General features: G+C 44.6%; 3 protein-coding genes across 6 annotated transcripts in view; 1 reads left to right on the forward strand and 2 right to left on the reverse strand.

Moving 5' to 3' along the window:
- LOC146190906 (neuroendocrine convertase 1-like) overlaps positions 1-5,229 on the reverse strand; it is a 41,784-nt gene extending 36,555 nt beyond the window's left edge. The window contains exon 1 of the mRNA XM_084599857.1: positions 5,074-5,229. Coding sequence (XP_084455983.1) covers positions 5,074-5,229 — 156 coding nt within the window. The remainder of the gene's footprint in view (positions 1-5,073) is intronic.
- Positions 5,230-15,676: 10,447 nt separating this feature from the next.
- LOC146190907 (PC-esterase domain-containing protein 1A-like) lies at positions 15,677-22,440 on the reverse strand. Of its 3 annotated transcripts, XM_084599859.1 has the most exons (8): positions 22,250-22,440; positions 22,079-22,172; positions 21,915-21,994; positions 20,763-20,983; positions 20,223-20,436; positions 18,544-18,713; positions 17,442-17,586; positions 15,677-15,946 (listed from the first exon to the last, which is right to left on the reverse strand). In XM_084599859.1, exons 2-8 carry the CDS (start codon positions 22,152-22,154, stop codon positions 15,782-15,784), a joined length of 1,071 nt encoding a protein of 356 aa, XP_084455985.1. In that variant the 5' UTR covers positions 22,155-22,172; positions 22,250-22,440; the 3' UTR covers positions 15,677-15,781. The 3 variants fall into 3 exon arrangements, with proteins under 3 accessions (XP_084455985.1, XP_084455986.1, XP_084455984.1); XM_084599860.1 differs by having other exon boundaries at positions 20,223-20,373; positions 22,079-22,440; XM_084599858.1 differs by having other exon boundaries at positions 22,079-22,440.
- A 239-nt stretch (positions 22,441-22,679) lies between these two features.
- On the forward strand, positions 22,680-52,579 carry SREBP (Sterol regulatory element binding protein). 2 transcript variants are annotated; one of them, XM_084601291.1, is made up of 16 exons: positions 22,680-22,877; positions 23,603-23,886; positions 25,181-25,444; positions 26,277-26,467; positions 30,800-30,932; positions 31,016-31,139; positions 32,022-32,357; positions 34,312-34,746; positions 34,887-35,059; positions 35,934-36,099; positions 39,401-39,488; positions 41,589-41,801; positions 43,719-43,884; positions 47,061-47,222; positions 49,778-49,901; positions 51,635-52,579. In XM_084601291.1, the coding sequence occupies exons 1-16, from the start codon at positions 22,847-22,849 to the stop codon at positions 51,838-51,840; spliced, it is 3,096 nt and encodes a 1,031-aa protein (XP_084457417.1). In that variant the 5' UTR covers positions 22,680-22,846; the 3' UTR covers positions 51,841-52,579. The 2 variants fall into 2 exon arrangements, with proteins under 2 accessions (XP_084457417.1, XP_084457418.1); XM_084601292.1 differs by having other exon boundaries at positions 23,603-23,829.
- Positions 52,580-71,471: the final 18,892 nt, after the last annotated feature.

The raw sequence follows: 71,471 nt of genomic DNA on the forward strand, positions 1-71,471 counted from the left end.
AACATGTCTTAGTAGAATCCTGATTTGGCATCTTCTGCCATGTCACGGGGTCTTGTGACGTCACACAACCCACCGACCAATCACCACACGACCAAGACACCTGCCAACTACCACCTGTCAGGGCTACGCCCGTGATTTTTCGTGTACAACGCCGAGAACGCCAACGTCGATTAGATATTGAAGAACGGGGCCTTTAAAAAGTAACAAACATTTTTAATGTGGACTTAGTGTTCCACTCGAGGAAAAAATAATGTTGTTGAGGGTCAGGTGGTCCAGTCTTCAATGTCTATTCGTTCTCCCTGTTAAATAATTAGCAAAAACTAACTCATAGTCATCATCATCAGCCGGACTATACACACTACATGGCGAAAGCCTCTCGTATATATTACTCCAAATAACCCGGACCAGTGCTAGCAGAATCCACTTGACCCTGCGAACTTCTTATCCTCATCCGCCCACGTAACTTTTGCCGCTCATTGCTACGCTTTCGTTCCCTTGGAATCCATTTTGTCACCCTAAGCAACCATCGTTTGTCCTCTCTTCGCACTATAGCCCTTCCCATACCCAATTCGTCTCGATTTCAACTAGGATATCATTAACTTTAGTTATTTATCTGATCCACTCTGCACACTTCTTATCTCTTAACGTTACGCCCACGATTTTCCGTTCCACAGCTCTCTGCGTTCTCCTCAACTTGAGTACAACAAACTAGCTAACTTTTAAAAATTGGTTGGGTCGAATGCTTCCATTAGGGTGCGAGTTATGCAATTTTTCTTATCGGCCCTAAAAGAAGCTCGTGAGGTACAAAAGTTACAGCAATACTGAGTTAAAAACAAGCAGGGGATGACACCCGGGAAGAAAGGCAGATTTTTTTTTTTTTTTCCTGAGACGTGTCTTGTGGTGCTGAAATTTCACATCTTGGACGAAGAAGTATATGCATTTTTGCGTTTTCTTTTAATGCCAGCAAAAAGACTATTTAAATGGTCTCTTGGTGAAACTACTTCGTCCACCTACTTTTCAAGGCAATTTACAGCTCACGGATTGAACCGACAATATTAAATAAGCAATACATAGTAAATAAACAAAGTAGTTACAATTTTCTAAATATTTGTTTCTAGAACGACCAAAGCAACAAAAACTAGCCCATGCTACTCTCAACAGCAGTTAGATGATAGCATTCGGCTAGGAAATATCGATTTTATAAAATTATGGCTGTTTTTTATCGGACACCCTGTGCATTTATAACGAGCCTCGACACCAATCCTCTATATTTAGAAAACGTATTCTGCTGATTCCGGCAGCTGCTAATGTATCTCTTTCCTCTAGATGCTACGAGGAAAGCCCGACCCGGGTCCGTGAACGAGTATCGGTGCTGAATATTTTACTCGAAGCTCTCAGCACATGCACGGCTTGGATTCCAGAAAACGTGTGTAACCGTACTCCTTGAGCCGCTCATCAATCGGCTGGCCTACGATGCTGCTCTAGAAATATACAGTGGACAAAGAGTTCTGCACAAACAGCGCCATAAGTGTATCTCATCGTATCAGCAGCAACACACACCACCCAACACACTATGAGGATCCAGTGCGTAAGCTCAAGCCCCCAAAACGTCACGCGGGTTCCGAACGGCTTCTGTGCACACGGTTCTGTCGAAATATTTCTGTGCAACGGCACCCTAAAGAATTACTGAGGACATATTCATCCAACTTTTGTTCTCAGTAAAATGTGAACCAAGGCTCTTTCTCACCCTGTTTATAATTCTTGGGCATGCAATTTCATGTTATTTGTTAAAAAAAAATGGAATTAAAATACAGCAATTTTTTACTCGCCACTCTCTCCAAACTTGAGACGCCAAGATTGGAAAGGGCTCCGTGATGATCGAGGGATCCACGCGTAAAAATGTTTCGGCGACCCCGCGGCTTGTTTGCCAAAGCAGCTGATGGTGAGGGCATCTGCGTTTCATTGTTTCGCCCTCCATAAAGCTTACCAAAGTCCCGTTTTCAATGAAAATGGCGTCTTCGTACTTTGCAGTACGGCAGCCTGTCGGAGCAGGCCAGCTTCATTTTGCACCCAGTATCTGTTTAAATTCACGTTTGCGTGCTGCGCGCGTCATCGAGGAATGCAGAGACCTCGTTGGCTGAGTTCTATTGTCAGCGCCCTCTCCTAGATTGTCATGAAATAAACAAAACAAAAAGCGTCTTCCAGATAATAATACCCATATAATATTATAACAGTAACAACAATCAGCTTGGTTTTGTAAAGGACAAAGGAGCGGCCGCAAAAAAGAAAGAAAACCGCTTCGGCGAGCTGCTTGACGCGGCGCTGCCCCTGTATTTCGGAGCAGTCGATAGCGACACTATGCAACGCATATAAAAGCCAAACGTTACAATAAACATCGAACTTAAGTGGTACAGCATTGGTACTTCAAACAAATAGCGTATGCTAAACACATAGTACAAAGCGCTTAATGGGAAGGAGGATGTGACTTTGCAGTAAAAATCTAACAAGAAAATCCCGTTTTCATGATGACGTATTATCTAATAGGCATCGCAGTAAGTGTGATCAAATAACACTTTAAACTTAGAACTGGCTATCTAGTTTATCTAGATCTATCTAGTATCTTGAAGTCTATGCTTACAACGATGAAATAAAATGAGTACGTTGTCAACGTTTGTACAAGAGCAAAAATACACCGTATTTCCGAGCCCTTGGGCATTCTTGTAGCTGCAGTGCTCACTGGGCGTAGTGATTTTGCGCCGAGTGCGAGACAAGCAAGCTGGAGGCCCGGAGCTCGATCATTCTCACTGCCGGAATCAACGGTGGAACTGGACAGATATCTCCGAGATCTCTTCCCTCCGTGTACAGACATCTCAGCGGCCGAACATGTCGCAACTGGGCAACTCAATCTAAACGGGATTAATCTCAAGGGCCAGCTCGTTTCTCCCGTCACACGCCACTCGGCAGGCAAAGTGAGCTAGCGACGCGTCCTGTCTCGATCGTGAAAAGAGACAAGGGCTCGGAGGGGTCTTTGAGTGTGCTGCCCAAAGGAGGATAAGCGGATAAGATAATTTTGAGGATAAGAAATAAGAAATAATAATCGCGCTTTTCGCTCTCCACGGGTTCTTGGGTTGGCTTTGCCGCATTTAAATCTTTGTCGGGAAGCTAACGGCTTCGCTCAGTCTCCAATTTCGTTAAGTTGGCTTTGCCGCAATTTGGCCCTTGTTGCGGTAAAGCCAATATAACGAAATTCGAGGAAGAACATTTTCCGCCCAACAGCAACCTTCTAGTGACGCCAGGAAATTTCCCGAAAGAAATAGTTTTCACCACCACCACCGAAACTAAACTCTTAGCTGAAGTGAAATTTATTATTGTTTTGACAGCCACGAAGTTTATTTTGACTGGTTAGGCTAAATTAATTTACTGCTACCCGCCAACTGTAAAGTCGACGGCAAATTATAATCTGACGAAGCTCACTTCCTCTTGAATATTTGAACTTCTTATGATTTCGTTCATATAACTCAGTGCACAGATAACCATAAATAGCCTCATAGGTTTGCAATGTCTATGAGTTCACGCTAAAGCCGGTATCCTGTTCCTTTATCGCTTTGTTTGCGACGGGAGGTGCTGCAATTTTTTCAGCCACGCGTAATACGTTTTTCGACAATTTGGAACAAAGTAGTATCTGTTGCGGTTACTCATATTGTAGAGAATTCTGATAATATTTCCGTCGAAAGCACAGAAATAAAGTCAAGGTGCAACTGCTTTAACCCGAACAGATAAATACAACGTTTTCCGCTTCGGAGGGCTAACTTGTTCAACTTGTCACCTCTGCTTTTAGCTATTTATAATAGGATGAGCGGCCCAGCAACACTGTTTCATTTTGTACAATATGATGTATTTTGTACCACTATATTGCTTTGTGACCTTGCTGTTTTGTTTTAATGAGGTAACTGCGAATGGAATCAGTGGTTTACCCCCTCCCACATTCCCCCACTTTTTTTTTTTTTTTTTACGTAATTCCCCAAGTGGGTCGTCAAAGGTACTATAAATGATTTAATAAAATAAATGAAGCATTCGGTCTCTTAACTGCAAAAAAATTTATTTGCGTTGCGCTCTTCGAAAAACTTGCTGTCCTGATGGCAATAGGTCACGGTTGGAAGCGGGAAGCGTATCAACGGGTCGTTTGAGCTATATCTGAAGAAGAGTAGCGGATAAAAGTGATTAACATAAAAATAAAATTTACCGATTCGTTCTCAAACAAGCTCACTTTGGGCAAGGAAGAATTTCTATAAAAATTTGGTATTTTACTTTCGCGGAAATTGGCAAAAGAATGGAGCAAACACATTTCATATCGTTCCTGCGAAAACAGCAACGGCCTGAGAGCGTCCTTCGCACTAAGTACGGTGTTGCTGACACGCGCGTTCAGTCGATGCTCACCCAACTAACAAATTTGCCGAAATGGCCGCCGTATCGCGAAATGGGGGCTATAACGGCTTTCTGAGAGCTTACCGCACAAGGCGGGAGAAAATGTGCTTTTTTACTCATGTAAAAAACCGTTTGGTTTGCGGACAAGAGCAACGATTTTGCTACACCGTAATGCAGTTCCTACCGAAGAAATTGGGTGTCAAAGTGCCAACCAGCGTTATCAGAAATGATAATGGACGTGTCAGCAACGAGTTTCTGGGGTTAAAGAACCCCAGGGGGTCGAAATTACCAGAGCCCTCCACTACGGTGTCTTTGATAGCCTGAGTCGCTTTGGAACGTTAAGAACCATAAACCAAACCAAATTTCTCTATCATCAGTTGCTGATACGCTTCCCGCTAATCATAGTAACGGAATCTGATTTTACCGGCCGTAGAATGACAGTTCGGTCCCGTTCAAATGCAGTCTGCTTTCAATTGTTCGTCTCGAAACAACCACCGTCTGCAACCACATTCCGACATCCATGAGGGCGATCCCTCACTCCACCGGTTTTAGGAAGCTCATTTTACATTAATCTTCGTTGTGCATGTCTGGGCCGTAACTAGTATCAACTAGGATTTGGTGGGGCAACAGTTAGTGTGGTATGCTCACCGGTCCGGCGTTGGTGTAGCCCAGCTCGTAGGCCAACTGGTCGGCGGCCCGCCGTCCGCCCCGCACTCGCACGGCCCAGGCGTTCAAGTAGTGTCCGGCCCGAAGCGCCACGACAAGTTGCGCCAACAGAAACAGGAGCTGCAGCAGTGCTCGCATCGTGGCACGGACTCTCTGCGCTCCCGTTGTCGGCGGGTAAGCGGTCAGCGAGCCCCGACAGAGGCGGTCCCGTCACGTGCTGCCGCGGCCAGAGCGCGGACCGCCTTCGCGGCTCGTCTCAGTGCCCGCCTACGGGGCGCGGACACCGCTCTGGCACGTGGTGACGCACGGTGGTTCTAAGATCTACGTCATGACCATGCGTAGGCTGCCGCCGGCTGTGTGAGTGAAAGCCTTGCATTTGTCGGAATACTATTTACGTCGAAAATCTCCGCCGCCTCATTTAATGCATCGAGTCAGTCACTGTACTACTTGACCAAAACCTCACTGAGGCCACAGTCGGCAACGAGTCTTTTCCAACAGTTTATGTTGAAGATTACGATTAGCCACGAAGATTAGAGTTTCTGCATAATGAAGTTGCATCACGAGCTGCCGATGCGCACTCCACATTACGTCAGGCAGCGGGAAAAACCATTTGGATTAATTTTGCTTTTATGTAACGTTCGTGACGATCTGAAACGAGAAAGGTTGCCGCTCCTTTCCTGGTGTCGCGTTTCGAAACTCGGAAAATGATGCCGTATGCGACAACGTAGCTTCTTGAGTACATTCAGAGAGAGAGAGAGAGAAAACGACGGCTTCCCAACAGAACGGAAGAAAACGGTTGTATCGTGAGTGCCTGACAGACATATATGAAGTATTTTGTACTTGACGCCACATGAAAAGCTCAGCTGACACGCGTGAAATTAAGATAAAAATACACAAAATATTTGTTTTTATTTCATGAATTAGTATCCCAAATTATGGATGTTGCCATACTAGGTGAGTGGTGGGTTTACGCCATGTCGATGACTTATTTCAATGGACGTCTTGGGCTGTGCTTGATTAGTGCGGTGAACGCTTTTCAATAGTCGGATGTATTTAACTTAGAAAGAAAGGCGAGAGTGGCAACATTTATGAATAAAGGCACAGCCTGGCTATCTTAAAGCGTGAATCTAAGGATGAAAAAATGTCTTCTTATTTCATATTTCATATGAAAATAGTAATATAAATGTTATAGTTCTGCATGATTTTGACTGGATTCGAGGGCGGTAGAGATTTGCCTATAAATGTCATTTATTACTATTTGAGACAAACGAGTGTTGCATAGGGCTCCAATTTTGCGAGGAAGATGCGTTTATAAATTTAAGTCACTGCTGCACAACGATTCATTGTAGTTTATGTCACGTTTTGGTATTAAGCTACAGAAGCTTTTAATAATAAAGGGATAGATTACGCAGTCATCGGGGATTACACGCGCAACGAATAGCCAAATCATTAATGTATATTACAAACATTAAAAGGCCGAGTAATGCTTCTTGCGGATTGCCAACCACAACATGGGTCAAGTAGGTCTTTTAGCTCATTCAAATTGTTGAAGGTTGGCGAGTAACTTTGCCACCGAATTGAGAATGGTATGTTTAAGATTCAAGCACGAGAGTCATAGAAAAAGACATGCGTGTGTAACTCTGCGAAATGGTTTTTCAAAATCTGACAACGTCCCCGCTATGTTAAGAGCAAGATTAGAAGTGATGACATTTATAAATAAACCCATTACAGCATGACATATATTTCTGAGAACTATGCCGATTGAGTGAAATATGTTTAGTGATATGAGAAAGTTTACAATGTAAGAGCAAATGACATGTTCAATTTACTGTCGTCAAATGCCTAGAACTGACATGATGCGACAACTGTCGCATAAAAATTGTGAACCATTGATCTTTTTTTACGTATCACCTTCCAGGCCTGTGGCATTTGCAGATGATAATGATTGCTGAAATATGTGTGATAGAATAACGCTTGTACACTTTCTGTTGTTATAGTAGTTTGGAGTAGATGCCATCAACGCAGGCTGAGTGCGAAATTCGATTCTATGAGTTTCGCGTTGTCGCTAGCATTAAATATTACGGCAGGCATCAAAATTGCGGAAAGTTGCACTTGGCTTTAAGTAAATACAGATGAAAAGCGAAATTTGGGGCTTTCGGTACTTCCTGATCAAAAAAAGAATTATTGTCACCGTCGAGCAGCGATATCTCGTTGTAATGAAACCGGTGGCAGATTTCCCAAAGTGCTCACGATTTGTGCGCAGCGTTTAAAGTAACTGAATTGATTCGCTTGGTCTGGCTGTAACAATTTTTCTATAGCATGGAATTATTTTGTCTAAAGGAATGAAGTATTTAGGTATTTAGCTTTTCAACAGAGCCTTTTCCTTATGATATTTAGACGTTTCAATTGAGAATGTTTGCTTCCATTGGTGATTGCATTTTATTTGAGAATAGCAGCCAGCAAGATTCGACATGGGGGAGCGGTGAAGTCGGTTGCATACCATACGCGGCGACCCGCAAACTTGTCTTTCATACTTATATCCACATAATGATGAAGGGTTCTGTTATTACAGCTTTTCTCATTATTTGGGCGGTTGGCAGAGGAATGGGGCTTGTGTTAGTTTATTATCGTTAATTCCAGACAAATACGCAAGGGCCGAGCTGCTGTCAAGCTTAAATTACTACAATGTCAGTATGTTTGAAGAATGGGTATCTTCTGTAGACATGAAACGAGCTGCGATGATTCAGATGGAAAGCGCATATATGAGAAATTACTTCTGTGGCTATTGTTGTCGCTTTTAGCTGAGACAGGAAGGAAAATAGAAACCTGTAGGTATGACAAATTTTAGGAGTGAAGCATATAGTAAAAGGTAAGGCACTTTAAAAGGAAGGCTGCACGTCTGGAGCCCACTGTAAGCTCCGATAGGGACGATAGGCATGAGATTTAAAGTTTTAGTTATGAACAGATTAGTTTAATAAGGTTACAGTTAGCATGACAACTTTTGCTTTCTGTTGTGTCCATAAGGCTGTGTGGTGTGAGAGATGCTTCTGCGGTACGGTCATGATGCTGATGTTTGCAATGACAGGAAACTGCTGCTCAATTCCGTGACTGTGTTAGTTTTTGCTATGAGACACGGGTGATGGCCTTCTGTATGATATGTTATAAAAGTAGGTTTCCTTGTCGATAATGTGCGTGTCGCTACAGTGCATAAATGTTGTCAAGTGTGATTTCCATTTTCGGTTGGATGTTCCGATTTAATGCGGCTGTTGCGCGAGTAGCCTTTGACTATGCGATAAGCTGTCCTTCCATAGTTTCATAAAATTGGTATTTGTTTGGTATTTTACTGGTATTTATTTGGTTTTGGTATGTTTGCTAAGACAACAAACCAAGTTCGTGGCCGATATACAAAACATACAAGTTAACGCGCTGCAAATTGACTGCAAATATTTCATTATCTGTAGTATATTTCGGTAATGTAGCCAACCGGAATACTTTTTCTGGCTTACATCCCTGTCATTTCTGTCTCCTATTTCTCGTCGTCCTATCTATCATTGTCCACGTCTTAAGCATGTTGTATTGTTTTTTTCTTTTCAAATATCTCTATCTACCCACGTATATATTTATATATATGCATCCATCTATCTATCTGTCTGTCCCTCCATCCGTCTGTTTCTCTCTCTCTCTCTCTCTATATATATATATATATATATATATATATATATATATATATATATCATAAGACTAATTCTTGTCAATACCAAACACAAAAACAAACAAAAAATTATCCCCAACGTTTGCCTTCGACACGTAGACTTCCAGCTCCTTTAATTTCCATATACATACATATATACATATATATATATATATATATATATATATATATATATATATATATATATATATATATATATATATATATGTGTGTGTGTGTGTGTGTAGCATTCAATATATATATATAGACCGGGCCCCGGCCGAAAACGTCGGAAATAAACCGTTGTTTTCGTTTGTGCGCCCCTATCTCATCTTACACATATTTCTGGATCCTGGAAGACTTTTATGAAACAAATATATATATATATATATATATATATAAAGTAGAGCATTACGACAGACGCGACTGTTCGTTTTCACAGTTTATTTTGTCGACAGTTTCGGGAATGGTATTCCCTTCGTCAGGACAAGTTTACACTATCCAGTCTTGTGATCATCGGCTTGGAGAAAAACACCAAGAGGTGTGACCCCGCCCCCGCAGCTCACTCGAGAGCGAGGGCGAGACCTCATAGTATGCCACATTCAAAAGGCGCCGCTGCGCTAAAAAATAGAAATAAAACATCTACAGCGGACATGCTAATTAAAGCCCTAGTGCAAATGTGAATATGTGTGACTGATAAATAATTAAGAAATTCAAGTAACAGAAAGAAATTGAAAAAAATGCATTCAAAGGTGTGAAAATGCTCAGAATGGAAAGCGTGTTTTACGATGTTAAGTATCGGTGTATAAAATTAACAGTAAATATAAAATAAACAAACAAAGTGTAAAGCACCCTCCTTGTGTATACGACACGCTGTCGCGTCATACCCTTAACGGCGGAGTTTAATTGTCGTCAAATTTTTGGTTGGTTGGTTTAGTTTATGGGCTTCAATGTGCCAAAACGACTCAGACTGAGAAACGGCGTAATAGAGGGCTCCAGAAATTTCGGCCATTTTGGGTATTTTAACGTGCATTTACGTCGCGCAGCACACAGGCACCTTGCTGTTCTTTTCTCGTGCATCGAAAATCTAATTTTTAGTATATGCTAGAAATACTCAACGCTCTATAAACACTACTAATCGAAGCACTCAGTGGCGCACTCGATCGATCTCCTGCGCTGTCAAATATGAAGACCACGCTTTATTTGTTTCGTATATGGCATACTTGAATAAGTAAACGTTGTCTCTGTGATGAAAGTTAACTTCGTGCTGGAGACATTTTTCTGTGGGATTGGTATCTATCAACTGAAAAGCCGTGTTCTCCATTTATTGAAATTCCCCACTGAATTAGTTGTTCATAAGGAAGCGGAACGCTTAGGCTCTGGAAAGGTAGGCTAGATTCGAAGTTAGGCTGGAAATCCAGCTCTGAAAAAGCTTGTTTCATCTATTTCGGTTCTCACGCAGTGTTTGGACTTGAATTTTGCGAGAATATGGGCTATACTAGCTCAAAACTGGCGCATAACTGGTTGTGAAAACGCAGTGTTCGGTGCCGATGGAGCTAAACCAGTGTACGTGATGCACGCGCGTAAAGAACTAGAGCGCTAACACATGCGCAACGACGTTAAGAAAATTTGTAACAAGTTTTAGTGCTTTATGTTTATTTGTATCCGCTCCCTGAGGATTCGACAGGGATGCTAACAAGGTTAGCATTTGCTGAGAAAAGTTTGAGAAGCTAATAGCACCTTTAAGAGAGCGATAAAAGTCAATGCAAGCTCACATTTGCTTATTCATAGCAGGTATCGTCATTCTATGAAAAGTGAGTTGTTTCTTTATTGCGATAGCAATACTGCGCCAGTTTCGAGCCGTCGCGTGGTCTCGGCGGAGGCCACGCTTGGCCTTGAACAGCCGAGGAGGAGGAGGAGAAGAAGAAGAAGAAGAAGACTGGTAACTTGCACTCTAAAAGATGAGCTTAAAGGGAAGCAGCACCGGTTTTAGATTTAGTTGTGTGTACAGCGGTTGAATGATTATAGCATCCACCTAAAGCATGTGAAATATCTTGGCGCTAGCATTCAAACTGACGGAGTAATCGACGATAAAACCTCGAACTTCTCTTCACAGCACTGAAGTTCTGAGGAGAAGCTCGGTGATGACGTCATTGACGGTACCGGTACGTGTTCTGCGCAGTCACACTTGGTTTGAAGAAATAAAAACAAGGCTACTGAAAACAAAGTCCTAGAAATGTTGATTATCACTGCCAGAAAAGACGCAGCAGGACGTGGGCAAAGGCAACGAACATCGAAAATAGTACCGTCCGTGACGTCATCACCGAGCTTCTCCGCAGAACTTCAGTGCTGTGAAGAGAAGTTCGAGGTTTTATCGTCGATTACTCCACCAGTTTGAACGCTAGCGCAAAAACATTTTGCATGCATTACCTACAACCAATGTAGATATGAATCCTTGAATATCGCGAAATTCTCGAAAAGTGATTCAGCTGCTCTTTAAGGGTCCCCAATAATGTAGCACCTTACACTGATAGGGCGTGATAGGGGAATAATGTAGCAGGCAAAAGAAGCTTCCGCCGTTGCTATCGCAATTCAACTAGGGTTAACCAGATTTAAACCACAACTATTTTTTTTTTTTAGGCGGAAGATGCCATTTCAAATCTTATTTAAAAACGAAGCTGCGGTGCACTTCATTTAAATTATTGCGAAGTCAACTCATGCACCATGTGGGGAAATAGCCAAGGTTTCGACCTCTTTGTCTGCGAGTTGGAAAAAAATTCATGCTATAAATGCAGTGACGCTTTCCGGCGAGCAAACGTTCATTTTTAATTTAATGGGCAGCTTCCACTGTCTGAACGAACCGTTAGCCTGTTCATCTCTCATCTGAACTTTCATAGCTGGCAAGGAGACCTCCATTCTTGAACTGATACCTACTGAATCAAATATTTTTATCTTTTCGTACAAAGGCATCCACTGAGAGAGAGCGCGTGCTAGGCGCCACTTCCCTCATACTCCACGCTCGGACTGAAGCGCGGGTACGCGCGCGAGCTACTGAAGCCGCCGGCGACTAGCCGGCAGCGCCGCGTCGCGCGGCCAAACTTCAGCTTGGGTTTGTTTTCTTTGGGCCGTTTCTGCCATCGCGAAAAATCTGCCTTTGCACCTCTGTCGAAGCAGCACATCAAATTACACGTCCGGAGACTCCGCTGCGCCCCAGCTGGACAGAACAGCACGTGTTTACGCGCGCCGCCTCCAGTGTCAGAGGCCGCGCCGGCGCCAGCTATTCCCAGCGCTTCGCCCTCTCGGAGCTGTAGTCGCGCGCCGAAACTTGAGCTTTGCGAAATCTTTGACAGATTTCTGTCCGCAGACCGCGTCAGCAAAATCGTGTCCGCAGCAGTTGTGAGTAATTGAGAAGTGGTAGAGGTTAATGAGTGGCGTTAATCGATAGAGGGTTACGTAATGTTGTGTCCGAAAAAATTATTAGACTAATCAGTTAATTAGGTAATTAATTAAAGACAAAACACGCAAAATCGTTTCCACAGCAGTTGTGAGTAATTGAGAAGTGGTAGAGGTTAACGAGTGGTGTCAATCGATAGAGGGTGACGTAATGTTGTGTTCGAAAAAGTAACTAGTCCAATAAGTTAGTCAGGCAATTAATTAGAGGCAAGAAATGTAAAATTAAAGGCAAAAATGGTCTCATTAGCCAATGGCTTGGCGCCAAATTTGAATGTATGAAATACTAAAATAGTTATTTAAATTAGTCAATTGAGGTGACGTCAAGGATGTAACGTCACTCAACTGGAAGTAGAGCCGAAAAAGGGCATAGGAAAGGATCGGCGCGCAATTTGAAATGTTTGCCTGTTGGTGCGGGCCCTGATGGGGCTGGTACAGGTAGGTCACCGCCGCATGCGGCGGGGGCTAGCCTGCCACTGAATTTTTATCTGTTGTAGGCCGTCATTGCACCCGCCATCGCTTCGGTGGTGGTGGACGACGGCTGTTGTGGCGCGCGTCTTTCTCTCCCTCTTCTTTTTTTCTTTCTTGTCTATTTCCTTTTCTGTCTACACGAGGAAGCGGAGGTGGCTCAGCTACAGAGCCAGTAGCAGGCCCGTGCATTTTCTTTTCTTTCTTCCTACAGCCACAACAACAACAGTTTGAAAGTACCAAAGACTAAAATGGGTAAACAAGTGATTTAATGTGACGTAGATGATGTGACGTCACGCAACCGGAAGTAGAGCCGAAAAAGGGCATATGAAAGGATTGTCGCGCAATTTGAAAGCACCAAAGACTAAAATGGGTAAACAAGAAGTGAATTAAGCAGCTAGAAGCAACCAGAAGCAACTAACAGCAGCATCCGTGCATTCGCATTATTCCAATGCAGATTGTGCAGTGCTCTTTATTTTTTTTTACATATTGCGCTTTTTCGTATACATTCAACCTAATCTGTCACCACAGTCGCCCACAGTAACCGCGGCTCTGTTGAGGCCACAGCGAAGTAAGCCAATGCAGCTCTTCGCCAGGCATTTCTAGCAGCAATCGGCTGAAAAAGTGCTGAACTACTCCCATGGCATAAACCAAACCACCTCAACGCACAAGCGAAGTTTACGCTTCAGAATATTCGCACGCGCGAACTGGTTTCGAAGGCAGCGTCGCTTGGCGCAGTGTAGAAACGTCACGGCTGCGTTTTGGCCACCCACGCCCTTTGTCACTGCCGATCGCAACGCCACCTTTGTTTACAAACATGATGCAAACACAATTGAAAGCACTGCAGAATCTGCAAGGGACAAATGCGAAAGCCTGAACTACTAGTACTCTGTCTGTACCTGAGCGTTGCTGCTGCACATGGTATATCGAGCGTCCCTTGTCGAACACAACCAGCGTTCCGTATGAACGCATCAAAGTTCACCAGGGTTCTATAAATGGTTTACAGGAAAGGAAAGGCGCAGTATTTGTCACTCGCGGAATCCCGCTATCGTCCTTACAGTACAAGGAAAATTATGATGTGCGTTTCACAATCCCGACCGTGGCGCAGTTGGCTAAAGCGCGGCTGGGGATCCAAGGGATGGAGATTTGACCCCGCTACTATCATCCTCAAGGTAGACAAGCAGAATTACGATGTGCGTTTCACAATCCGGGCATGGTACAGCTGGTTAAAGCGCGGCTGGCTGGGGATCCTAGGGATGGAGATTCGATTCTTACGCCGCGGTGGTACAGTGGTAAGACGTCCGACTACTGCCCAACGTTACTAGAACAAACTTGTTCTAGTAACGTTGCTACTGCCTGAGTACCCGGGTTCGATCCTTACGGCCGGCGGCTTGCGTTTCGATGGAGGCAAAACTAAGTGGCGTCCGTATGCTGTGCGATGCCAGTGCACGTCAGATCCCCAATGGCCTTCCACTAGGGCACCCCTTTCTCTCTGCCTTCACTCCCACCTGCCTTCTACCTCACGGCGCGGTTCAAGTGTCCACATAAGAGCTACAGAAACTGCGCCGTTCCTTCTTATGAACGAATTACAATTCGATTTCCGGTGAGACAAAATTTTAGCTTTTCTGATGACGTCATCAGGATGACTGACAAGTGCAATCCCGCGAAGTGGGACACTTCTCGCAGACGCACGGACGGACACGCTGGCGAGTCACAAGCCATAAAATGCATTTCGCCTTTACAATGCAAAAATGAGAATTAAGCCCTATTGGTGAAAAGCGCGGGCTTTGAGCGCATCTCTACGCGACTCTTCCTCCTCCTCCTCCTTCGCCTGGGCGCTCCGTGTGCGCGTGTACTAGGGTGCCTCGATCGATGTAATGCGCCGCGCGCACAGAGTGTGCGCTCTCCCACGAGACCTGTTGCGCGTGCGGCGGCGCCTGGACGCGCGCCCGCGGGGAGCGTTCGCATCGAGGGAGAGCGAGAGAGAGAGTGCTCCGTAGACCTCCACTACGGTTCCCCTTTCTCTCTGTCCACTTTCACTCCCACCTTCCCTTACGGCGTGGTTCAGGTGTCCACAGAGCAAGTGTGACAGTATACTGCGCCTTTCCCTTCCTGTGAACAAATTATTATTATATTATGCCGTACCGGAGCCTACCCTTCACGGTGATCGGTCATGTGACAACTGACGTCATACCAAAGCGAGAGAGAGGGTAGCAAGGCGGCGGTCGGTCACGAGACTACTGACGTCATAACATGATTCGATTATAGCCAATTCAGTGGTGACTTGCAAACTCACCGGACAACCCTCCTAGAACCACGAAATTTGACTTGGTCCAAATTTGACCAACTTCGTTATCTAACTTAATTTGAGTATGAGCAACTGAACGGCGACTTCCAAATTTGGGCGAGCCGTAGCCCCCCCCCCCCCCCCAAATTTAACCATTAGGAATGTTAAGTAGCACAGAAGGAGGCTCTGACTTGTATGTGCTTATAATTTATGCAGGCCTAAAATTAAATCATATCACATCACTTTATTACTTAAAGACCCCCAGTTCGGGGGCATTACATGTTCCATCATGGCCTTTACATGACGAACCAAAATAAAGATTTCAAAATACAAGCTCACAGAGACTGCACAGCTGTCGCCAGATTATGACCAAACTACTTGTTGAAAAGGAGACGAGTAAATTTTGAGCCTAAAGCAAGCATTCAGTGCCAAAAATACACCTCTACACATTGCCTTTGCGCTGCCCGTGATAGCTCAAGAGCGCCTTGTCGCACGGCACAAGCACACCGGCAGCCACCAAAACAGGAAGCCTGCAATGACTGTGGTATGATGTGACCAAATATGGCAGTGCAATGCTCCAGAGCTGTAAAGCATCTATACAGCTCAGCCAGAAGCTCCAAAGTAATCAAGTATGTGCTGAGTATGTCAGCAGAATTGTACGCACAAAAGAGAAACAAAAATTTTGCTTTTTTATTATCAGCAGAACTTATAACTGCACCCCTCCCTGGTGCAGCCACATGTGCGACATAAATGGTATCGCAAACTAAATTTTTTCTGTCTCGTAAATTTTGTCGTTATTTGTTCCTTGGACCGCTTCGTCCTCGGTCTTCATTATAGTACCCTTGCTGCCTTTCACGAGAAGGGTTTGACTGCTGATGTTGGTACTTGTTCCTCCAGTTCCCCCTCTTCGCCTTAGGGCGAAACACTGCTGGTGCGACATTTGTTGCATTCTTGATAACCTGTAGAGGAATCAATGAGATGGGTAAATGACCAGCATATATCAATCATGATGAGGAAAGTTAAACACATATTGTGGCCTCATTTCAGGTAATTCCTTTGCTGTCTATTGTAAAAGGCACAGCTAGAGATGGTTACATCCACAGCCACGTGCATCATGTCTAAAGCCACCACACATAAAAAAAAAAAAAAAAAGCTGCCTTTGTAAGCATGCACGTTGAGCTGCATACTGCATTTCGCAGCAGCCATCGCAAGGGGAAAAATCTCTTGACCCAACATAAATTTGGTACATAATAACTGGAAATAGCTAACATTTATCCATGGAGAAAGCATTATCCCCCTTCCTCGCATACACAATACATGTGAATCATCAGCTATTAACATATTTTTTGTCCTGGGTGTGAGGGACAAGCTATGGAGATTAGGGCGATTCATGTACTGTTCTCGTCGTTTTGGCCCCGAATTGCTTTTGTATAAGGCACAGCCACGAAAACATACAAGTGGACACAGCAAGATATTCCAGTTCTATTTTACATGAAATAGTAAAATAAAAGTATAATCATGTTATTGCTTACAGCAGAAGAAGGTGTTGCATATATATCCGGCTATAGCAAAACCTAATCTCCAATACAATAAACACCCGGATATAGTAAAGTGAAATTGAGGTCTTAGTTCGTCTTTCATAGACGATTGTACATTTTTGATTATACATAGTAAGGACATTTTTAATAAAAATTGGTTATAGTAAATTGCATCTGGCCCTAGCGACATACTTCTCATGAAATAACATCATGACATGTGCGCAACCTTGCATTGCGCAGTATTTTTTTTTTTGAGAAAAATATCAATCAAATTGTGTTCTTTTCTTTTTATTTTTTAATGGCTTTACCACCAAGCCAAGCAGCTTTAGGAGGAAGCCAGCTTTATGAGGGCCTTTAAGTCGTGAGGCCAAGCATGCGGTGTGAATGGGAAAAAAAAAAAATAAAACTGGCTATGAACGTGGAAAGAAGGCAGTGCGGTCTACCGAGTGCCACAAAAGCAGGGAAGGGAAGGAATGACCAAAATTACATAGCACTGGGTAGCGCGAAGCATGAGGAATTGGTGGCATGAGCAGCTTTGTAGTGCTTGGCCATGTCGCGCGTTTTTCTCAACTAGTATTGTGCCTTAAGTGACAGAAAAAAAAGAAGACTATGTAGTGCCCATGCAAAGCTTTAGTTTTCCCATGAAATAAAACTTGTATTGTTTCCGTAGCCACACTATATTAAAGCTAAAGTGGTACTCCCACAAGATATTGAACATAAAATCCAATAACGGAAAAAAAAAATCACACAAAGAGACGATAAAAGAAGGATGGAAAGTACTTCAGAGCGCTTCTTTTAAAAACCAACATGACATATTTAGTAGGTAGCCAATACCAGACAGCATCTCTAAGGCCATTTCCTTACTAACAATTGATAGAGTAAAGATTTTTGTTAGTCCGAGAGGCTCACAGCTCACCTCTGTCTTGATTCTCTCGTCCTTGCTGAAAATGGTACTGAAGGAGAGGTCAGCAGGAAGAGTGCTTTCATTGGCTTTGTTGTCTTCAGACATATCAACTCCTTCAGCATTCAAAATCTCTCTTTCCTTTTCATACAGGAACACACTGCAAGAAATCAAAAGGACGATAGGAAGCATGAATGGAAGAATTACAGCTTGTATTGCACCTTAAACTACCATGTGGCCTAAACTATCATGTGTTAAGTTATGTATGTTTAAGAACATGTATCCCTACTGCTTTACCTTATTATTCTTTCTGTACCACCCCGCCGGGATGGCGCAGTGGTTACGGTGCTCGGCTACTGTTCCCATGGACGCGGGATCAAGTCCCGGCCTCGGCGGCCACTTTTCGATGGAGGCGAAAAGCAAGGTGCCCGTGTGCTGTGCGATGTCAGTGCACGTTAAAGAACCCCAGGTGGTTGAAATTTCCGGAGTCCTCCACTACGGCGTCTCTCATAGCCCGAGTCGCTTTGGGACGTTAAACCCCACAAACCAACCAACCATCTTTCTGTACCATTTTGAGCACCACATGTATAATATACTGCTCACTTCTTGTCATCAACAGTAAAGGAAACAAAATTATATAAGCAGCCTTCCTCACCACAGCAAGGCAGGTAACTCAGTCACTATTCAAAGCGAAATACACGTAGGTTGTCTGCGCTGGGTTTCACCACAAAACTGCATACTTTGCCTTTCTGCATTCAAATCTGCAATTCCGCAAAGTAAACATATATGCAGATGGCTGGCTCATCCCAAGTGATGCATGTCTGCTAGCTAAGCAGCGTCACAATAGACGACTGGCAAGACGTCAGTAAAAAAAAAGTGCCCAGTAGCTATTATCATAAACACAACAGGCTCAAATATATCAAAAGGTGCACACCACAATTTGAAAAAAAGAAAAATAAATAAATAATAATAAAACGAACCAGTTATTTTTTTAAGTGGTGCAAGCAAATAAGTTTTATGGCAAAAATCAACAAACAATGCACACAAATATTAACCATGAGAATAGCAGCAATCCAGCGTGCACAGTACAAATGTAGTCCTTGTTAAAGTCACTTACACCTTTGGAAGCCTTTCGCCCCACGATATGGCAATATGGCTCAGCACAACATTGGTGCAGAGACGCACTGCCATAGGCGCCCAGTGAATTCCATCTGCGGCCCGATGCTCCAGCAGCATACGTAAACAGTAGTGTATATCAACGACATCATAACCAAACTTGTCTGCTGTCTAGAGATAAATCAAAGAAAGTGCCAATGTGTGTCAATACTCTGCTGTAACGAAAGGCAACCGAATGCTACTCCAACAGATTTTAAAATTTTCACACAGAAGAGTTCAGCAGTTCTATTTTGGTAACTGGTGCACTAAAGTGATCTTTCAGCTCGTCTTTTTCTTGTGGAACCTCGGTCTACATTCTTTGAGCATTCTCATAAGCTTTGAATTATTGTCCCTTGCAGCCGATTTCCTTATTAAAATAGGATCAAACGTCTCTGTTCCCACTCTTTTCTGAACCAACTGCAGTGACTAGGAGGAGCCAATGAGCACAGAGTCTTTCCAGCAATTGCGCGATTTCTTGTTGCATTGCGGTGGGTAGAGGAATATGTGGAGTTATTTCATAAACACAGTGCGTTTGATCCGGGCTTGTTGATCCAGTGATATGTTCTCTAACTGCAAGTATGTATTTATGAAATATTATTACTAATAATATTATTTCATTTTATTGGTTATTTAGTTATTATATAAATTAAAAATATTATTTACATCATTTTCAAAAGCAGTATTAAAGATCCCTTTGGGTATCGTAATGCATTATAGTATTTTTATTGGCCATTACAGAGTGACGAGGTTGAGTCTCGCGAAGCAAAGGGTACGGCCATATTTTGACAGCTGTAAACTTGTTTTACCACTATGTTGTTTGTGACTAAAACAATTTGTTCACAGAAATCTGGAAAACAAAATAACAGTGAGAATTTTTCCAGACCATTTTGTAGTGCACTTTCAAATCTAAATTCAAGAAACAGAAATTCAGCCTTGTTTCCAATCTGCAAAATTTGGTAGACATTAAATTTAATTTTTTCTTTCTTTATAATTGTCCCATAAGTACTCTTTCTCGGTCATTTTTAGTAAAAAAGCGAAGCATAGTAGCTCAAGAGAAAGCCCTGTTTTCTCAGGGCAAATATGTATAAATGATGCACCACATAATTATATGCCTGACAAGTATCGAGCTCAATTTTGTTTTTTCACATAATCCTTTCACTTTACACCTGCAGTTTTTTCATAGCAACCACATCTGTCAGACTTTTGTAGACATGCTAATACCAAAAACAATCGTTTAATGTCATGACAGCTTTTTTAAGCACCCAAATGCATTTAAGTAACACTGCCTGATTTTGCATAGTCCAAAATGAAATTAAGTCAATACTAACATTACAGTAACACACTTTTCGCAAACAACGCTCTAGCCCATCTATATAGTGAAGCTGCAGCTAAGCCAAAAGTAGTTTAAAAATAGTTTAAAATCAGCGGCCAAAAGGTATGAGACACTTTTGAAATAACATCATGAAGTACCTTCACTTGTTTCCAGTGGCAAAATGCAAAGGTGGGAAAGTGGATTTTGAGCAAAACTCTTAATTACTCAGTTTTCAAAATACTTATTTCCATTTAATATCAATGAACAGAGACAATATTCAACAGGCTGAAGAAAGCACAATAATAAAGAGGTCGGAACAAAACCATTACCTCGCGACAGAAGTGATTAGCTTCAAGGACATGATACCGCAACGAGTATTTGAGAAACTCCAGCTGCGGTATGAGAAATCCCCCTCGCACATCTTGAGCAAGGGGAGCTGTAGTCAGCCACATTACCAAGGTGTGGGAGGGAAGACACTGCCTGAGGTCCAAAAAAAATTGATGCAAGTTCTTTTTGTACTCTTCTACACCATTAGGTCCCCATCTATAATGAAGAAGTAAAGTATTTCAGTGCGCATTTGAAGATAAGAAATTCATATACATAATGTGAACATCAACCGCTTTTCCACATTAACCAAAATAATAAAAAGTAGCAGGAAATTTTTCAGCTCCAAAAAATGAACACAGACGCTGCATTTATGATGACCTGCCACTTGATTTCTAAGAGTGGTAAACTCAACTGAGAAGTCATGCAACAGTTTAATAGTGGCAAATTTAACAATTGCATTAATACTGACACAAATTTTTCATGTAAATGAGGCATTAAAGTGATTAAAAACTCGCGCATTTATACATGTAGTAGTCACTAACCGTGTAATGTCCCAAAGACAAGAGCCAACCATGATAATGTCTGGAGGGCTGACATTCATTCTGGCTATGATTGATTTTACATAATCGCTGTATATTCTTGTCAGGAAGTAGAAACTGATGGTTGTTTCCTTCATATTGAACACCCTCTCTTCTAAATAGTCACGTCCATTAGTCTTCTCGCCATGACAGACGAGTATGTCACCCAAGCAGGTTTTTTCCATCTGCAGAAAAAAAAAAAATATTACGAGGTGAAGGCCAAGAGCGGATTTATTGACATTATCAGACGTCTATAAAATGCCTATAGCCTGGTTTGCAATATCCCAAGGAGCCCGTTGGGATCGCCAAGCATGCAAATGCACGACCAAACAAGTTGTGCACGCTTTGAGCAAGAGTTGCAGCGAGTCATGCAAACTACTAACGCAGGTGCAATGCGCCCAGAAGCTTCGAACACTAGTTCATCGGGTACGACAGTGACACGCCAAAGCGGGCAGAACTCCTCAGCAGGCCCTTTAAGATTACTAACGTATGTAAACCAGAAGAATTAAACAAATTGCTCCTAACTAAACCACAAGACCGGGTTAAGTGGAGAAATATGGGAGAGGCCTTCGCCCTGCAGTGGGTATAATCAGGCTGATGATGATGATGATGATGAAACCACAAGATACTCTACACGACCAGAATAAATGCGGACGGCATAAAAGCACGCAGTCGCGAACATTGAAGCAGTAAACTGTCCTTGGGCTGCGAAAGACGCCTTGTGTACAACTGATTTCGATCACATGTGATCGTTCAATGAGCCTTGAAGTAGAACAGCACACGGGCGTGCTTTCGCATTTTATCTTCACTGCTCGAACCGTGGCTTGTATATCTTGCGCTTGCATTTTATGCATGCGATCTGCCCTGAGCACTGTCTACAGTTTAAGGCTATTAAACACGAGCACTAGGAAACACGAGCACGACAGTATATTCAACAAAGATAAATTTGTTAACTTTGCAGTATGAAAGGTGACTTCCACTCGAGCAGTACTCGCAAAAGACCAGTCTTTGCTCAAACATATTCAAAACATCTCTGAACTTGAGCTACCGGTTACAGTTAGTTTTATCTAGCCCTTCATTATTTGGCGCGAGGAATAACAGAAGACAGTTACCTACCTTTGTTTTCAGTCTTTGGTTTGAAATGAGCTGATCAAACTGGTACAGACACAGCAAGTCTTTGTATATCGCTCTAATATCTAAAAAAAAAAAAAAAGCAAAAGTGACTCTCAGTGCGGGCACATAGATACACGCATGTATACATACAAAACATAAGCACTTACTTGAGCATCCCATCAACGTCACATGCTTTCCATCCAACAAAGAGCGGACATCGCTACTCGAAAAAATACCCGGCATGTTTACCAGAGCAAGCGTCTGTAATTGACAATGCGCGAGCTACTATTCTTCGATGACGTCTGTAACACAATCTTCTAACACAGTCTTCAAATTACCCGCTTCTTCTTCTTTGCGATAATGTATACGCTTGAACGGTAATACTATCGCTGATCTCCGAGGCAAGACTGCAGCACTTCAGAGAGTTGAACTTGTAACGCTACTAACACTGTCAAAACTTTTGTCATGGCGAATGACACGACTCAAGAACAGACACATGGAACTACGAATCTGTCAGTCTGTCATGTGCTCTTCAAGAAGGTTTCGGTTTCGGTTCCTTTTATTTTTTTTTTGATATTCCCTGCCTTAGCCTTGGCGCTGTCATCACTAGAGATGCTTTGGGCTGAATAGCGACTCTTTAAATATTGAATTATTGGTTCTAATGCGTGCTACTCTATAAAACAAGTTTATTTTATTAGTTTGATATTTTTAATATTTACAAAACAATTTCTGCAGATGACGTGGTGATACATGCTGATGACGTCAAATCACCCGATCGGTGGCGTGCTTTCGATTGGTCCAGTTCTCGTGGTCTCATGTCGGAAGCGTAAGCGGTGTTTTGTGGTAGTGACATGCGTCTGAAAATTTCCTTTGAATAAGAATAGTTCTCTGAGAACTTGCTGTATATCACGAGGCAACACAAGAAATACGATGCCATGGACACCACGTCTTCTTCGGACATCGACGGTGCGTACCGTTGTCACTCGGTGAACATAGCTGCGACCGTTCCTCGAGATATGCACGACCCTTTCCCTGCGTTCATGGAAAACAGTAAATATCGCAGTAAACACGAGCAGCGTTACGACCAGCTTGCTTGTTTACTTCCTGTGCCAGTCATTGTTCAGGTATTTCGTGTTCGCGTCGCTAGTTGCTAGATTGATGCAATGAAGCATGTTGCATCACTGTCATCCTGCTACGTTCGCTTTTCGTTGACGCGCAAGTAATTTTGGACAAATGCTTTTAAATCAGGGTCAGGATTGCATGTCAAGCTAAGCTGGCAATGTAATAAAAACAAAACTGTCTGTGAGTGATTGACGGCTTTGTGGTGAGGATAAACACAGCATGCACTGAGGGTTATGCTAATAAATAATGTTTCGCTTGTATTATCAGACCTTGAACAAACTGGGAAAGGTTATCGTTGTATAATTAATTTGATCGCACATGTACGGTTCACCGAAGAAATCGTCGTGTTTCATTGGTTGGCAGTACAGGGTTTCCAGCACTACAGGACCGCTGCCAGGGGTGAAGGTGCAGTAGAAATTAAGATAATAAGCAAGTAAAAAAAAGCTTTTGAGCATGACCTGCTTAGCCATTTTGCTTCTATTGAAAAGTAATTGGCCTCACGACAGGTATTTGCTGAATTTATGTGGTAATTCATTTTCGTAAATAAATGTGTCACTCTTAATTTTCAGACATGTTCAACTTGATGCCCGAGTCCCTGATTGGGTCCTCGGAGCTTTTCGACAATGACCTTCTGGGAAGCTTGCCGATGCTGCCGGATGACCCGGCACTCATGGGCATTAAAGAAGAGGATTTGGACCTTGAGTTTTTCGATGGAGAAGCACCTTTGGCTGATGGGCTGGTGACCAACCCCAACTCGTACTTGACGAGTGAGCCGGTGGTGCCCACTATCCTCCAGGTAGCAACATCTGTCCAGGAGCCCCCCAAGCGTACGCTGGTTGTGCAGCCACAGAAGGTGCATTTGCCTGTTGGCTCATCAAAATTATCCCTTCTTGTTCCAATGGGTGGAGAGCTGTTGTAGCCCTCCTTGTTGTAGTGTAAGCGCCCAGAAATGAAAATGGAGGATGATCGACCAGATGAACTTTCCACTTATGTGGCTTGAGTCAGACGTTGGTGCAGAAGATTGGATGATGTAATGGGTGACCTGAAGGCCTTTTTATAGTAAACATGCAGCACTTGCTAAAGCAGTGTAATGTGTGCATTATAAGATTTCTATCTTGAATGGGAAAAAACGGTCTAACCCAGGATATCTGGTGAAACACTTATAGGGTGCACAGCTCTGACCTTAAGCTACATGGCTCTGAACACATAAAATCACCGCAGCAGTTTGGAATGTTTGGTATATTCCTTGGATTTTCGATGGCCATCGGAAGTAGTAAATGTGAACGCAGGAAGCATGTTATAGGTCAGATTTTGTAGTGAGGAGGAAGAGTCTGCCATGATAAAAGCTACGTTTATGCAGAGCATGTGGTGTTATTTTTATTTTTTTAATTACAACATTGGATATATCCCCACTAAGTTTGTATTATGCGATGTTCACTATAGGCAACCGGAGATGGCACTTGCTGCTGATTGTCCAGGGAAAGGTGGGCACAGTAATACATTGAAACTCTGCTCTGAAGCTGCGTTGCTCTACGGCAATTTAAAATGATAGACATATTGAAGGCATGCAGTGTGCATATAGTGAGTTTCTTAAATTTTCCTGCTTGAGGCTATTTAGGAGCCCTCAAAGGCAGGCACAAACTGCTTGCTGGGATGTACAGTCTTTGTCAAAAGTGTAGAGCCCAGGGGGTCTGCTTTTGAGCCGCGCAGCGGCGCTGATTTAGCGTTATGGGAGGTACTTCCCATTGGAGAGGGTATGACAAAAGATCTTCTTACCACCAAGAGATTCGGAACACTGGACATCCATTACAAGCCGCACGAAGGGGCTCAGAAGCAGACCCCCTGGGCTCTACACTTTTGACAAAGACTGTACATAGCTGGAAATTTGTGCAGATGGCTTCGAATAATTTTGGTGTTGATGTCGGAGCCAGTGGTGTTTCATTTCAACAATTGTTTCTTTTTTGAGGGGTTAAGGAGAAAACTTGCCAAAAGGTGAATATGTGGGTTCTTGGGGAATTATTTTTTTTTTTCGCTTTTTTAAGATACTGTAGGGGGAAAAAGCCAGAATAGGGATTTTTTTTTTTCTGTTTAAGGGAAATTTTTGTCACAGTGTGGGACATCACTAGGTGGTGGTGTAAACTTGACAGGTGTGCATCCCGGCAGCGACAACGGGAACAACGCACAACCAGCCCACCGCAGTGGCTGCGACGGCTGCTGCCGCCACCACCAGTCGGCAGCCCCAGAAGGTGACGGTGGTGCGACCGTTTTCACATCAGGCTGTGGCACCTCGAGTGGCCACGCTGCAGCCCAGCCCTATGCCCTCAGTGGCCGAACTCCTGGCCGCTCTCAAGGAGCAGCAGACACAGCAGCAGCAGCGCATCAGCCGGCTTTCACAGCTGCCCACTCAGAAGGTGAGGCCTTTTGCTCACCGCCAGCTGCATATTTTCTCCTCCTACAGAGCAACGGAATATATTTATAACTGTTTTTTGCCTTAGCCTGCCTTTTATAGTGTTACGAAAATAAAGCACCTTTAGAAGTGGAAATGAGAAAGCCAAAAAGGCATTGTGCGGCGCTTCGTGGCTTATCCGGAGCTATGCACAGGCTGCATTGCAGGTAGCAAGTTCGCAGTGTTAAGAAGGGGAGAAAGCTTTGGAAGTCTCAGCTTTAAAGAGTAGTGGCCCAGCTTCCTTATAATATCTGATTGGTATGTGAAGTATTCGAATTCGAAGTGCACTATCCAGTGGGCTTCATCCGTCTTTGGGTTTATGGTAGAGAGAAGGCAGGAAGATAGGGCCCATGACAACATATCATAATGAACAGGGGCTAAAAGGCGAGCCTCAGTTTGCTAACCAACTTTTCGAAGATGGGACGTACACCCAGGCTAAGGCAAGTTTTCACTTTGAAGTTTGGATTGGCGTTTCCTCTTGGGTTTTTCATTTTGTTTTGTGTCGTCTTTGCCTTTAAAAATATCGGGAGTTTGCCTTAGAAGATTGTAGATTTTTTTGGTTTGTTTAGGAGTAACTGCGCTGTAAGCACCGTCCCTGCGTATGTGAAACTGTATACATTGATGTTTGTAATTTGCCTTGTGCATGACCAAGGCATTTGTGGTGGAACTGTGCAGCTGGTATGGTGATACTTATTTTGAATTTGCTTGCATAGTACTGCAGGAAATGAAATGACAGCTTGTAAACGTAACTTACTTTAAACTGAGATTTCCTTGCCGGTTCTGCGGTCACGATGTAGGTTCAGCAGATGCTGTTGCAGCAGCTGGTGAAGGACAACACATGTACAGCCAATGCGGCTGGCAGCATCCTGGCCTATGCTCCACTCTCACCTGCGCCCATGGTCACAACAGCACCCCAAGCGGCCCCGCTCTTGGCTGCCACTTCAGCTGCCGGGATTCCACTCGTTTTGGAAGCCGACAAGCTGAGCAGGTGACTGAACAGCTTGTGTCATTGATTGTAGATGAGAGCAGCTGTTTTAGAGCATTAGCTAAACTAGTTAAGTTTCTCAATGTCGTTTTCCGCAATTCAAGGTCGTATGAGAAATAGTTTCAAAATGGCAACCCAGTGTGGCCGTTGCATAGCAACGTATATATACACCACATGACCAAGGTGCTACCATACCTCGTGACCGAAATGGAACACTACCACATGAGTACACGGCAATAGCATAACAGTGGACGCAGTGGCAGTGCTCAAGCGCCGCAGTACAGACCTATACTTTCGTTTCGCTGTATATAGCCCGGTCTGGCGGGCATCGAGGTTTGACTCCTTAGTACCACCATTTATATAAAATTTGTGGGCCACCCATTTGGTACAGAAGGTTTGGGTGGTGTCAAACAATTCAGCAGATCATGGAGCACAAAATTGCTCGTTGAGTAGGTGCCTAGTCTATATAGGGGATTCGCACCGTTGACCTTTGTTCTCCCAAACCATGCCCCCAGGGATCTTCAAATGGCCATTGCGGGTTGAACAGTTTGTCGCAGGACGTTCCGGATGGTATAAAACTACAGTATTTACACGATTGTAAGTCGACCCCTTTTTCAAAATTCGAAAATCCGAAGTTGGGGGGTCGACTTACAATCGAAACTAAAGCATGACACTGTTAACAAGAGCAAAAGCAAAAACCATATCAGGATATCAAGGAGGCTACGGCGAATTGGTTTGCTCTGCGGCTTTAAGTGCAACATCCAGTTAGTGTGCGTGTTTCTTGGGAAGAATTTTGTTTTTTAACTTTAACTTCTACTGCACACCACAAACTGCAGCTGCGGGAGTGTCGATAGTTTACGCTGTTCGAATTGCGGCGACGCTTCCTTTTTGCACATCGGTCGCATCGAGTCGCGTGACATGGCGGCACTTCCAGGGAGAGTCGATGGTTGATGGAAGAGTTGACACCGCTCATTCGCGTGTTCGCACTTTTAACTTTACGACTGGCGATGCACTTTGTCACTAGCTCTTCAGTCCAAAAAAGCATTTGGTGCTTGTTCCGTGCAGTGTTCAAGGAGGCGGCTATCATTTATGCCAAATAAACAACTGCACTGTGGGCCGAAAGTTTGAAGCTCTAAACAGGCTATGTGGGAGTGGCGGTGGCAAAGAGACAATATTTTTAACTGTGATTCTAAGCGAAGAGGCTTCCAAGGGATAAAGTTGGTATGCTATCCAGAGCTGGAGGCCAAGCTTGCTGCGTATATCGCCAAAATACGTGATTTGAAATGGAGACGATTTGTACAGTCGTCAGGCAATAAATTTTCGTTGTCGAGAGCATCCACCGCGGTATGTTTTATTTTTATTTTTTTCGGGACATGCGATTTGGGGAAGTCGACTTACATTCGAGTCGACTTACAATTGTGTAAATACAGTATTCCTCGTTTTGTGCTGTATACATTGCTATCTAAATTTGGATCATAGCGTTCATCATTTCAGATGTAACGAAGGAGTATACTGGTATAGCGAAGGTGAATATACAGCATGTGATCAGGATATAAACAAAGTTGGTTACTGCTTTGTTAAATCGGTGTATGCAAAACTAAAAAACAAACAAACTTGATTTCTACAGCTAACACTCAATAATCGATCACTGCCTCAGTGTCAGCTCATTTTTTTATAACAGTTTGCGAATACTTGAATAACCGAATACAAATTGAATATCAAGTTCTTGATCTATTGATCCACAAATCTAATACCTAGAATTCAGAAGGCCGACTATTCGATACATTTCGGACAGGATTGGTGCAGGGAAGACAAATTTCAATAATTCGACCTCATTAATTTGCAGGCTCAGATATTTCGAGAGAAAAGTGTGGCCCTGGTTGATGCCCATGAAAAACCTGCGGCATTGGGCACTTGTTAATTCAGACGCAAAGGTTACATCAAAGCGCGAACCCAGAGTCAGCGATTGCCTGCATAGACCTCCCTGAACATGAATTACTGGGATCAGGGGTGCGCACCCACCTCAGGCATGCACTTTGTAGCAGGTGCATTGAAGGTTGGAAATCCCTCGTAGCCAAAATGTCGCCTAGCAGTGTTTTGCTTCTCTTAAATTTGCATCATCCTGCCGGAGTATATTTTAATGGAAGGTTGCGGAAAATTAGTTTTTTTTACTTTGTTAGACGTCTCTACCATGTTATAGCTGGCATCGCATAAAATACAGGAAAGTACACACAGTGGTGTACTAAGGGAGCGCATTTCTGCATACTAGCACAGAATTGCTCATTGGTTTGATGTATGACCTGTGGCCCACGGAGGTAGCACTGGTAATTGTGGCTAGGCAGCATGAACTTGATGAATGCATTACTCTCGTTTCAGTACAGTGTATAGCTGAACCCCGTTATAAGAGACGGATAATAACAGCCAATCGGGTATAACAGACACCATTTACCCAAATGGTTGACCCCGCCGGGGTGGCGCAGTGGTTACAGCGCTCGACTACTGTTTCCAAGGACGCAGGTTCGAATCCCGGCCTCGGCGGCCGCTTTTCAATGGAGGCGAAAAGCAAGGTGCCCGTGTGCTGTGCAATGTCAGTGCACGTTAAAGAACCCCAGGTGGTCGAAATGTCCGGAGTCCTCCACTACGGCGTCTCTCATAGCCTGAGTCGCTTTGGGACATTAAACCCCACAAACCAAACCAAATGGTTGGCCGCCCTATGACTTTCATTAATTGGACCTCTTTTTTAAGGGACATTAGATGTAGAAGACAATTGGCTGTAAAGGCCTTAAAGTTTGGTACTCAGTCTTGCTTGTAACAGACATTTTAACATTAGATGAAGCACCATCCATCGCCAGGTTCAGCTGCAGCTACAGTGAAAGCAAAAGGGAAACACACCTGTGCTGTTATTATTATAACTTCAGCAAACAAAGAGCAGGTCAGTCAGCTATGAAATGACTAAAAGAAGCCCCTGTAGTGGGAATGCAACATAGAGAAACTCTTCAGGCTTGCCACTAAAACTTCATATGCGAGCATCTGAACAAGCATATTGGGAGCGCGCATTGTGTTCTACAGTTAGTGGAGCTTCCTATCACGAATTACCGTAGGTTTTGTGTCCACTAGTCTAAAGAATATAGCTAAAATTGTCTATTACATTGCATTTCAGTACGAGTGACAAATCTATCTGGTAAATGCTAAGAAAGTGCTCAGCTGTTGCCGCTCACGTAAGTCATGGTGCCTACAAAGCGAGACATAGCGAAGCCAAGACCAAAGCAAGTGACATAAAAACATAAGTGGCTCTGTTCTGGCGAGGACAAATAAATTGCTCCGTTTGCTATTCAACCAGTTTCAGCTCAACAGCCGCTGTTACTCTTTGTCAAACAAGCATAAATTTGTGAGGGATATTTCTGCTGGTGATGTTTTAGTTTCGGCTGCTTCTAGCACCTCTTTGGTAAGCTGGTTGTTTTTACGATTTCATGGCACCTTTTTTTACTTGAGTTCTTGTAGTTTTACCAAACACATAACTTAGTTGCAAATCGCTAGTTGCGGTGCCACGTCACATCGCAGTCGCACTTTGCAATCACTGCAAACATAGTTTGCCAACATTGCAGCTTTGGAACATTGGTCATGGGACTCTTGACCTGATTTTCAAGCTGGGAGAGGCTGTATCGAACAGCATCAATGCAGTCATGAAGCAGGCCAAGATTTACAACTATTTCAGCAGTAAATAAATGTAAGAAAGTTGCGAGGGGTGGTCAGTGTGGCGGTTCACCAACCAAATGCAATATGTAAATAAAAGCTGTATTAACGGTTTTGCGATGGGATATACCCTTCTTTTTTTGCGTATTTTAGCCGTAGGATGCCTGCCCTGAAATAAGGTCTGGTTAGAAAATGTAAACATGGTACCCTGCTTATATCTCATACATGAGACAAAAAGTGCTCCCCAACGCATGCTCCTTACAAAGGGGTTCAACTGTAATATTAGTGCATGCAGGTTGAACATGATACACAGCCAATAGTAGTACTTTTCCTTTTTTTTTTTTTCAGTTAAATGATTATTTTTTCATGTTTCCAAAATTACAGGCTGTTCCTGTATTTTGACCATAATTAGAGTCCTGGCTTCAAAATATAGGTCAGCAACAAACCAAATGTGAAAAAAAAAAAAAAAAAAAAAAAAAGCAAGAGGATTTTGTTTTGCAGAATCACGGCATTGCATTTTTCTTTTGTCTGCTTTAAGTGAAAAGAAGCAGTCACTGATATTGTAAAGTATGTGCATTCCCAACGAGTCGCATTTATGCATGAGCAAATGAGTGATCATCACATTGTCTGTTTGTCTGTCAGGGTAGTGACGGTCAAGCCGCCTAACAAGGGGGAGAAGCGCAACGCCCACAACGCTATTGAACGGCGTTATCGAAGCAGCATCAATGACAAGATTGTTGAACTCAAGAACATTGTTGTTGGCCCTGAAGCAAAGGTATGCATCCTTTGGAGTGTGTGCCTGGTGTGTTATTTTAGAGGCAGCTGCTTTCTGCATCTCACCGTGCCTTTTCTCGGCAGCTGAACAAGTCCGCCGTTCTGAGAAAGGCCATAGACTACTTGCGTTACCTGCAAAATGCGAACGCCAAGCTGAAGCAGGAAAACCTTGTGCTGAAGATGGCTGTCCAACAGACGGGTGCCACAGGTAAACTTAGTAGTGTTAAGCCCTCTTGGATGTGCCCGCCCAAGCTGCATCTTCGTTTTTATTATTATTTTTTTTTAATTAATTAATTTATTTTGTCGAGCTTTTATTAAGTTTTAGCCTGTTTATTGCTCTTTCACATGTGTAAAGATAGAGCCAGAAATGCCTGGGGAATGATCAAAAACTCAGTCAACCTTTTCAGTGTTTTTTTTTTTCCTGGAGTAATGCTTCCACAAGAAAAGAGCACTTTCAGTGGCTCGGACAAAGTGGAAACTGCAACTTGCGAATGACAGATGATAGGTTGCCGTAGAGGACCAATGCTACGACCTTGGCTCACCAGTGTAAGCACTGAGTAAGCCCGTGAAGGAGTTGCAGTGTATGCCCCAATACTGGACACCCCATATTGAACATATTGCGAGAATGAAAAAAAAAAAAAAAAAGTTATAAAGTTATAAAGTTATAAAGTTACAACAATTGACAAAAACCACCCGTGCAAATATTTTAACAATGAATTTCTTGCATATGAGTGCTTGTACACAGAGAAGCCTCCACTCCTAACGTAAGTTGAGTGCACAGTACTGGTGCTGAGCAAGCCACTCCTTTGAAAGAGGAAAAGTTTTTGAGAGAGGAAATGGCGCTGTATAAACAGTACAATTTTCGTTTTCCTAGCATTAATATTGAGACAAAAGCTGTGTGCGCAGTTTTTCTAGGTGGTATTTCACTGTGCTAGTGCTTGAAATAATAAACAGGAACTTTATTTTGTTGCACTAAATTTTAGTACCATGCCTCAGCTGTCTGGAATCTTGGTTGGCACTGTGTGCCCAGATGGCTCATGCTGCAGGGGTCCTTAACTTGAGGGATTGCACTTGCCTTCTTGCAATCCAGTGGCTGATGTACTCCTGGACCAGAAGGCCCTGGTGGTTGAAGCAAGCCAGGAGGCTATGACTCCTCCGTCTTCGGACATGAGTTCCCCAGACCATGCACTGGAGGACACCAGCAGCTCAGAACCACCCTCGCCACCACAGAGTCCGTTGGAGTCGAAGTTTCCCTTGCGGGGTGCCATGATGCATACATCACGCATGACCCTCTGCATCTTCACATTTGCATTCTTTGCGCTCAACCCCTTTGGCTGGCTGCTAGCGGGTCGGCAAGGGGACGCTTACACGCTCTCCTCCTCGGCTGCGGCGGGGCGTTCCATTCTTGCTGCGGAAGCTGACTCTGGTGAGTGATGCCGGTCAATGTGCGTGTGAATTTGGACAGTCCAGCAGCTGGAAGTTGGGCACTTTGTGATCTGTATCGTGGAATAACTGTGGTGGGAAAGTGCAGGATTCTGGCTTGATTTAGAGCAGTGGTTATGGTATTGAAGTCATTCCTGGGGTCTTCAGAGTGCATGGGCTTTCTAAGAAAGCAAAGCTCTTCGTAGAAGTCAAGCGTGTCAAATAGGTCTGGACTAGTCACTGATTTGCATATCTTAAGTCTTGAGTGTGGTGCACGGTGTAGTGTATTAGTGTACAGATATGCTGGTAAAGTAAAGAGATGACATTTCTTGTAGTGTGCTCTACTGTGTACACTCGAGTGATACTGGCTTGCGATTGGGTTAGCTAAGTAACTCGCACCTAGGTTCTTGTGTGCTTCTCAATAAGCTCTACTGGTGCTCAAGAGGTTCCCAGTTTAGTAATGACTGAGTGATCTACGGAAAAAGGAAATCAGTAAGAGGGTGCAACACTGTTGAGCTGGTTACATGCAATATATCTGTTGGATTTCTCACCTGGCATCTCACACCTGGGGCAGCAAAACAAATTGCTCATTTACAGTTGACACACAAGGCAACGGAGTTTGTTGCTGGCAGCAGCAGGAAGGGCACATTCCACTTAGTACTTACTGTTTGTTTCCGTTTCTCTCCCCTCTGTCGCTCTATGCTGGAGTGTCGCTAAACACACTTTGCATTATGGATCATCCCTAGTGTTCAAGGTGGTGGCCTTTTGGATTCTGGATCTTGAATTTGAAGTCATTGCTAATCAGTGAAGCATTCCACATATGCTTTTGTGCCTGTTACTTATGGACTATTCTGTGCTTTACTGCTTTTACGCGATGCAGCAGAACCACTTTAGTATAGTCACTGGTACCGGCGAAAAACTTCCAGTTGTTGGTGACGACATGGTCCTGAAGATGCTGTCTGGTAATTAATTGCCTACTTAAGAAGCACGTCTTATTTCTTAATGAAAAAAAAGACAACTAAAATGCCTTTCATCTCTTATCTTTCCTTGCCATTTTCCTTTTTTTAAGTACCTCTTAAGCATGAGGGCAACGTGGCCACGAATGCAGCCGAGTTTGATTTCATGGGAAGACCAAAGCCTTGCATGAACATGGCGTCATCTTCCACTGTTTCTGTCTTTTAGAAGGCAATAGCGCACCTCACACTCCGTGCCTCCGCTTCTTGCCACCGCTGCCTCGTGCTTCGTGCTGCACAGTGCTGCGAATGTTCGGTCGTTCCTTCTTCCCTTCCCTGTTTCTCATTGCTCTATTTTTTCTTTTTACTTTCTGAACGGACTGCATCGCTTTCTTTCCATGCTTTCCCTCACGACTCCAAGGCCTACATAAAGCTGGCTTCTCCCGAGTTCTGCTAAGCCTAGTGGCAAAGCCATTTAAAGAACCACTCGGTTTTTTTTTTTTTAATTACTTTTTTTTTTTTTCTCTCGATTTTAGGTAGCGCGCATGTGGCTATGTCATTTCGTGGTTCGTCATGGCCACACGCATTTTACTATAACCGATTTTTGCCAAAAATGCCCTTACTATAAAGGAGGAAAAGTGTACAGATGTTTATAAAAGATGAACTGGGACTTCAATTTCACTTTATTATATCCGTATTTTTACAATATGAATTTACTATAGCGGAGTTCTTTACTATAGCGGGGTTCTGCTATAACATATACAGCTTGTTGCGCCGAATAGCCGCTGCCGCTGTAGATGGCAGTTGGAAAAAACAGGGTAGGCGCATAAGTTCCTCCTTTAAGCGTATGACGAGACTACATTAATGGCTCCCATTTGCAGGCTTTCCTTGCGGTTCTTTCTTTACATACATGCATTTTCCTTTAATATAGGGTGGACACCAAACCCATGCTATCACTTCTACTCTTAAATTGAAGCTTAACCGTCGTCCTAATTTTTTTTTCAGAGGGGTTGTGGCTCGGTGTCTCCCCTATGTCCTTACTGGGCTGGTTACTGAACATCCTGGTGACTCTGGCTTGTCTTGGACGCCTGTTGCTGTATGGCGACGGCCTGTCCCAGGCCCAGAGCAAAGCCGGTGCAGCCTTCTGGCGGCATCGAAAGCAGGCCGACGCAGACCTAGCACAGGGGCGACCCTGCCGCGCAGCGGAACAACTGGGCGCGTGCTTGGCTGCCTTGGGCCAGTCATCAAGCTGGAGCCTGCTTGAGGCTCTCTGCGCGGTGGGCTGGCAGACCTTGCGGCAGCTGCTGCAGTCTGCCCGCATAGGCCTCTGGCTGGAGCGCCGAGCCGCGGGGGGATGGAAGCTGGACGCCACGCAGCGAGCGCGAATGGCCACCCACCTGGCACTGGCCCATCACCAGCTCAGCGAGCTACATCTGCTGGGTGAGCGGCAATCTTGTAGCGCATGCTGCGCTGGGTGGAGATGCAGAGTCTCGAATCGCTTCTTCTGCGTGCGAGAGTTGCAGGTCCTACAACTCCAAAAGGCTGCTCTGAATTGACTTGGATCAATAATACCACTGCAGGTCATGTGTCTTCCTGGGGCCGCTGGCAAGGTGTGGCCCATGCCCTGGCCTCTGTGAACTGGGCCCAGGTGGCTGGTGTTGAAAGGCTGGGCCCTCGCCTTCTCTGTGACATCTACTTGGGGGCTGCAATGCGTCTGCTTGACTGCTGTCACGTGCGGCTCCTCTTTGCTCCGGTGAGTGCCTGTTATTCCTTGTTAAGAAACAGGTTTTAAAAAGCCACTGCAGTTGCTTTCCAGGGGATCCATGCTGTCCCCAATGGGAAACAGTTACACTCCAAGTATGCGTTAAGCGCTTGCATGCGTTCCAATGAGGAAGGGTCTTAGGCAAGAAGATATGATCTCTCCAGTACTATTCATTGCTTGCTTAAAATAATTATTCACAGAACTGGATTGGGAACAGTTAATAAAGGTTAATGGAAAATGCCTCATCCATCTGATATTCGCTGGAGACGTTGCTTTGCTGAGTAGCCCAAGTGATAAATTACGAAAGATGATAATAGGGCCCATGAAAAGCTCTTTGCTAAAATTATAAAACGTGCACGAGCAATAAGTAACCCATCAATTTTCTCCGCAACGCAAAAATCATTAAGCTAGCTTCATCATTAGCACCGAGCATGTGGGCAATCGAAAATGATGCTGCTCCTCTCCTCCCTCAACTCAGCCATGCCAACGCATGAGAAAGAATAAAAATTGAAAGAGTTAAACGCTGTTGAACCAAATATTGAGCAAAAGCATTAGCTGTGGGTGACCGAGCATTCTTCTCATTTTCTTCTTCCTCAGCCAACTTATAAAGCCCCGCTTTAGCCAAGCCGTATGAACGTGCCTTAGTGGCCTATAGGGGTAACGTGAATGCCAGGGTCCTAGTTGTGCAAGCTGCAGCCATGGTCGAGCATTTCCATTCTGGATGTCAGTTTGAACATCATAAGCCTGAAGTGCAGCCGGCATATTTCTTTCCCAGTTGCAATCTTTCTTTATATCCATATTTTTGTTGCTATGCTTCTTTTCACGTGCAAGTTGGTGACTGCATTCTTGTCTGCCGTATTTTCAGAGGATCCTCCTGTTCCGTGCTCGCCGTGTCTGGTCCTCACAGAATGTAGTACCTGCTGAATTGAAGTGGGTCTTTGAGGAGAATGGTCGCAGCTTTCTACTGAGCCGAGAGTGGATTCCACTGCAGGGACCATCAGAAGATGCACTGACCCGTAGGGCCGACAGCTGTGAGTGTCTTGCTTGAGCTGAGTTGCACTAGCAGTAATAATTGTCGCTTTTAAAAGGCCATCTGATCCAGCTAAACCTGAAATGTCAAGGTACACAGTAAAATTTTGTCGATATGTTGTTTTAAAAATGCGGGGAAAAATACATATTGTTTATACTCATCTAAGAGCTGCCTCCGCATAAGTTAGGGCCACGCTCCCAATTTGGTGGTTTTGAAAAACAAAAATGTGAGGTGATAAAACTGGATCAGGGTGCATAATTTTACCCACATAAAAAGCGTTATGACTTTGACTGCATTACAGCTTGGAACAGTGGACACGGGAAGTTTCAGCAGTGCCAGCTCGTCACGTGCGATTAGCATAAACACTAGAAAGGACAAAACGTTATGCTGTCCAAAAGCCAGAATGGGGTAGGAGAGCGCAGGGTGCATACCAGCGTGCAAGGAAACATGAATTTGCATGGGCGTGGTTTTCCTGGTTGCACTAGGCCTATTATGCATCGCATCCAAGTCTCATCGAAGGTGTTTTCCATCTAGTCACAAGCAAATCATAAAATGTCTAACTTTACTATTAGTTTGCAGTTGAATCTCATTAAAACGAAGTAGTATGAGGCACAAAAATTTGTTCGTTATGAAGTGCACGTTCAAATTCTTGAGGAGCAAATAACTCGTTAATAAAACAAAACAAAATGCGCACTAATGCGAATAACACAAAGGTACGGACGAGAATGCACAAATTTTAAATTAGATTTTAATTTAAAATAATTACATTTTTAAAATTTTATTTTAGTTAAAAATAAACATAAATTCTCGCCTTTCGTTCCCTGTTGGAGAGCAAAAATGAATATTCAAGAAGGGATGTTGCCTCCATGCACAATTTGCACCACGGAGCCAAAAGGCTCGGGGGATGCAGCACGAACACAGGTCGGTTGGAGTAGCAGAGGCACGGCAGGGGTTCATGGCATGATGAGGCAATGGTGATGACATGCCAGTCACATGCCTGTCAGCTGTTGTATGGCTGGACTCAAGCGGCGGCGATATGGCTGTTCATGGCCTTCGAGATCACTGCGCGCGGGTGTGTGATATCGGAGGCCATAGGTTGTTAGCGCTAGCTTTTGTTGCTGCCGCTAGATGACACGGCACGCGAACGCGTGGGCGATTTAAACACACCTTGGCAGCGAGTTTCCGAGATCAGTGCGGGGGGGGGGGGGGGGAATCTCTGAGGCCATAAGCCATAGGCGGTAGTTCTCGTTGCCGCCACTAGATGACGCGGCACTCAAATGCCAGACTGATTTAAACACTTCTGTGGCGGGTGATTCAATCGATTGAAAAGTTGAGTTTCTTTATCTTTTTTTTTTTTTTCGGCTTCTTTACGCATTTTTTGCCGTTTGAATGCAACAAAAAAAAACTACTTTGTTATAACTGATCTGGCGTCAAATTTTGAATTTTTCGTTGCTGTATACAAAAAGAACTCCCTTAGCAATTAATCGTAAACCAACCAAACTTTGATTTTAGTTCGTTTTATCTGAAAATTCGCTGTATCCGTGTTTGTTATAGCGAGGTTCTACTGTACCATAAGAGGGTAACCTCCTATTATAATGCACATATAATGATTTTTGCAAAGCTTTGACAGCAGTTCATGCGGGAATTTAGCCCACGAGAAGATCACATAGTCCACCCCGAGAGCCATAGGACTCATGCATCGGGCATCGCTCCAACTATTAGCCAATCTATCACAAGCGCCGGACCTTGGGAAGTTCTTAACTTGTGATCACATGAAGTTTGCCATAAAGCAACACGATGATTAAGCAGCCGCTAGTAACCTGTTTTACTCCAGGTGGTTAACTTGCGCCAGTCTCGCATGCACATGCCATATCATCCATACTTTCAGTGCATCATGCATTCAAAGGATTTGCTGCGGCTGTGTGAACTCATTTTAAAAATGCATTTCTCTGCATAAAAAAGGGAAAACGGGTGCATTTCCAGGGCTACGTTCTAGTCAGAAAATTTTAATGGGAAAATGTGAGTCTCGGTATAAGGGCTGCATCTTATCATTACCATGAGAGATTGCGGCCCTTATACGAGTCTTTCTGGAAGAACATATTATTGAACTGCCCGGCTTTGCAAAATGTAACTGTTGAACGAAGTACTACGGCATTTATTTATGCATACTACGCTCCTTTTTCTAATTCCCAGTGAATTCATTCCGAACTTGTGTTGTCTTTGGTGTCAAAGAGACTTATGGCGATTTTCACTGGTTGAGTGGAGGTGGGCACGCCATTCAAAACAGGGCGTCCTAAACCTCGACAGAGCGAATCAGCCTTGATCACCCAACCAGCAGAGCAAGTAGTTGATATACATATGCGGAAAAGTTGCGGCACCAAGCATCTTCTGCCTGCATTTCTGAAGCCACTAAAAACAGCGGAAAACTTCTGCTACCTCTGAAAGCGACAACATTGGCTAGAAGTTCCAGCGAGATCAAATTCAGGTCGGTGGAGCAAGCTAGAGCGCTCCATTGTGAAAGGAAGTGCTCGAAACGACCAGTAGGATACGCGCAACCTGCCTAGGTCAACCATTAGAATTAGAAATCGCCATCGGGAAGCAAGAAAAGCTGCTCCACCATGGCCAGTGGGAATCGTCATTAGCAGCATAGCAGTGGTGAGCCGTGATCACCAGACCTGATATGCTCGTGTGTAAGGCTATAGTTGCACTAGTTTTCAAACATTTTGCCTCTATGCCTCTAAGGCAGTGTGCGTCATGTCTCTGCTGGAATAGCCATCACCTATTTTGGCTTGTTCTTTGATGTTTTGCACTGAGGCACTGCAGAGAGGTCACCGCAGTGGGTGAGCACAACTGTTCTTCAGCAAATCTTTCTTTGCATCCCCAGGTTTAGTATTCTTGTAAGTTAGCGTATATGCGGTCGATCACTAAATGTATTACATGACCAGAGTTGGTTGAACTTGGGACGTATATCAGTTGGAAAGTTTTTTATTCAGGGACGTGTTGAATGGGAGAGAAAAGCTGGAACTCTGTGTAAGGTCTCTACAGCCCACGATTTTGTGTGTATTAACTGGGAACGTCGGGTCTACCATACAGATTAAGGCAACAAGCCTTGTCAATGCAGGCCTTCATTGATATATGTGACACCTGGTCTGAAACATGCTCTTTTCCTTCTTTTCTGCACCGTATGCAGAAAGGCTTTGGCCAAGCGCAAGTTAACACTTGTCAGTGGTGATGCAAGCACACTCCATTAGGCGGTTTCTGCAATGCCCATGCAAGAAGTGCATTTGCTGGTTTGCATGCAGGCTCCCTGCTTGCTGCAGTTTCTCAGCTGTACCGGGAGCGCATGCTGCACAGAGCTGTTGCCGCACTTGCTGCGTCAGGGCGACCAAGGTTAGTCTTCTGCATTGCCTTCGGATGATTGATAGTTGCGGTAGCTGAAATTTTGCCCCATGGCAGCACAGAATATATAACGTAACACAAGGAACAAAGTTTGAGACCTCATGAAAATTGTGCGCGTGCATGTGTGTGTTTAGAACTTTTTGTAGTTCTTACAAATGGAATTTCTTATTTAATAGAGTTTGCTTTTTGGCATGGTATTGATAGCAGTGGTGTTCATCACAATTCAGCTGAGTCACTTTAACTAGCAGGCTAATGAGCTAGTGTATATATATGTTGACTTTTAACTATTACATTTAGCCTCTTCATTTATTGAGATGTTTGTATTCTGTCGTATGTAATACTCTGAGCAGTTTCAGTTACCAAGAGTCGACTGTATCTGAGATTGACAAAGTGCTTTGTGAGAACTGAATTATATTAAGAATCTCTGTTGACTTGAGTGCACTGATGCCAGTAGTTGTGTGTACGCACCTGGAAAATAGGGGCGTGCGCGAACATTAGAAGTTTTGAATACTTTCAAGTAATATTTGCTACATTTGAATCCTGGTACAGTGAACGCCGCTTCAACGAAATTTTCGCTGCGACGAAGTACAGTGAAATCTCGTTATAACGAACAGTTAAAAAATTGGAAAATAGTTCGCACTATCCATAATTCGTAATATAAAATTTTGTAGAAAATACATGCAAGAGAGCCATGGCTAGCCTTGACCGCATAGTAAAGAGCAGAGACATTAGTCTGCCAACCAAGATCCGTATAACTTGTGCTATGGTCTTTCCAGTTGTGATGTATAAATGCGAGAGTTGGACTGTGAAAAAGGCTGACCGCCGAAGAATTGACGCGTTTGAATTATGGTGCTGGCGGAGACTCCTGAGAGTTCCTTGGACTGCCAGAAGATCAAATCAGTCTATATTGTGGACCATAAACCCTGACTGCTCATTGGAGGGTCAAATTCTAAAGTTAAAGCTCGGCTACTTTGGTCATCTGATGAGAAGAGAGGAGTCGCTGGAGAAAGATATGATGTTGGGAAAGGTTGAGGGTCACCGGAGAAGAAGTAGGCAGCGAACGCGGTGGTTAGATGGCATCCTCGAGGCGCTGCAGATGTTTTGTGATGTTAGGAAGATAGTGAGAGACCGGAAAGCGTGGCTTGATATGGTCCATAGGGTCACGAAGAGTCGGACACGACTGAACGACTGAAATGAACTGAACTGATGGACTTTCGTACGATAAACGGCAGAAAATTACGGGACGTTAATTCGTGTGTCACCTCGGCGCTTTTAATTGACCGTATGAAAACACGAACGTGTTTTTTTTTTTCACTCGGGAGCCAAAGCAAGCCAAGTCGCGCCGGGACTTTAGCCAGTTATTTTGTTCCTGTGTTGAACACTGAGCCAGGATAACGCATTACAAACTACTAATTTCATCTTGCTTCAAGTTTTGTGATGTCATCATGGTGCGTACCACTCACAACTTCTGTTCATGGATGCAAGCGTGTAGTGCAAGCCAAGGCAATCCACTTCATGGCGTTGCCATGCCAACAAAACAGCGCCAATCGTCAGGCTTAGGGACTGCTCTGCTGCCGAGTAAAATGAAAGAACAGAACGTATAAATCACTAACTGTTCGTGCTGAAGGTTACACAAGCAAAGCGAAAGCTCTGTGTAACATTTATAGACATCAGCGCGCCCAAAAACACGCTAACAAAGACAAATTCACACTGAATCGGGCGACCCGGACGCCACCAACTTGTCAACGCTATTTCCCCATCGTGCATGAGAGCCCTGCACAATAAACTCAAAATTTCGCATACGCTGACTGATCGTTTGCGATAGCTCGTTCTCGGCTATCGTATAGCACATGCGCAGTGCGCATCACAATATATTTGGCGTGCATTATTCCTCTGTGTGTGTTTGTGTACGCTATACTTCAATCGATCGGCTATACTTCAATCGGCTTCAATCGACAGATGGCTGTTGGCCTGACAGGCAGCTATCCTCGTGCACGTGGGCTGTTGCTGTTGGCCAATGCTGGCATGGCACTTGTGGCTCCAGTTGTGTGTGGGACCATAGAAGTGCTTTTTTTTTTTTTTTTTGTACAGCCGAGGTGGGCCTGATGCTTTGCACTTGGTGGAGCTGCTGGAAGGAGCCAGTGAGGGTGGATCCACTGTGATGGGTGGCGCGTTGGAGCGTGATGAACTGGCCATCTGGTGGGCAGCGCTGCTCCGAGTGGCGTTGCTTTGGGCGCGTGGAGAACAAGCCCTCCAGGAGTGCACCCAGGCCGAAGCTGCCCTGCGAAACATCCATGACCACACGTGAGCGCCACTCTTTGTAGCTGTTTAGTAGAAGTGGAACTATTTTCCTTCTTGGTCATAGATGCACGCAAGGTGAAAGCATTTTTCACTCGGGCATTGGATGTTGGCATCAAATCGCAGATTTTAAATGTCATTATTTAGTCTAGTTCAAATGCTCAGATGTGGTTATTTTTTATAGCAAAAGTTTTTACCAGCCTTATTGATCAAAATAGCCCTTGACTGCTGCCACTTTCATGGTACCAACGCCCAGTCGTTTGTCGGTGGTAGTACAAAGAGAGCGGATGCATGTGGAAGGGAGAGATGTTACCCTTCGAAGCTTGCTTGCGAGGGCATGTGGAGTCTTTGGCATCTGACGAACGAGCAGCATGTAGATGGGAAGAGTCAAATGACTCAAATTTCCCGCGCTGGTGCATTGCCTCATTCCCACATTCTCTGTGGCGCTTCTTCCGTGTGCGCTGGCGCGTCCGCTACAGCCACAACACCAGGCCGACATGTGTGATGTTTTGAAGAATCGTGTGCATTCTTAGAGATTCTAGCGTGCGAGTGCTTGCATCAGCAAGGGAGTTCTAACCGCACTGTCGCTGTAGAGCGCAGTGTGAGGAGGTTCATGTTCATCCTCTCACACTGTCAAACCTAAGCAGTCTTAAGTGTTTCTACCAAATTTTTTTGGTTTAAAGTGCAAGGTCACTCCTTCCACTATGATGAAATACCGCTCCCAGATACAGGCATCAAACTAAAGAGGGATTGCAGGATAATATGAATAGACATATAAGCTTTTCTGAAGAAACCCGAATATGGTGTGTGTGCCCACACTAGTACAAGGCATTTTGCAGCAGTGCACTACCTTCTGCCGTGCTGGCAATACCGTAAAAGTTCATCGATACAATCCCGCTTAATGCACTTTTCGGCATGAGTAATTTTTTTGTTTCTGTTTTTGTTTCCGGCTGCTGCCCTATCAAGACAATGCATTTTCGTACAACTAGTGTGATCATATTTTCCTGTTGGTTTGAATAATGTGGTTGCAAAAAGTGGTTGCAAAATGTGGTTGATGTCTTTATTTAGACATCATTGTAAGCTGTGTTGGGAACCCAAGAGATTCATGAAACCTTCTCACAATCACAGCAGCACCAAATGCTCGTAATGTATTAAAAATAGGTCACCCTCTCCTTCCTACAAAGTGCAGCCTTGATAGAGAAAAGCCTTTCTTTTTAAAGTACTTTTTTTAAGGAAGTTCTGCCCAACTATTTGTATACTGCGTGTTATGTTAATGTGCTTTTTTTTCCTCCTGTTTTGTGTTCTCAAAAGTAGCTGGCATTGTTTTCAGATGCTCTTTTGCCCACAAGATAGACTCTCGTATTACACTCGAGCAAATGAGGTATATATCAGCATTAGGGCACATATCATGGCGATGTGGTATACCTATATATATGGCATAAGTAGTATGGTATATATCAATTTGTGTAATGCTGTTGTTGAAATTTTCTTTGTTGTTGTTATTACTGCCCAGTGTAATGCAACTGGCCCTGACTGTTTGCAGAAGCATAAAGAAGTCAACAATCATCTCTAGTAATGAGTTGCTACTTTAAGCCGCTGTCATGGGCACAGTGTTGGCATGGTTTGTCGAAGCAGAAAGTTTTTGCTCTCCTTGTGGCCAGAGAAAACACTTTCCACATTGCCAGGGTCTGAGCATGGTCTGGGCCCTTGACAATCTATTGGGCTGCGAGCAAAGCGGATGTGGGGTAGGCCTGTACTTATTGGCAGCAGAAGGTGGGAGGGAGTGGTTGTTGGCCAGTATAACTCTTACTTCTAGTTCTGTCATCTGGCGAAAGGGGCACGTGATGTGCAGCTTTTGCCAGAGCTTGTCGCTCATTGCCTGCTGGGTGGCAGAGTGTAGCCGTGGTTGCGTTCATCCTGCAGGGATCCGCTGCCCCGGGCTGTGGCCTCTGCCATGATGGCGCGCAAGGGGCTCCTGGCCGCACAGCAGCCCTCTGCGCGTGACACCCTCAATGCTTGCAACCGGGCCAGCACACGCTTGTGGGATTGTGCTAGTCATCCCAGACACCTGGCCAGCGCTACTTCACAGGCAAGGGCTTTTTCCTTTCACATTTGTGCATCATTCACCACTGTGTAGAATGGGTTACCATACTTTATTCGTTTACTTCAGGGAACCCCAAACGCATCTATAATCTGTACCCTGTTTGTAACCCTATAGCTGCTATCTTTCTTACTGCATTTTTTTGTTTCCCGCAAAATGCTTTATGTAGGATTTCATGTTCACATTTTTTGCCAGTGCCTAGAGTGACTGTGTGCACCGTCCTGACTGTAAAGCCTGCTGCTGTGGCATTTGGAGGTGGGCCTGCGCTCTGCCAGCTCACCGGACAGGGAAGACATTCGAAGTGAAGAGTGCCTGCTTTTGCAGTGCATTGTAGTTGCATTGCATGCCCAGTGCAAACAGTGCAGTGCTTCTGCAGTGCAATTGCAATGCCAGTGCCGTGTCATCATTCCACACCGCCAGGTTTCTTGATATCTCACAGCACTGTTTATTGCCGACAAGATTTTGCGATTTTGCCATTTGCTTGTTCGTATAAGGGGGGAAGCCCTTTTGTGACATTTCTCATATGGGTTCGACGTTAGGTTGCTAATGGTGTCTACTTTGTGTTCCTGTTGAGCTACATGGTAATGGTTGTATGCAGTGCGGTCATGCTGGTGAGCGTCATTTTTTCTCATTGGCAGTGACCTTCATGTTCTTCTTTTGCTTAGCCCGCTTCTTTCTTTGTTCTGTTGTCACTTCAACTTGCGGTTTTTCAGACCTCGTATCGGTGTCCAGAGAGTGTTAAACTGCCTCTCATGTTGCATGTCAAAGTATTACAAAGACCAATTTAGAGGGAATAGCAAAGCATTCTCTATTTGCTTTTAGATTAAAGTTGTGCTGGTTCACGAATGAAACTTGTGATATTGTTGTTGCTGGGCGTCTTTGTGTGAGTAGCGTAGCATACATCCTTGATAGGATCATTATCAACGTGTCACTGAAAATAGGGCGTCCAGAGCTTGCCTCCAGCCATTGCCCGTGGGTCAACACTGCATGCCTGAGGTCCATTTATATAACCAGAGCAAGAGTAGGTTTTACACCCAGATTGCTCTGCTGGCTGAACATTTAGTACTTATACTTGCTATAGCATTTATTGCCTCATGCTCTGTAACCAGAAAGTGTGACCAGAAAACGTCATTTGCAGCTGTCGGTCATCTATAGATTGATAGTAATGAAATCAATTGTTGATCATTAATTATGATTGCATTTGATTAGTCATGGTTAGTCACTCACAGTCATGATCATAGACTTTATGACTGACAAACTGAACTATGACCAACCATGACTGACTGGATAACTGACTAATCAAATCTTAATTATGGTTAATTATCAGTGATTGGTGTTATTGTCAGTCATAGGCTTATTATGGCTATCACTACCTAGCCATAACAAAGACACCATGACGGTGACCAACTGTGTTTGTGATATGGCTGACTGCGACTATCACTGAGCAGCCATGACTGATTATTTCGTCATGATTAGTCATAACCGTAGTCATGGTTACACTGGCTGACATCATAACAACTTAATGTACGTGGCACCACTTGATGCTCAGACATATATCTGGACATGCTAGGTGTTGCCATAGTAACAGCGCTGGCACCACTGCATGCCCAGGCAAAAATGCTATCACGTTGCCGCACGTGAGGAGGCTGCAATGACTCTGGTATTTTTTATAGATAATTGCAGTTCCTCGATTCATATTGTATTCTCGGGTCCTTCTGTTCTGGCTCATTACTAAGTTAAGGCGACAGTGGTCATTAATAAATAGATGTTGCTCATTCTTTTGACCTTTTAAATGGTTTGTTATGGTGACTGTAATTAAGGGCTGGACTTCTCAGTTATTTTTTGAAAATCCGGCAGACATATTTTAGTGCTTATTTTGCAGCACTGTTTTCAATTTTTTTTTCTTGGTCAATGGTGACGTGTGTAGTATGTTTCTAGCCTGTGAAAAATCAGTTAAAGTTTATTTTGGTGTTTATGTCAGTCTCAGCATCCAATTTACCCTAAGTGAATTGAACTGGAACTGAACCCATATTTTAGTTTTTGTCACCTTGGAACTGAACCAGAGCTGGAATGATGCAAGAAAATCATTGTGAACTGGATTTCAGGGCATGGGTCAGCCCCACTTTTAATACATCTCTATATGTTATCTTTCAAGTATTTTTTCTAGGAAATGTTACTGGTCTTAGCACATTGGTATAGCTGATGTGGGCTGTGCAAAAGATGATACCCCATTCACGAGATGATAAAAGTGCCAGAAGAGTGGTAGCCGGGAAACACTCTTTACATTTTCGTATGCGCATTAGTGGGTGGGACGGTCCAGCCACGTGCAGCATTTCAGTTTGAAGGCGTTCATTAGGTCGGACAACAGCTGTAGATAAAATTGTGTAACACTGATGAGCGAGCTTGTGGGACTTTGGGCTTAAGTGGTGATGGTAGGGAAGAAAAAGGTACACGGCCAGTGCAGTGATACAACAGCTTACCCGTTCTCAGGACACGTGCAACCTGTTAAGCTGGGTACGTAGCCAAGTTTGTAATGTGGAGGATGTGGCAGCGTTCATGCTTTCACGGCTAACCTTCGTGCTGAATGGGAAACAAAAAAAAATTATGCGAAGTGTTGATGTTCCATCGAGATCCTACCACTTCCTCTGTCTTGGTGCAGGCGTTTCTATTTTTTCCTCTCCTCTCATGTCGCCATGACGTGACCATATTTGGAGCGCCTGGGTCTTCGTGTGCACAGTTGTGTGCTGTTTTCATATTCTTCTTGATCTGTCGATTGGTGTTGTGCTTGCGCACTTTTGTGTTGCAAAAAGCATGGTGCATGGTTTGGCTGGTGCAGTTGTATTGCTCGTTTTTGCTTCTCTTGTTAGCTCTCAATGACCTGATTTAATTGTTATAACCGGTAATGGTCTATGACATTGATGTTTCTGCAGTTGAATTTACTATAGAACAGACGGCAAAGCCGACTGTGCTGCAGTTGTACATTGTTGAACTCTGTGTATTGTTCTAAGCAGCATTGTTTTTAAGTTTGTTTTACTGTGATAGCCTTTGTCTAACTGGGTGCTGCCCTGTAATTAGCTTTCCTTTTAATTGGGACAAGTGTATTTCTTTTGAGGAGCTAATGAGCCTTGTTGACCCAGTTTATACTTTTCTTTTTATCATGGCAGGTGTTGCTGACCACAAGCTGTGAGTGGTTGCTGCAAACCCGGTCTGAGCTGTGGGAGCGTAACGGCAAGGCTCCTGCTTCGGGACCTCATACGGATGGCTTCCATCGGGACCTGGCCCTGTTCCGTCGATTGGCCCAGAACTCACCGGATCTGCAGATGAAGGTGAGTCGCATGTTCCTGACTTAGTCCTGAGAGCTGGAACAGAGACTGTGAAATGACCGTGCGCTCAACTGTCTGTTAGCCATCGCTGGTCTCAGGTGCAGTTCATTCTGGTGAAATATTTCTCCAAGCATATTTGTACTTTTGCACTTCAGTGGAAATGAGAAACAGACCATTGCTCTATGTTGCGCTTGTTTTTAGCCATTGTGACACTTTGGACAGAATTGTGTACAGTCAGGGACAAAAGTTTTCGGGATGCGTATTTGTGGAAAAACATTTATTTCTTCGTTGCCTCGCTAGTTTGCATGTGCATTTTTTTTTTCTCTGAATGGGGCGCGCATGTCCCCTCGTGACCAAGTAATTTCATTCTCCATATTTACGCGACCGAGCAGAAATAAATATTTTCCCCTGAACTCGCGTCCCGTAAACTTTTGTCCTTGACTGTACATGCCTGTAAATCACATCCTATTGGTGTTTTGAACAGGAAAACTAACGAATTCGTGGCTGCAGTGTTATGGCTCAAAATAGGGATTGGCTCCGAGAAGGTTAAGGAGGGATACGGCACATTTTTGGCTTCAAACTTACATTTATTTCGCTTATTATAACCATTATAGCAGCAATTGCACGATCACGGACCTTCAAATCGAGGTCTAAAGTCATCTGGCTTAAGCTGGCCAAGAAGAAGCGTTAAGACTGGATGCATACAAATTAGGGTAGGAGCCTCATCAAGCTACTACATTTGTAGCTTTTTTTTCCTACCGTAGCATTTCTTTTCTGTTCATCAGGATAAAAAATGCTGAATAATGTTGATTTGATTATGCCCCTAGTGCATTTCTTGAGATTTGTGGGGGTTTTTCCCAGTAAAGATAATTTGACATGTTTTTACTTCATTTCTCAATACAGTGAAAGCTCGTTAATTCACAACTCGTTAATTCGAAATTTTGGATAATTCGAAATAGTCATCGTGGTCCGGTCCGCAGTGCATAGAAGTCTATGCGCGTAACAGCTCGTTAATTCACTCAAAAATTGGCGCCGCCACCCATAATTTGAACTGGAAGCTTTGGAAGCTTTCACGGCAGAACGATAGATGGCACAACCATCGGGGCGCCGCTAGGGTGCTGGAACAAGTACTAAACAGTCTTTCCTGCTGCGACTCCTTCGAGGAACGACGTTTTAGTGTTATCGACCACGGTTTCGTGTTGCATTTCGTGAGCCCTCGTTTTGCACGCCGCTTGTTGTGAGCTTGTGTCCGCGAGATGTGTTCGCGTGGGAAATACTGTGCCAAGACGGTGAAGGAGAAAGTGGCTATTTTACGCGAGGTGGATGAACGGAAGGCCAGCAAAGTGGAAATCGCGAAAAAGCACGGGATTCCACCAGGCACGTTGTCGACGTACGTCCGAAATAGGAAGGCCATCGAGGATGCCTATGAAGCCGAAGATTTCGCCAGCAACAGAAAAAGGCTTCGGTTAGCCAAGTATCCGGAAATTGAGACCGCTGTGATCACGTGGGTGAAAGAAATGAGAAGCGCTGACATTCCACTGAGCGGCCCAATTATCATGGCGAAGGCGGCCGATTTCGCCCTGCGCTTGAATGTGGAAGATTTTGTCGCCTCCGAAGGATGGTTTCACCGCTTTAGAGACAGACATAATCAGAGGGGGAAGAAGACTCCCTGCATCGCATTCGCATGCTAGAAGACCGAGTGAGTACGGTAGCCCTCAGAGAGAAGAAGCAGAAGATGATAACAGACTTTTTTGCTAAATAAATGTTTTTCGTGCCCTACGGGCATCAAACGCCTTCATTTTTGCTCACTTTCATTAGTTCGAATTTTGGTTAATTCGAACTGGCCTGGCGGCCCCGTGGAATTTGAATTAACGAGCTTTTACTGTACAGTAATTTTTATGCATTCGCAATTTTGGAAGGAAGATAACATCTGTTATATTTCAGCTATCAACATAACTTTTTTTTCTGAAAGATAAATGCATGCAGTATGCAATATGCCCATTTTTAATGCAATATTTGTTTCAGAAATTTTTTGAAATGGATCACGTGTTCGAGATGCAAAAATGGCACTTTTCTCTAGAAACTTTGATGAGCTCCAACTCTAGTTCAAATTTACCTAGAACATCCATTTATACCTTATTACACTCATTAAACATTCTAAATTGTTTTTATAATTGCACTTTTGGAATCAGCATATCAAGATGCGCAAAATGGGAAAATTTGGTTCAGATCTATTCATAAATAAAAAAAAGTTGTCTACCAAGTATAGCATTTACTCTAACAAAGAAGTGTAACTGTGTGTAATGTCATACTAGCAGACTGTTTTGAGAAGTGATTTACATTTTCTGCACCTTGCTAGTTGGAAAATTAAGAAGTTGTGGCAAGTCAGCTAGTTAGCTTCCTTGGGCAGGTATGAGAAGTTATGCTCTTCCCATTACCTTATTTCACTGGTAGACTCATTCTACACCACCAACCAATAATTATTTTCTTGTTTGAGAACACTTGCTGCTTCCATAAAAATAATGGTAAAATGCTGAAAATCTTTCATGTCCCTGCAGTTACACCTGTATGAAGCAACACAGCGTGTAGTGGCTGGCGCAAATCCAGTGAAGACCCAGCTGGGATTGGATCGTTGCTTGAGGAGGCGTCTTTCACATTATCCATCCGTCGTCTGTGCCAAAGGTGGGTGTGTGCACCATGTGTAAAAGTGCCCTCTAAACTCTCCCCGGGCAACTGTTAACTGACTTGCTCGTTTTTTGCATTTTGCTCAACTTCCATATTGAAGTGAGGTTTTAAGCCTTGCATGCACCGGAAAGATTTCCATTATTTTTTTTTTTTTCACATGATTGAAATGTATCAGACAGAGCTGCAGCAGTGCACTGCAGCTGTCTGCATGAAGGTTTTACAGTCGAACCCGGTTATATCGAACCCGGATATATCGAATTTTGGTTATATCGAACTCACGGAATATCCCCTTGAAAATCCCATGTAAAGGTATAGGAAAGCCGCGTCATATATCGAACTTAATTTCACCGGTCATTCGATATATTGAACTCCGCACCACACACTGGGAAGTGTGCCTTCCCAAAGACGATCGCATAACCCTGGGCCGTTTGCCGCGTGCCGTTTTCAAGCCACGTGCGGAAGGAATGAGAGGGCGACGGCTGGTCTGGGCAGCACCGCGCCCATTCCCCAAAGGTGCGCGCATCTGCAGTTATCGTTTTCTGGGCGCTTTGTACATGGCTTGCAAACATGACGTTTGCAAGCCATGTGCGTGGGTGTGCCCATCCTTTTGCCAAGCTATCTCTCTCCTTCAGCACGCGCTACGCATGCGCCAAGCCAGCTCAGCCAGTTTTCAGACAGGCGTCGGCGCTTTCTCCAGCGTGTGTTTCCAACCCTCTGCGCGCGGCGGCTGAGGTGGCTATGGTGCCTGCGGACATTAAAAAGCGGCAGCTCTCTCTTTGTTTTTTTGTTTTTGCGAGTCATCCTCTCTTATCGTTGTGCTGTTCGGACGTTAAGAAGCGACAGGTTTTTTTTTTTCTTTCTTTTTGCGGGAGTTATCCTTGCATGTATGAATCAACGAAAGCACATGGTCAGCTGCTGCGATCATGACGCCTGCCCCAAGTGCAGCGTGATAAATCGAACCATGCTTTTACGTGCAATCAAGCCATCACGAGCACTCTGCCAAGTTCGCTTCCCGCCACCGCAAGAGCTATCAAAAGATAAACGCACCCCGACGTTATCGCTGCGCAGCATCTTGGCATGCTGCCAAGAAATTAGCTGTGGATGAGATGACCGAAACGAAGTAACGCGTGTCATCGACATGCAAGCGAAAAACGCTCTGCCGCGGCAACACAGAAACTTTGTTTAGAGCTGCCGTGGTGACTCGTGCAGCGAGAGGGAGTTTGAAATTTTTCGCTCTGTCGCTGCCACTCGTCCCTGAGATCGCTCAGTCGCTTGCATGTGAGCAAGCTGGCCTTAACGCTTTTTTTTTTTTTTTTTCAAATTCTCCGTGCAAAAGTGCAGGGTGGGTTCATTATGCGAGTGGGTTGCTTATGCGACAAATGCGGTATCGTTTTTTGGCATCGGAAGTGCCGTCACAAGCCGATTTTTGTATATCGAATTATTGATATATCGAACTATTTCGCGATCCCCTTCGAGTTCGATATATCCGGGTTCGACTGTATTACCTTTTGCTGCATTTTATCCTCAAAGTGCTTGAACTGCTTACAACTGTTGAGAATTCTTTCCTGAGAACTGTTGAACTGTGACCTTTCTCGCAAGCCTTTCGGGGTACATGGCCGAGCTGTCAGTGTTGCACAAATGCTCATCCTTAAGCCAATCTGTTGGAGGCACTTATTGCATTCAGTAATATAGCACTTCTGGTTCAACTGACTGTGCTTTTTTTCTTCTAGGGAGCACAGAGAATGAGCCAAGAAAGGAAGAGGCGGATGCTTTGTTACTGGCCTGCAAGCACCTTGGTTCCTTGACTAGCAGGGATCAAAAGGACGGCATGCTTGCAGAAGCTGCAAGCATCCTGGGTGCTCTAGGGCACAGGCGAGCACTGCACCAGTGCCAGCGGCTCATGGTTGCCCCTGCTGTCGCCTCTTCAGCGTGTTGAGCGGCTGCGCTTCTTGCTGATCATTTTATTGTACAGAGATATATTTATAGAGGCCCAGTCAGTTTTACTCGGTTAACTTGTACCGTCAACTGCAAATCTTACTCCGGTGTTACAGCAGTCAGCTGCCTGCCTGTTGATGATGGAAGTGTGAAGCTGTTAGCATATCTTGCCTTTTCATTAAAGCTTTTTTTTTTGCACCTAGTTTTTGACGAGAAACAATGGATTGCTGCTGCAAAGCACCTAGGATAGCTCAGTTCCTTTCAGGTCAGTCATCTGCTGCTCATGGTTCCTCCCTGTACATTTTGTTGTTTTTTTTTATCTTCATCCACCTCAGCCTATTTCTTTATTGTAGTACTTTGTACATAGCTGCACCTCACCTCCATTGTACTTCATTGTGTTCATTTGTATAATTCTTTTTATGTTGGAAGTGTTTGTAAAATATATTAGTTTTAATTGCAGACTATATTCTAACTGATTATCAGTCGTGAAAACTGTGTTCATAATTGTGCAGTGAGAATTCCACTTGATATAATATGGAAAGAATCTTCTGAGCCCTTTTACATTATTCTTGTGCAGAGATGGTGTGTCAGTCTTCTTCGATTAGGGGTGCACTGCTCGTGAAAATGTCAGTTCCATTTCTTTTTTGTGCAGTTCCATACGGAATGTGTTCTGGCAAGAAAGATACCTTTTTCAAGTGTGAATATTCAAATAAATTTGCCTAAATGGCCTTTAAGTAACATTCCTATGAAGCTTGGAAATTTAATGCCAAAATGGCCAAGGCTTCTCTGACAATGCAAGTAGCATGGTCTCATAATCATGCAGCAAAAAGAAGCTGACATTTGATTGAGGCATTGAGTCCTGCGATGCAGTTTGGGTCACTAGTACAGCAGATTGACGGGAAAATTAACTATATGAAGTTTAATTCTGAGTTATAATGAGAAACCTCGAAAATTAGTTGTTTGCAATAGGCTCAAATGTACAAAGAAATCTGCACTGTATATACAATATCCTGGAACGTGTACATCTTGGCACTTAAGCTGCAACCAACGGACGTCAGCAACTGTGCAGCATTCAAGTGGAAAACCTGGAGCGTCTGCAGAGAAAGTGAAAAGTTGTTCTGTGTCTTGCTGCCATGATTTCAGCGGATGGGGAACAGTGAGTACATTCACTTCCTAGAAAGGGAGTTCGAGTACCTATCAAATGGTGGCATGTGTAGAGTTCACTGAGTGTGCATACCACGCACAAGTCCTCAGCAGTGAGGTGATAATTTGTGAATGACTTTTCTAAATGACTTAATTTAAGGGTGTGTGAAGAACTGATATTCAGTATTTCAGCGCACATTACTCTACACTGCGTGCTTGACTATGTGGTCAGTGCAGTGAACCATCCTCGGAGCGCGATGGGGCCTTTTGTAAAGGGGACCTTCCCAACAGTATGTGCAGTTAGGCACTTAACGAAAGCAGGAAAATTGGTTCCTGCTGCAGTTACATGTAAGAGACAGACATTTGTCATGCAGGTATTTATAAGATAATTTGGCCAGTTTTTTCAGGGCCATTCAAGCTTTCAGTTAAATTTGACATTATTTCTAGTCCCTTGAAGGACGAAATAACGAGTTTACTACATTCAGCAGCGATATCGCAGCTCCACCCAGTTTCATGCAGGTCCTTCCTGTACAAAAAAAAAAAAGTTGGCAGAGGCTTATCTTGGTTAAGCCCGGTAGATTGCGAAAGCAACCTTAGCAGTAGGTGGCATCGTAGTCATGCGCACCGCCGTTTCTCACGGACGGCGCGAGTCGGTCGCCGCTTTATACGGCTGTATAACGTCACAACACCTGTGGCGCTCCTGGCGGAGAGAGCGGGAGTTAGGCCGCCGTTCATGCGCACCGCCGTCTCTCACGGACGGCGCGAGTTGGTCGCCCAGCTTTGAGGCGTGACGTCACACAGAGGTCATGCGAAAGGTCATTTCATGTGCACCGCCGTCGCACCGCAAAGGCTTGAAAGTGAAAGTAGTATTGCTTTCGCAAAAAAGCTCGTACAGACGTGTAAGCCCCACCGCAGTGGTGCAGTGGTTAAGATGCCCAACTACTGTGCCGGAGTACCCGGGTTTGATACCGGCTGCTGCGTTTCAATGAAGGTGTAATGAGGCATCCGTGTGCGATGTCAGTACATGTTGAAGATCCCCAGGTGGTCGAAATTACTCCATAGCCCTTCACTACGGCTTCCCTTTCAACTTTCAGTCCCACCTTCCTTCACTCACGGCGCGGTTCAGGTGTCCACAGAAACGGGTCTAACAGATTCTGCACCTTTCCCTTCCTGTGAACCAATTATTATTTGATCCTGTGCAAAGTTTATAGCGGATTTTTCATATGTGTATTCTCTAACAAACAATGTCAACAGATTGCCCATCTTAATTTTTCATTTTTGTCACTGATTAATGTTCGAAGGCATTTTTTCATATTCGTAAATATATTCGTGCACCCATGTCTCCCAGCGACCGCCTATGCCGGTCTTAAGCGCTGATCCCTCGGCACAGCGAGTAATGTCATTGGGAACATGCTCATTCCACGGCCGCTCAATGGAGGCGCACTCTCAATGGAGGCGCACTTGGGTGCGGCCCGTCGCGTCGCCCAGAAGAGCCGTATTGCGCCTAGTTCTCATCGCCACCGCTGCGGCGCCACCGCTCCGGGACGAGTCCGGGAAGAGAGCTGCGCGCAGCGGCCGTGCTTTCGTTTCGGCGTCCGCGTGGTCGGCGCTTGCTCAATTTAGGATTATGAGCGGCGTTTCACACAGCATGTGATGCTATGTGCAAGTTTGCTATTGATAATGTGATAGCGGCAAGTCATCGTCACTAGGCTTTTCCAAGTCATTCGTGGTCTTCCGTTTACTTACGAGAACGGGGCAGTCGTGTGCTTCGCTGAGTGCGCACCCATTTAGTTGCGTTTCGACCACTTTAATAACGTATTAGATGTTGCAATCTTGAAATCGGGACATGGGTGGGGCCATTTATTCAGCGTGCACTTTTCTGGAAACTTACAATTCAGAACGTAGCGTTCAACGTATTGTGAGCCTCGGCATCGTAGTCGGCATCGACTTATATGGTCCCCTACCTCTCTCCGATGGGGGTAACCATTGGATTATAACAGCTGTCGACCACCTCACACGCTACGCTGAGACAGCACCTGTACCGACTGGTTCCGCTGAAGAAGTAGCAAATTTCTTTTTGCGATCAATTGTATTACGTCATGGCGCTCCTCGGGTGCTCCTAAGTGACCGCGGTACAGCCTTCTTATCGAAAGTCGTTGCCGAAGTTCTTCAAGCGTCATCCACTCTTCATAAGACAACCTCGAGCTACCATCCCCAGACTAACGGGCTGACTGAGCGATTTCACCGCACCTTATCGGATATGATCTCCATGTACATCTCACCGGATCATCGAAATTGGGACATTATTCTACCATTCGTCACTTTCGCCTATAACACAGCAGTACAGCGGACTACCGGTTATTCTCCATTTTTCCTCGTTTATGGCCGTCCTCCCACTACAATTCTCGACGCTTCCTTCTTCTCTACGCCCGACTACTCCACGTCAGTACCTACCCATTTTTTATCTCGTGTGGCCCGATGCCGTCATCTTGCCCGCCTCAACACGGCAGCGTGCCAGGAAGACCGCAAGACTCGCTATGATTCTACACATCGAGTGGTCTCTTTCCGTCCTGGCGACGAAGTACTGCTTTATACACCGTTGCGCACCCCTGGCCTTAGTGACAAATTCCACCACCGCTACATAGGTCCCTATGAAGTCATAAGCCAAACTTCCCCAGTGAATTACAAAGTGACGCCTGTTGATACCCCAGCTGATCGACGCCACCGTGGAACTGAAATTGTTCATGTGTCTCGCTTGAAACCGTTTGTGCGCCGCGATGCATCGCTTAGTTAGGAGCGGCCAGGCTGGCCGCTTCCGACCCCCCGGGCAGATTGTGTGAGCCTTCCGTGGATGTTCTTTAATTTATTCATTCCATGATCTTCCTCTTCCATTTGTACATACCATCATCATCGTCCCGCGGCGCCGGCTCAGGCGCGCGCCTGGGCTTTGTCATCGGAGTAAAACGCCAGACACGGCATCCCTTGCTTTGCCGTCTCGACCTTGCCGTCTCGGCCTGGCCTTCTTCCACAATATATATTGTTCAGCCTGTTCCTCAGTTTTCACTGGAAATAATATTCAAGTGGGTACCACCACGAAAACATACTAGCTAACACAAACTGTTGCAAAAGAAACAACACAAGACAGCCAGTTCAACGACACGCCCGCAGGCTCAGGCAACTTGTTTCTCGTTTGATTATGAAGCCGCGTGATGCGCAGAAGACACGCAAGCTTATTTTACAAGCGAAGAACTTTTCTCGAAAAAGGTTTATGTGCAAGCGTGATTTTTTCCACTGTCTGATTGATGTTGCCTGTCCAGATGGTCAGCAGTGGTCGCCTTAGTTTGGTTAGGTCCTTAGTGCGACTGCGGTCTTCTCTCTCGCAAATCAACTCCGGAAATTGCACAAAATAGGGAAGAAGGGATGAAACTAACATGTTGCATAGCTTGCTGCTTCTTATGACCTGCGGGCACTCTTGCTAACAAAGGTGCATGGTGATTTTCAGATACCTTCGGCGTCCATCATCAAGAATTTTGATGAGTCCAGGGTTTTGCAGGAATCACAAGGCACAAAGTTAATAAATGGATGGGGACTAATAAATTAAAATTATTGACACTCTAAAGTAAGCACTAGAAGTTATTTAAACTTTGGTAATATATAAATAATGAAAACACGGGCAGGCACTGAAAACAGAATAAATAAAAATGTTTCATGAGATTCTGTAAAACTATTCACACTTTCTGTTCAAATGGACGTGCAAGGTAACCAGCCAAGAATGCAATCGGTGCTATCTCTATCTTAGCTGCTGGTTCACACCACACATGAATGAATCCAAGCTGACTCGAAAACTCTCGCAGCAGACGTGATATGGCAGTTGGCAAGGTACGACTTTCATAATCACGAATGCCAAGTTTTGCAGCTGCCTATTGTTGATAGGTGCATTTGCAGATTGATGCTTGCAAGATGCCAACCTGCACAAAGCATGGCAAAATGTGTATAATCTCAGTCGATATATATATTTTTTTTCGCTAGTGGTACCTTTAGTATTTTCTCCGAGGTGAAAACTGCAGGCCTTGCGTCAACTTTGTCGTACCCGCCTTTGAATTGCCTTAGGCTGCTAAAAAGCGATACTATATATCCGCTTTCAGAGCCTGCTTTAAGGCGTATCGGAAGCTGAAAATAAGAAAATAAGATAGAGCGTATCGGAAGCTGAAAATAAGATTCGAGATGTCACCAAAAGGCATTGTTGTGTCTCCAGTTTTTTTTAGAGTCCACAAAAGCACATTCAGGGGACACATCAGGGAAGTCCTTCAAACTAGGTCCTCCCCCACAGACATCTATGTTGTCAACAACTTTCAGCATGGTTTGAACTTCAAGGGGTGACGTGGCGACGGGACTTATGCCCACTGCAGTAGGGTCGATCAACTTGTCGAATATGTAGACTTGCACGGTCATGTCGCTTTTGATGTGCACCGCCTTCCGGTTAAACAGTACCGACGATCCGTCGCTGGTCCTATGCGCTACCGCGGCGTCAATAAACACGACGTCCCTCACTCCTGCTACATTGATGAGATGCGCTGCCCATGAAGGCTGTGGTAGGCTAATGCAAGATACTCCACTGAAAAGCTGCTCGAACGATGAGTGAGATGAGTCATTCTCACTCGATTTGGCAACACAAGCGTTGTCGTCAGAAGATGTTTCCATACTGTCCGCTGGAAAAACATCTATGTTGCTAGCTGACATCAGCGCGCTGCTGCTGTCACTGTTCCGGTCACCCACAGAAGCAGCCACAGGAAGCGCTAGCCGTTTCACATGCTTTCGAGGGCTTTTGATCTTTTTCGAGAGGTAGCTTGGAGCGCCTTCGAAAAGTGATGGCACAGCGTCTTTTGAAAGGCCCGCTCTTCTTGTTCCAGACATCAACACATGACAGTCGATTTCCGCAGACCATGTCTTCAGGATAAAATGAGAAGCGAAATGCTTTTCACAAACACGGTCCGTCCTTCGGAGTATGCGGTCTTTACGAGGTATAGCCCGTCTCCATGCTTCAAGTCTTGCTTCATCGTTTGGCGGCTTGAAAAGTGAGTACTTTTCTTTGCAAGACTTGTAACCAGTGTTGCAAAACGATACGAAGCACTTTCCCATTATGCAGGCTCATGAAACAGTCCGAAGGTTCAGACGTACCTGACGGCCAAGTGAAAAATGCGTTGAGAAAACACGGTGGGCAGCAACCATGTGGCCACGCTGCACGTGGCTGCAACACAGCGGTAACCAGCCGATGATGTCGGCGCGCGCGAAGACGGCGCGCGGGGATCTCAGCGGGCGCAAGTTGCTAGCGCCCTCTCTTGAATCGTGGAGAAAGGAGAACTCCACGCCTTCTCCTCCGCTTCGCGCCCAGCCCGCGCCGCTCAGTCACCTAAGCTACTTCTTACCCCGGCCTCGGCGGCTGCGTTTCGATGGAGGCGAAACGAAGTGGCGTCCGTGTGCTGTGCGATGTCAGCGCACGTTAAAGATCCCCAGGTGGTCGAAATTACTCCGTAGCCCTCCACTACGACCCCCCTTTCTCTCTATCCACTTTCACTCCCACCTTCATCCCTTCCCTTACGGCGCGGTTCAGGTGTCCACAGAGCAAGTGTGACAGATACTGCGCCTTTCCCTTCCTATGAACCAACCAACCAACCTAAGCTACTTCTTACACCGTGCCCTTCCCTTACACGCGGTTCAGGTGTCCACGAAACAAGGGTGGCAGATACTGCGCCTTACCGTTCCTGCAACCCAGTTATTCTAATTAATTACCTAATTAACTTATTGGCCTAATTATTTTTTCGGCAACAACATTACGTCATTCTACCGATTGACACCACTCACTAACCTCTACCACTTCTTAATTGCTCACAACTGCTGCAGACACGATTACACGATTTTATGGACACGGTTTGCGGAAGTCCTTCGTAATTTTTTAACGCGGTAGCGTTAAGGAGCTCGTGTCGCAGAAAAGCCGGTGTCGTCGGCGTCGGCGGCGTTGGCCGTGAGCGATAAATCCCGGCATGCACTTCATAAATAAAAAGCAACTTCCAAGATGGGCTGGGTGGGAATCGAACCAGGGTCTTCGGAGTGTGAGACGGAGACGCTACCACTCGGCCACGAGTTCGATGCTTGAAAGCGGTACAAAAGCGCTTCTAGTGAATGCGATGTAGCCTTAGAAACGTGCCGTAGAACGTTATACTGAGGTGTATATCGGTAATTATGAGAATGTTACTTACAGATTGATTGATTGATTGATTGATTGATTGAATGTCCTTTATTGAATTGGAAGGCTCATGGCCATGGATGGGGATAAAGGGGAGTAGACATAATCTTTATTTTTAGAAGTCGCAGTTACACGAGTAGCGAAGTACGTTTCCGCTACATTTCTTCTGCGCTCTGCGCACATGCAGAGCCATCTTGCGGCAAACACAGAACCCCTCCTCGCAATGTACGGCGCTGCCCCGACACGTGGCGCGCCACTCGCCCCTGACGTTTCGCTGTGCACCCTCACGGGTTGTAGAATCAAGCGTCTTTCCTTTCTTTAGATCACTATCTTCGCTCACCCGCTTCTCCCCTTCGGGCCGCGCGGGTACCGGTGCGAGGATGCCCCAATACCCTTGCGTTTAATAAGTTTTCTCGCTCTCTCCCCTTCCAACATCCAGCGTGCGTCACTCGAATAGTGGTGTTTAGGCGACGCGGCTCCTCTTTCCGCTCGCAGCGCGATTGCTAGGTGCAGCGTCTGATGCCGGCCGCCTCTGACGTGATCGCTGCGCCGTAGCGCTTCTGCTGGGAAAGCGTCCCCTGCGATGTGTGACTGACCGACATACTCAGTGCGTGTGAACGCTAAAGGAACACGGGAACAAGAAACGTTGTAGTGTGCACAACACAGTGCGATAATGTAGATTGTGAGAAGCACTTGTTTGAACAAATAATTAGAAAAAAGTTGTACAGTGCACTTAGAAGTGTTGAGTACGAAAACTATGTCTTTGTGTGGCTCAAGAGCATACCGAGCGAATGAGTGGGCGGTGCGAACGAGGTGCAATAACGCTATCGCGTTCCATTCTTGAAGGCGAAGCTTAAGCGTCCTCCAAATTTTTAGATTCGTCACAACAATAGCTAAGCTTGAGTTTCCCGATTGTTTTCCCTTCCCAGCTTGCTTACGGTATAATGCCTGAAATATACTTATGGTAACCAGGATACAGCTGCGTGCGGTGGGAAAATCTAAATGCGAAAAATTTAGTTATACAAGCAGAAGAGCATATCTGTGCATGTCATAAGCAAGCATTACCAACTATTTTTTGTGCATATACCTCCGCTTTCTATCGTGACTTCAAACCATGCGGAGGTAACGGGGCGAAATTTATTAGCAGTTTTCCTTCGCCATGATCCGTAAACCGTCACGCGCAGGTTCTTAGTGCGCTCGTACTCTCGACACCAGGCGCCGTCTGTCGGGTGCGCGCGACCCGCAGTTCCCTGCCCGCGCGCACCGACCGACAGACGGCGCCTGGTGTCGAGAGTAGGAGCGCACAAAGAATCTGCGCGTGACGGTATACGGATCAACTATTTTTTTGTGCATATAACTCGGCTTTCTATCGTGACTTCAAACCATGCGGACGTAACGTGGCTGAATTTAATGGCAGCTTTCCTTCGCCATGATCCGTATACCATCACGCGCAGATTCTCAGTGCGCTCCTACTCTCGACACCAAGCGCCGTCTGTCGGGTGCGCGCGGACAGGGGACTGCGGGTCGCGCGGGCAGCTCGCGTTGAATACGTGTTCGTGAGCGATCTTCAGTTCGGTCGTTAACGTGCTCTACCACCTATGCATGTAGGTGCGTGCTGTGCCCCGCAACTCCCATCTGTTCCTGTTCTAGAGAGTACTAAAGCATTTTGAAGCGCACTGTTCCCTCGTTGACGCAATAAACGAAGGTATTCTACCATGAAGGTTGCGAACTGTAAATCGCCGTTTATGCGCAGCGGTGCCGTTTTGTTGCGAACTCCGACAGCCAAAGCAAGACCTGGGGTGGCCGCAGCTCCGCCATGAAGAGGAGCTACGGTCTCCTCATAAAAAACATTGTCACCCCGCAAGATTCTGTTATATCGCCCCTCTTGTTTAATATTGTACGTTGAAACTCCCGAAGGATCTAGGTAAAATCAACGGCATACGACATGCTCTATATGCCGATGATATAACAATATGAATTCGAGGCGGCTGCCCAGGACAGCAGCAAGACGCCCTTCAGGAAGCCGTCGACGGCACCAGCAATTACCCCCCAAAATTGAGGACTCATCTGCGCACCAGAGAAATCTGCACTTCTGGTTCTTAAAGCCAGAACTCGAGAAAGACCGCCAAAAGATGAAATTCCTGATCCGGAAGTCTTTCTTGACGCAACTCCTATACCTCAAGCCGACTCTCTCCGCATCTTGACCTAAACATCCCGAAAGATGGATCCGGGTGCGCAACACTCCCGAGACTTCGAGCTACTGTTATTCAAGTGGCGCACCTAGCTGGTCCGTCGCGTGGCCAGCAGAAGACACGGTATGAAAGAACATGATACCGTCCGCATCATCCAGGCTCTCATCATAAGCCGCTTAACATACACAAAACCATATTTAGATCTAGAAAGCAGAAGTGGAAAAACTCAACACTCTCATCCGTAAAGCCATCAAAATCGCCATCTGTATATCCAAACGTGCCTCTACGAAATGTGACCTCCACCTCGGCCTTCACAACACGTTGGGAGGCTTACCGAGGCCCACGAAGTAAATCAATTGGAACGCTTAAAACTAGCAGAAACTGGACGTGCAACCCTCAAGAAACTGGGATACAGAGAAGGCTTAGAATAAAAAAAATACCAAGCAGCGCATCCCGAATAAAGTTTGCTCATACATCACCCTAGCCCCCATCCCGCGAAATATGCATCCTACATACAACTAACACCGGCGGCAGGCAAGAGTTCGGGCCCTGAGTAAAGCGCACGGAACAAATCCGGAAACGAGATACACTGATGCAGCAAAATACCCGGGAAGACAAGCCCACTCCATTAGCGTCATGGATTCCACATTTACAGAAAAGACCTCTGCAACTATTCAAACGAATGATGACGCAGCCGAAAAGGCCACAATCGCCCTAGCAATCTCGACGAGCAAATAACATGTCATTCTCTCTGATTCACAGTCTGCATGCAGAAACTACCAAAAGGGAAGAATTTTAAGCATAGCACTTCAAATCCTTCGTTGCACCACAACTCACCCCCTCCCAGGCACCTACATCATATGGACTCCGGGACACACTCACTTGGAAGGAAACGAGGCCGCCAACGGATATGCGAACCGGGCACCACTTCCAGAGGGATTTCGGAGAACACAGGATGTACCCAAGAAATATACTGACATCATCCTGCATTACAGACTTGACAGAAGAAAATATTCCCCACCCCACAAGAAACTAACCAGAGAAGAAGCAGTCACCCTCCGAAAAATTCAAACCAACAGCCACGTCCACGGCACCTTGCTACACAGAATCTCGCCCACTACCTACAAATATGAATGCGCATTTTGCAATGTACCAAACACCCTGCAACATATGGTGTGGGGATGCAAGGGACCACCATGGCCGTAACCGAAGAGCAGTGGGAGACTCAGCTGTCAAGCCCTAACCTGGATGATCAGCGTAGTCTGGTCAACCGGACTCGGGAGATGGCTCGGGTTCACGGCTTCCTGGACTGAGGAGGCTGCCCACCTAGGGCTGCCATCAACGATAAGAGCGGGAGCCTGCTCCGGTTCCTTACGGAAAATAATTTACATGAGTTTCTATGATATGCCTTATGGCAAGCTTGCGTAAAAAAAAAAAAAAAGATAACCTAGTGTTTTGTTAACGTTGTTGATTACGCAACATATATGAGGCTTCCATGTTAGGTCGGATGAAATGTGAATGCCTGAGTATAAGAAAAGACGCTGTCAAGTGCACTGTCATTCATGTAGTATACAGTGCGTGCATGGTGTCCCTGCTAAATGCAACCAAATTGTAAAAAAAGAAATAGTATGGAGCGTCCTGGGCATTTCAAATCTACCCAGTGCTGCTGAACATTGTGTGGCCTCGTTTGGAGTCTTTTTCGTTCTGCAAAGATGGTTAATCAGGAGTAACCAGCTAACTTATTTTTCAGTTTTAAATATGCAGACAACCTTGAAAAACAGCCAGCAGAAATGTTGGCAACAGGCACTGCATGAATTTCGTTTATTTACGGGCCCCAAAATAAACCTGAAATTATTGAAAAGTGCTTGTTACTGAAAATTCAGTTTATCTCATATTGCACAACCACTGTTAATACAAAGCACGGCCAATTAAACTTTCCAATACGTGCATATTTATTCTCATAATGTTCCCAAACAGGTGGTCGACTTTGAATCTCGTAAGCATTCTTTTTTGACCATTAAAAAAATGTGCATGGTACCTTCTTGCAAAAATTTAAACCGGCAGTTTTTCAGAGTGATCCACAGCTTTCAAATTGACGTTTTCTTCATACAGCCAATATTTTAAATAAGCTCTGCCTTTAAAAATATCACTTGACAGCTTTAATGGCTCATGTCAGCAGCTCCCCTTTCGGATTCATTATTCACGTATTACGCCACTCGCTTAATCAGTAATCCCTTAATCTGTGGCTCTATTACCTCACCATACTCTTTGGCATAATCCCAAGATACCAGTTTATGTGCAAGACCACCTGCCATAGATATAATGCTCCACTAACCAAGCCGTACAAAGGTGCCTGCGTGTCCTAGGGACAATGCGCCTTACTCGACATGCAAGGTTACTGAAGGAGGCTTTGTTCCCATCTCATTCTCCGATCTCAAAGGAGCTACCTGAGTTGGCCAGTATGTGGTCTCGTAATGCTACACAACTCACCGACCGGTCAGTGCCCGGTCGTCATGTCACCTGCCAGAGATGTGCACGTGATCTTTCGCTCGAAATTCCATCGGCATGCGCAGGAATGTTTTATGAGCAGAAAATTCACTGTCGCTACTCCACACGTACCATGCAACGCTCAACAGCACGACGTTGGTTTCACTCGTCAGGAACACACAGTCTTTTTCAGAACCTTAGTTAAACTGGACCAGGTGATATAGTTTTACATATTTTCTTTCTTAATCATATTTGTACTTAGTACCACTCTCTTTTCATACCTCTTAATTCCACAAGCCACAGCTCAGGCATTAAGTGCTTCATCCATGACAGTACAACACAGGTCACTGGAAAAAAGTAACAAAAACCCTCACTGCATGCTTGAAATATTAATTTTTTATTCATTCCCAGAATAATCACAAATGCAGAGCTTATAAGATTTTTTCTTGGTTGTGAAAGCCATTGAAGCACATCAGGTGTGTGAAGCGTGTGGTAGCACTTGTTGCACTCCCAGTTTCCATTGGCTTTCGCTTTTTCCTGGTGGACTCCACAGAGTAAACATGTGCGAATGCGTGTTCCTACGGCGTTGTTCGGAGGCACTTAGCAATTAAAAGAGTGAAACCGACAAGCCTCCAGACTACAGTTACCTTCTCGAAGAGAGAAAAAAAAATTTTGGTCTAACACATTCTTTTTGCAGTCACGTTTTGTCTGAATATGTAAGTGATGTAAGCAGACAAATAAATCACATTGACGAATATGTCCTTGTAAGTTTCTAGGGAGCTCAGGCTACGTTTTAAATGTGAGGCTCCAGAGGCCAAGTTTTAAATCCTCAGATTGCAACGCTCACTATACTACCAACATCAAAATTTAAGGTATTTCCTAAAAGCCAAAAATAACTGCACTTCCTAACTGCCAAAAATAAATACATAAATTTCAGCACTGCTGAAACATCAGGCATCCTGCAATGCTTTTTTCGTGTTCACAAGAAGCAACAGTTCCTTCCTTCAATATATTTTCAAAGCTATGAGCAACTAATATCACACATGCATAAAACCTGCTTTCCAAAAATTAGCCGGCAAGTAGTGCCGCCATCTGTCCATGCAACACTTCAAAGTGGAGATGGCTAAATATAGCCACCTGAGAAGGAACCGGGTTAAGAGAGTAGATAGGAAATGTCGCGGTATGCGCCGACGATTTTATTTTCATTGCATTTGGTAAAACTGCAATTAAAACAGGCTTCCTGGCATTTTATTTTTCTTTGCCGTCTTATTTGGGGGCATTATACATGAGGAGTGAGATTGACAAGACACGCGTTGCAGCAGTCACGAAGCTTGACAAGCAGAAATCTAATTTTCACATTTTCTCGTGGAATGGTGTTTACCAGCCTCACGTTTTTCACGATATGTTTGTGGTCATCAGTAAGAATAGCGGAATAACAGGAATGTAATCAAACATGAAAGCTTAGTTCACCCAGAGCTTTAGTTTGCCCAGCTCACCCTCTATGCACGTAAGGTGCGATAAAAAGCCAACTTCTCAACAACCCAGGCGAAGCGCAGCACCTGCTGCGCAAAACGCACCATACGTTAACGTGCGAGAGACTTACCTCGTATGATTGCAGATTCGAATAATAAGGGGCCTTTGGTGTGCCTACGGCAGCGGTATAGATTTCCGCTGCCGACTTATAGACAGCGCTCTAAACGTACTTTTAACATACATATCACACAACTCCAGGTGCCTATTAACTTCACTGCGTGGCGCACCGTATACTTCTGGTATACTATTTGCATCCTGCACACATTTTTCACATATCTGAATATTAAAGCATCAAGTAAATGCACTGATAGGCACCCAAAGTACCCCTGCAAGTTAGACTACTCACTCTGCTTCTACGATCACATTTTCTCAAGATTTCTGTAGCAATAGGGCTGATGGGAGCAACGTTTTTGTGTTGGCTGCTTTTGCCTCAATGCACTCCTTAAAAACAGTCTCAAAATCTACTAAATTTTCTCACAAATTTTTCATACTTTATAACAAGCATGTTCGGAATTTCAACTTAAGTCTTGGTGGTCACTGTGGTACCACGGTAGCCGCACGGAAGATGGCGCGGCAAATACAATCGATGTAGAAGCTGATTTGTGGAGGTAAGTTTTAATGCAGCAAATCATTTCAGTAACACCTTTCAGTTATACATGTTGTAGCAATAGGATGTAGCAGCTTAAGTACGTAGACAATCTTGCTTTATTGTCTTTTGTTTTGGTGTGACATAAATGGATGCTTTGGTGCTGTATGGCTCGTTGCTGGTCAGCAGGGAGCCAGCTTCGCAACAGGGTCTCCCAGGCTTCTCTACATATACTGTTGTCCCTAGCACCTGGCGGCTGAGGCCGCGAAGAACCAATATATCTTCTCCAGTGCTTAGTCTCGTAGGTCCCGTCCCCCCTTCCTCAGGACTGCGTGCCAAGAGCGGAGAGTAGAGGGCCTCCTAAATCGGTGAAAAATAGTTTTAACCAATCAATGCTACTGTATTGAAGACAGTTTTAAAACACGTGGCAGAGCATCACTTGCTAACATTCAAGCTGAGCGAATATAGAACCGGATTTTCTCCCCAGCAAGCAGGATTCAACACATGCCTGCATTCAAACCTCGTAGTTCAGCGCATGCAAGCATTCAATCCGCGCGCCTTCGCTTGGGCCGGTGGTTATTCAATACAATTCAAGTCTTTTATTTCCAGAAACAATACATCCTGGAAAAGGGTCAATGGCTAAAAGCTGTCTCGTAAGCTTGATTAGGCCCATGACCCCCTGTACAAGGCAGTCGTGGTATTATACAACATATCAAATACCCTGAAATTATTATATAAACATAGACATGTTCAAAATTAGTTTGGAATATCGAAACTAGGTAAGTACAAAATACGCATCATTATACTAAGCAAGCAAGTAAAAAGATTAACATAAAACAAAAATGGATACATACATGTTGAAAAAAAAAAATCTCTTAGAAAGAGTAAAGCACATATCAAAAGCAAATATATTTACTCATTCAGTCCTTTTCCAGAAAATACATTTGCAAGTCTTTAACGCCATAACTAGACATACATTTATGCTTATTCAGAATAAATGACATGTTATGCTGCAATGACTGATGTTTGCAATTGTTTCGAAACCTTGGTAGGGAACCATAGTTCATCACTGCCTGTGGATAGTGTGCCATGTCTTCTTTTTAAAGATGCTAGATTCGTCAAAAAGCTTTTACAAGGTGAACAGGAAAAGTAGAAGGAGCGGAGAAGACAATACGGATACAACTATTCGACTCGAATTATATTGTAGCTTATGTAGGCACTTAGCGCGGGAGACAGGTATTCTAAGTTAGCAATATGTCGCTTGATCCTCCTTTGAAGCATAAGTATCTTTACCACGTTTCGTTTTTGTAATCGTAGCCCATACTAGGCTACAGTAGTTAATATGCGAAGCAAACAGTGCATAGTAAATTTGGATTTTGGCTCGTGTTGGAAGAAGTCGGCAACGAGATAGTTTATCCCAAGTGAAATTGGCAGAAAACGTGACCCCGAGAACTTTATGTTCATTCACTATTTGAACTTCTTGGTCTTGATATCTGGCAGCAAGGCTTGCTAGCACTATTTTATTTTTAGCTCTGAATATGACAGGTTTTGTCTTCTTAGGATTCATACTGCAGCAAGGCTTACTAGCACTATTTTATTTTTAGCTCTGAATATGACAGGTTTTGTCTTCTTAGGATTCATACTAATACAGTTCAAATTCGACCAGAGATATAATTTTTCAAGTATCTGATTGCATTTGAGAATTAAGTCATCAACGTTAGAACCTGAAATTTATATGGTGCTGTCATCTGCATATATGATGAATTTTATGGTTGGAGCAATGTTCACATTATCATTAATGTATGCATTAAAAAGCAAAGGCTCTAACACCCTGCCTTGTGGAACTACATTTGGCACTAATAAAAAAGAAGATTGCTGGTCATCTACGCACGCTGATTGCTTCCATGCTGTTTAAATAAGTCGTTATTAGAGCTAGGGGTGTTCCGCGGATTCCACATGGTGAAAGCTTGTAATTTAGTATATTCTGGTTGAGACAGTCAAACGCTTTACTAAAATCGATAAACAAGCCTAAAGTAAAAAGGTTATCTTCAATATTTTGTAAAATGATTTCCTTAAGGGTTAGTAAGGCAGTTTCTGTTGATCGTCATTAACGGAATTCATTCCGCCATGTGATCATCATTTAACCGCGCTACCAGTCGAGAGCAGAAGAGAAGGGCCGGAGACACACAAGTGTTCGTGTGTCCCCCGTCCCTCTCCTTTGCTCTCGCCTGGTTGCGCGCCGAATTACGATATCCAACGCCGCGGTATACCATCACTAGTGGACCACCATGTAATGTAGAACCCCTTCCAAATCTTGTCAAAATTGAAACACAAGCGTTTTTTTTTAGCATTCCAAATAATGGAGTTACGTTTCTTTTCTCACTTCGCGCACAGCTGCTAGTCAAGTTAGTGTAAGTAATAAGATCCTAATAAATGGCTTACTCTCTATCCGACAGTGTGCCAACACTACACGTAACCTACCGCCGCCGGCACCGTGAGGGGAGAAAACGATGTATGAAAGGGGCCCGTCAGAAACAAAAAAAATATATATATAATAGCAGGGTTTCAACAAAGGGGGTTATAAAAACAGATGGAGTAGATGTCGCCTATACCGGCCAATGGACTGGGGTACGCTGGGGTGAAGCATGCGGTCGCCAAAAGAACCCCTCTAACTTCGAGGGCAAGACCAATTTTCTGTCTCCAAGCCACGTCTCTAACCCACGCCCACTGCTTTTTTCTGTTAACGGTTTATGCTGGAGTGGCCCTGTACGCAGGAATCTGACGCTGTAATGTCGTTGATAACTATCAATCGCAACCTCCACGGAGTGATCCGCTACGATCTATGCCTGGACGCCGTCGAGCTCACCTGCACCTCTCTTCGACGCCTTCGACTACATCCCAGTCTTTGACATCGAGATACGAGTTTTTTGCCATTGTCGTGCCTGGGCCCAAGAGAGTCATAATATTTACGTATATATTACAGCACAATATATTTCAGTCCGCTTTAACGTGACCGCGCTACGTGCCTCGTGGCTTGAGGCGAATAGTGCGTGATTTGGGCTCGCTGCTGTGGCAGGCAAGATGGGAGCCATATAGTCCAAAAAAGAGCTTCTTAGTTAATACCGCAGCGTAATCTTGTGTTTTATTTCTGTTGAAAGTGTCGATATTCGTTATCACGCGATAAGAACAGCAGTATAGTGACGACCATGTGAAAACTCGAATAATCGCGCGCCCCGTAAGCTTAAGTGCCCCAGAAGCTGAGAAGATGGGGAAATGGCATCCAGTTGAGGAAGTGGGCACCCGCAAAACCGAAATAGCTTAGTTTGAGGAGCCAGGTCAACGAAAGACTCTCAAAAGATGTTGTGATTCAAAATGTAACGTCACGGCCGAGCAGTATCAGACGCTAGTAATGTAATTCTTAGCACAATGAGCACATTGCAGGGTCTACATCTTTTTGTTTTTATTTCGTTCATCTTAGTAAATGAGTCGGTCAAATATTTAGGGGAAACCGCCAAGCCGGAGTAGATTTGTAATTAGGGAGTAATTACTCATTGACATCCACCCAAGCGCAGCGCAGCCACTCAAGCGCCGCCATTTAGGAGGAGTCCTCTAAATATTTGACCAACACCATTACCACTTCGAGCTATTGCTCAATTCGCTCTCGCCCTACCAGCTGGTCTGCTGACGGTCCTGGTTAGCTCAGTTCGTACACCGACTGCCCGGAAAGGCGGTGGTCCGGGTTCTTTCCCTGGACCAGGACGAAATTTTTATTAGCTACGAAGTTTCTGAGAAAACTGTATAGCTTTCCTCTGTAGCCGTATGACTGCGCTTGGATGGATGTAAATGAGCAATTACTCCCTTATTAGTACATCAGTGTGTGGGGTGAGCTTCCAAGGGTATACACTTCCTTAGGATCGTGCCAACCGGAATTCATTCTTTCTGGCTAACATCTCTGCCTTCCGCCCTCCTTTCTTTCCTCCTCCTCCTCCTCCTCCTCCTCCTCCTCCTCCTCCTCCCTCCCGATTTCCGCTGTAACGTAGGCCGAAGCCCGCAATCTACAGCCACAGTTATACGGGAAGACGAGAGGAACGGGAAAGGACAGCTCCACTTCTTGTAGCCCTATGTGGCTCCGCCTTTCACTGTTAGCATTTGCTTTTATACGCAATCTTTTCTTTTGATGAAATAGCGATAAAGGCACCATGTTTTAAAAAAATCTGTCACCTCTTTTGTCGTAGTTGTGAGTGAATGACCAGCATGCGACAAGGCTGCCATTGAGCGGACAATAAAAGGAGCCAGAACTCGAGCCAAAAGTATACCCAAAAGGAGCCACGTTTGGCCGTAGCGCCAAAATTGGTGCCAAATAAAACAGCATAAAGAGCACCCGTTTTTATTTTGTGTTCAAGCTACGGGCGCATCGCAAGCAAATATATAAATTATTCAATGTTCAATGCGCGTGCACTTAGCGTGTCCAAAACAGCTAGTGTTCTTTCCAGGGTAATTTCAGCGCAATCTCGCCAAAAACTGGGCTAGAACATTAAACGTTAAAGCTGTTTTTTTTTTTTTTGTTTCTGGAGCCGTATATCGAATTTATGTCATATATAATTGCCGTGCAGTTACGTCTTTATTGTGTTTATACGAGAGAACACTTGCTTTGCGAGCAAACTGAAAGGAACTGTCAACTAGAAAAATTTCAATGCGCGTTTCGCCGAATGGAGAACGCAATATTAACCGTTATTATGTCCTTGTACGACACTGCTGCGGCCCACAAAGCGTGTTTGGTCAAATCTACCACTGTCGGGAAGTTATGTTGCCTTTGTACACATCGTCTTCATAAACATAAATGAACAAAAAGCTGTAGGGAGAGCTTCACATGCACGCGATGGGCAAATGAAGGGTGCGCCCCGACATTAAGCTTTCATGTCGTCAGGGTTCGAACAAAGTGCTCAGTACGGTTTCCAGTGGTTGGACAACATTCTGGGGTGATCACCGCCACACTTCGCAACCGCAGTGCACCGTCACTAAATACAGAATGCGTGATGTTTTTAACAGCGATGTTGTTTAAGCCGTGTATCGTACGCAGCTTCATCTGTTTGTAGTAATGACGTCACCATGGCCAGATGTGATGGCTTGGTGACGTGACGTCATCAACCTTCAGCTTACAGAGCCACCGTGCCTCCGACGAAGTAGGCGATGTGGCGGAAAAGGAATGTCACTCCTGTAGAAGAGGAAGAGCGCGCGAATGTCGACGTACCGCTGTTCGAGAACGGATGCGACAACTTTGGTCCAGTTCTGAATATCGTGCTGCTGAGCACGCGTCGAGATGTCAGCGATTTGCAACAATTACCTAGTGTAGACAACGACGATGACGAATGAATTATGGCACTGAAATAAACACTTGTACGTATACTGATGACTAAGTGTTCGTTGATCTTGGGGTGGGGGTGACT

The sequence above is a fragment of the Amblyomma maculatum genome, chromosome 4, assembly GCF_055883805.1.
Source record: "Amblyomma maculatum isolate TAMU_Amacu chromosome 4, ASM5588380v1, whole genome shotgun sequence".
Classification (NCBI taxonomy): Eukaryota; Metazoa; Arthropoda; class Arachnida; order Ixodida; family Ixodidae; genus Amblyomma; species Amblyomma maculatum.

What these genes read in the sequence shown, in the direction of transcription:
- LOC146190907 (XM_084599859.1), bottom strand. Translation starts at nt 22,154, where the DNA reads ATGCCGGGTATTTTTTCGAGTAGCGATGTCCGCTCTTTGTTGGATGGA. An exon ending in GACGTTGATGGGATGCTCAA is followed by an intron (nt 21,995 to 22,078) that starts GTAAGTGCTTAT and finishes TTTTTTTTTTAG; the next exon opens with ATATTAGAGCGATATACAAA. An exon ending in ACGAGAGAATCAAGACAGAG is followed by an intron (nt 15,947 to 17,441) that starts GTGAGCTGTGAG and finishes ATTCCTCTACAG; the next exon opens with GTTATCAAGAATGCAACAAA.
- SREBP (XM_084601291.1), top strand. Translation starts at nt 22,847, where the DNA reads ATGGACACCACGTCTTCTTCGGACATCGACG. An exon ending in TGGTTGTGCAGCCACAGAAG is followed by an intron (nt 23,887 to 25,180) that starts GTGCATTTGCCT and finishes TAAACTTGACAG; the next exon opens with GTGTGCATCCCGGCAGCGAC. An exon ending in CAGCGAGCTACATCTGCTGG is followed by an intron (nt 34,747 to 34,886) that starts GTGAGCGGCAAT and finishes ATACCACTGCAG; the next exon opens with GTCATGTGTCTTCCTGGGGC.